Source organism: Calliphora vicina, chromosome 5 (assembly GCF_958450345.1).
Source record: "Calliphora vicina chromosome 5, idCalVici1.1, whole genome shotgun sequence".
Classification (NCBI taxonomy): domain Eukaryota; kingdom Metazoa; phylum Arthropoda; class Insecta; order Diptera; family Calliphoridae; genus Calliphora; species Calliphora vicina.
Window position 1 is genome coordinate 108,019,876 of NC_088784.1, and position 60,948 is coordinate 108,080,823.

General features: G+C 31.2%; 3 protein-coding genes across 3 annotated transcripts in view; 1 reads left to right on the forward strand and 2 right to left on the reverse strand.

Annotated features, from left to right (window-relative positions):
- Window positions 1–3,993, forward strand: part of Sdb (SAXO downstream of blistered) — a 16,742-nt gene extending 12,749 nt beyond the window's left edge. The window contains 2 exon segments of the mRNA XM_065514276.1: window positions 1–3,711; window positions 3,713–3,993. The exon segment at window positions 1–3,711 is cut by the window's left edge and continues 7,583 nt beyond it. Coding sequence (XP_065370348.1) covers window positions 1–3,711; window positions 3,713–3,742 — 3,741 coding nt within the window. The 3' untranslated portion in view covers window positions 3,743–3,993.
- A 2,077-nt stretch (window positions 3,994–6,070) lies between these two features.
- Window positions 6,071–11,515, reverse strand: VGAT (vesicular GABA transporter). Its single transcript, XM_065513914.1, has 3 exons — window positions 10,810–11,515; window positions 10,586–10,733; window positions 6,071–7,371 (listed from the first exon to the last, which is right to left on the reverse strand). The coding sequence occupies exons 1-3, from the start codon at window positions 11,033–11,035 to the stop codon at window positions 6,075–6,077; spliced, it is 1,671 nt and encodes a 556-aa protein (XP_065369986.1). The 5' UTR covers window positions 11,036–11,515; the 3' UTR covers window positions 6,071–6,074.
- A 2,201-nt stretch (window positions 11,516–13,716) lies between these two features.
- Window positions 13,717–59,239, reverse strand: Sox15 (Sox box protein 15). The gene is made up of 3 exons (XM_065513027.1): window positions 59,145–59,239; window positions 16,917–17,713; window positions 13,717–15,736 (listed from the first exon to the last, which is right to left on the reverse strand). Exons 1-3 carry the CDS (start codon window positions 59,237–59,239, stop codon window positions 14,049–14,051), a joined length of 2,580 nt encoding a protein of 859 aa, XP_065369099.1. The 3' UTR covers window positions 13,717–14,048.
- Between the last annotated feature and the right edge of the window lie 1,709 nt (window positions 59,240–60,948).

The window sequence follows — 60,948 nt, forward strand, 5'->3', positions numbered from 1 at the left end:
GAAGGTGATTTCTTCGCACCAGATAAACCTAAATTTGTTCCAGGTCAAAGACCTTCTCAGATTCGCCATGAAGATAATCTTAAACCTGAAGGAGACTTCTATAAACCTGAAAAAGAAGGGTTCCGCCCAGCAGAAAGACCTGTACAAAAGAAACCAGAGGATAATTTAAAACCTGAGGGTGACTTCTATGCTCCTGAAAAACCTGGTTTCCGCCCTGCTGAAAGACCCGTGCAAAAGAAGCCAGAAGATAACCTTAAACCAGAGGGTGATTTCTATACTCCAGAAAAGTCTAAATTTGTCCCAGGTGAGAGGCCAAAACAGGTGAAACACAAAGATAATCTTCATCCAGAAGGAGACTTCTATACACCTGAGAAACCTGGATTCCGCCCTGCCGAAAGACCAGTTCAAAAGAGACCTGAGGACAATCTGAAACCAGAAGGAGACTTCTATACTCCAGAAAAGACTGGTTACAAACCTGCAGAACGCCCAGTTCAGAAAAAGCCTGAAGATAACCTAAAACCAGAAGGAGACTTCTATACTCCTGAAAAGACTGGTTTTAGACCAGCCGAAAGAACAGAAAAAATTATTAGAAAGGACAATCTTCGTTCAGAAGGTGAAATGACTTTCGTTGAAAAAGAGGAGTATAAATATGTCAGGAGACCTGAGCCTGTTAGGCAAGGTGATAATCTTAAACCTGAGGGTGAATTCTACGCACCTGACAAACCAAAATTCGTTCCTGGTGAAAGACCAACTCAGGTCCGACATGAAGATAATCTAAAGCCCGAAGGTGACTTTTATTCTCCTGAAAAGACCGGTTACAAGCCTGCAGAAAAAGTGGTGCAAAAGAAACCCAAGGATAACCTTAAACCTGAAGGTGAATTTACAGTTCCTGACAAACCATCATTTAAACCTGCTGAAAAAACTGAACGGATTATTAGAAAAGATAACTTACGTGTTGAAGGGGAAATGACATTTAATGAAAAAGTCGAGTATCAATCGGTTAAAAGGCCAGAACCCATAAAAATGAAAGACAACCTTAAACCAGAAGGTGATTTCTATACACCAGAAAAACAAGGCTTTAAACCTGCCGAGAGACCAGTTCAAAAGAAACCCCAAGATAATCTGAAACCGGAAGGCGATTTCACCGTGCCGGACAAACCCACATATAAGCCAGGAGAAAAAACAACGCGTATTATAAGAAAGGACAATTTGCATACAGAAGGTGAGATGACATTTGTTGAAAAAGATGAGTATAAGTATGTTAAGAGACCAGAGCCCATCAAACAGTCCGATAATCTTAAGCCTGAAGGTGACTTTTACACACCAGAAAAAACAGGATTCAAACCGGCCGAACGACCATCTCAAAAGAAGCCTGTTGACAATCTTAAACCTGAAGGTGATTTTTATGCTCCAGGTAAACCAGGTTATAAACCAGCCGAACGCCCAGTTGCTAAGAAACCGGTAGATAATTTGAAACCTGAAGGAGATTTTGCAACTCCTGAAAAACCATCGTATAAGCCGGCCGACAAAGTTCAGCGAGTTATTCACAAAGATAATTTGCGAATGGAGGGTGAAATGACATTCGAACAACATGAAACATATCAACATGTCAAGAGACCTACTCCTATTAAACCCACTGACAATCTGAAGCCTGAGGGACAATTCGTTACACCTGAAAAGCCTTCATACAAACCCGGTGAAAGAGTAGAGCGCATAGTACACAAAGATAACCTGCGTACTGAGGGTGAAATGACATTCGAACGTAAGGATATTTACCAACATGGCAAGAGACCAACACCAATCAAACCTACTGATAATTTGAAACCCGAAGGTGAATTCGTTACACCAGAAAAATCTCCTTATAAACCCGGAGAAAGAGTAGAGCGTGTGGTGCACAAAGACAATTTGAGAACTGAAGGTCAAATGACATTCGAGCAAAAGGACTCGTATCAGTACGTTAAGCGACCAACTCCCATCAAACCCACTGATAATCTAAAACCAGAAGGAGATTTCTACCATAAAGACAAACCAATGGGTCCTAAAGATGTGGTCGATAGAGCTACTCCAAGGCGTCCAGTAGACAACTTAAAACTCGAAGGCAAAATGGATATCGTAAAGAAGAGTGATACTAAAACTACTCAGCAAACCACTGCCACAGTGCGTCAAACTAAAAACAAGTACGCACACAATAGTTCTTCTATAAGTTTAGGATCCGATAGCTCTATATTGAAGACAACAAGTCAGATGAGTTTTGCATCTGGTAAGACAGCCGTTCCTGTCACTGACTTAACAACTGAGAAACCTGCTGATGGTATGGTCATAGTCTCCACTAAAAAGGTCATCACTGTCGTTGGCGGTAAATCGAAAAAAGAACCAGAAACTCAGTACATCAGAAGGCAAGGCAAGGTGAATGTCATTGAGAATGTTGAAAAATCATCAACCACAAAGAATGTTAAAAATGTGGAAAACATTCACAAGGAAGACGTTTCCGTTACCCAAAACCGTGTAACGGCCAGAAATAGAACTATAGTTGATTCGACAGAACATAATACCAACCATATAACAAATGGCAGCACTTCTACGAGAAGCAGTATTCAAAATAATTCAACTGGAGCACAACACCAGCATACTTGCTTGGCCGGCAAACTAGCGTCTTCAAACCAACACATTCATACCGATGGTACAACCATCATCAGAAGAGCTACTTGTGTTAATCAAAGACATGGAAATACTTCCGACATGAAGAACATTATTAGTAGTGGCGGAAGCAGTGGCCATGAAACTCACATCCATAACACCGATGGCTCAACCATAATTAGAAGAGATACTTGTGTCAATCAAAGAAATGCAAATACCTCTGACATGAAGAACATTATTAGTAGTGCCGGAAGTAGTGGCCATGAAACTCACATCCATAACACCGATGGCTCAACCATAATTAGAAGAGGTACTTGTGTCAATCAAAGACAATCAAATACTTCTGACATGAATAACATTATTACTGGTAGTGGCCACGGAACTCATAGCCATGACACTGCTGCGTCAAAGATAACAAACACTATTAATGGTAGTAACGGCAACGTTACTCGCTCAAACTCAACAAACATCAGCTCAAACAGTTTAGAAAGCACAAATGCAACCTCAACATCCATGTCGACTAGCAAGCAGTTCCATCATCGTAAAACAGAATTTTCTTCAGAGTCCAATGTCGCCAATACAATACTGCAACGTAAAAACGCTACATCAGAATCCAATCAATTTGGTAGTCTTACGTCAAATGCCAAAATACAGCGTAAGAGTATAATGAACCTAAACGAACAACCTTCCAGCAATTGGTTCCCCAGCGAACGACAAAGTTACACCAGTATTCATCGTCAGAAAGAAGCAGAGTCTTCAGCCTCCAACAATATAAATGAACGGCGTAGCATAACGACAAAACACCGCGATATCAACAATCAACAGACGAACAACAGAGGATCAACGGCACACCAAACAATGTCCGTTCATACCTCCGCTCTAGATTTCCCCTCGTACAGCAGAAGCTCTGAGCGTGTCGCCTCACGTCAACGTGCCAATCAATCATCTATTTCCTTCGGAAACGAAACTTCCTCTTCGTCCAGTCTTTACAAAATGGAATACAAAACGCTTCCGGTCACAACATGTGCTGTGCATAAAACAAAACAAGGTGCATTCCAACAATCTAGGGATACTAAATGATCATAAATTTTTCAAACGCAACTAATTAAGCAATTTTGTATTTGTAATGTTGTATCTATTTTTTTTTAAAACATGCAGACATAATTGTTGTTAATGCATATTATTAATATTCCCCCCTATTTTCTTTTTACTATTATTATTTTCTTTTTTGTTAACACATTAGTACTAACATTTACACATATAATGCATAATAATATTTTTTATACATATCACAATAAACAATAAAATTGTCATTTATTATTAATAAAAGTCTCGAAATTATAAATAAAAAAAAAACTAGTGTGTCTTTTGGTATTTATTGGGAAGACTGCTATAGTTATAGCACAAACCAGGATAGAATAATCGAAAAACCACCTTAAGATAGGTTTTGAATATAGTCCCTTTATAAGAGTCTAGTTAAAGTTATTTTTGTATGGGAACTATGACCATTTGTAGCTAAGTTTTTTGTATGCATTAAACTTTTGAGACATCATTAATTGAAAAAGCGCTATTTGTATGGGGGCTAGGTCAAAGAATTTCAATAGGCCAACTTTCCATGGGTCAAAACAGAACTGAACAGAAAAGTATTAAAATAAACTAATAAAAACTACCTTAATAGAAAATAATAAAAAAAAGAAAATTGTTCTATTTTAATCAATCTGGCAACTTTATACTCCAGATTCTCCGGCTGACATCAGACGCTCACATGCTCACGCCTGTGTATTTCTTATGGGAATGTTTGGCTCATGTACCCCCCAAATCTAAATCGTTAAAACTTAATTCAAAGAAAATGGTTTGGCTGATGTCAGCCGCGGTGCTGCTTGTTTGCTTTAAATTAATTTATTCGGATTGTTGTATCAAGACTCAAACTAACTTTAGCTCCCTAAGTTATGCTTCGCTTTATGAGGAAAACGTTTGTTTTTGTGGCAACACTTATGGAATAAACCATTGTTGAATTTATAATTGCATACTTTAAGGCATACATTTTTATGTTCAATGTTTTTGAAGTTGGGAAATGCGATTTCATAAGAATGCATAGAATAAACACATGGAAAGGAAGTAGTGGCGAGAAATTTGAAAAAAATTTAACAAAATAATATAATCATATGGGCGTGACAATTGGATGATGGAACTAAGAAGAACTTTCTTTTTAAAAAAATAATCTCTGATGTTTATTTTTATGAAATGATTAATTTTGTGTACACATTTCATAATGTATTAATTAGAATTGATGGTCAAATCAAATTCCAAAAAAGTCAAAACTTTTTTAGAAAAAAAAATATGTTCTACTTTGAACATTTGTACATATTATCAATAATAGGTTTATTTACTTCCAAAAAAGTCCACTTCTCTGCCTTTCTCTGCCACTTGATGTAAAATATAACAAATTGTTCCCGATGATAATCGATAAAATATGGAAAAAATTACAAATGTTTTTTCAAGGTAGTTCTTTTTTTTTGTTAACATTTTGAGTTAACTAAAAGGCAAATTTCCAAAATATGTCCTAAAACACTAATAGCTTATTTACTTTACGTTAGGTCAAAACGATAATAAAATGGATTTTTTAAGTATACAAAATTTAAATTAATAACCTGAAAGGTTGAAAATGCTTTGCGCTGCAGGAGTCGCTTTTATAAATTTAGGTTTAACTAATATTTGTATGCTTAGGTTAAGTCTTTCTGAACATGTTTGTTAATTTATTTTTGTTTATATTTAAGATATTAAGATCTGCCAGAAATTTATCTAAAATCAGCTTTTATCACAAAGAAAACCAACATTTGTTTAAACATTTTGTATATTAGTATATTTCTTTTCAGTTTTAATCGTTTTATTTTTGTTAAAAATTAGCAATAAATAATCGTTTGTGGAATATTTCTAACTATGAAATACATAAATAGTATGATTTTAGTTTTTTTTTTTTTTTAAATATTTGTGTTTAAAAATTTCAAATTAAATTAATACGATTCTTTTTAAATACGTGTATATATATAGATTTAATACTTTTTGTATATAAATATAAATTAAATACAATTACAATGTTTGTTTGGAAGACTTTGTTTTTGTGTTATATGTATGTATATTAATTATATTTATGTATATGTTCATTACTTTGATTAATTTATAATTAGTTTTATTTTTAGTTTAACAATTAGATATTCAACTATGTATAGTTTTTTTATATATATTTAATATTTAAATTGTTAAATGGAAGACAATTTTCATATTTGTTACTTTGTTGGAAGACATATGACATATTTATTTACTTATATACTAAATTTTATGTATGACTATTATTATTATTATTTGATGATATTATTTATAACTAGAGTTTTGTCTAATTGATTTTTATTTCTATTTTCATTTTTTCTATCGCTCGTTTAAAATGGAAGACCTATTTCGAAGGCATTTATCAATGCATTGCCCGAATCGTAGATGCCTATTACACCGAAAAGCACGCCCAAACCAATGATGATGTAGTCTTTTGCAATTTCCTTTTGATCCAACAGATGTCCTTTGATCTTTAGGTGAAAGTAACAAGGCCAAATGAAACTTAACATTGTACCCGTAAAGCTGCCAATGAAACCCATAAGTATTGAGAAATGTGGTATGAAGATGGCCATCATAATTGTGGAGAGTATAACGCCCACACGGAAACCCAAACCCCAGACCTTAAGCTCACCATCCAAATGCCAGATGCTTGGAAACTTTGTCTTTGGTGGACCGCGAAAGAAGTTGCGCTCTAATAGCTCACAGGCAGCATAAAACGGCAAGGGATAACTGAGTATGGCTTTGATAACTAAAAATACATTGACCAAGCCCTTGAATCCCTGAGAATGCAGGTTATTCGTTATGACCTGCTGGGTGTCATTTTGAAAGGTCAGAAAGCAGATATAACCAAAACCGGCCTTAAATGCAGCTGCTGCTATATGCGACCAATCCAACATCCAATTAAACTTGGAGCGGTCTGTCATATTTCCCTCTAAAGTGGGTAAAAATATCTGCGATGTATAAGAAAATACTATCACACCCAAGGAAATGGGAAAGTTTTCGAAATCAATGCTCCAACGCACTTTCGCCCAACCCCAATCGCCAATCTGTAGAATACAATAGCCCAAAATCACCACATTGATGACAATATGCGACATGGTGCACCAAAAGGACAGAGTCGAAACCATTTTCAGTGATTTCAAGAAGCCCATTGGCAGTAAAAATATACCAATCAACATCATCCAGGAACGCGAATCGAATGCACCTTGTGGATATGTGCCGGCCATTAAATCACCGCATACGACCACATACAAAATGCAAGTCATTAGTAATTCGATTAACTGGGCAATACTTACAGCTCGTGCTCCCAACCTGGGACCGAAACATACTTTCGCTATAGACACATAACTGTCGCGTACACGCACCAGCTGTCCCGTAGCCGGATCTGGTTCATACAGGCACTGCACCAACACTTTTCCCGTGTAACAGCAAATGTAGGCAATACCCACCATGGCAATTATGGCCCAGTAACCTCCATGTAGCACCGCAAATGGCAGGGACACAATAAACATACCCTGTATGGCGTTAGTTACATTCCAGGCAGCTTGCATTTCATCGATTTTATGACCACCGCCACCTTCACCTTCGCACACAAACGAGCTGCCTTCGGAGGCGATACTGCCCTGTCTGGAAAAGAATAAATGGAGGGGTGAGTGCAAGATTCATTTTATTTTAGTAGTTAAAATTTATAATTGAAACCAGTGGTCGGCACTCATAGCCACCAGCGGTCCAATATGATCAATTATTTATCTATCAACGAAGTTCATAAAAATAATCAAAATTTTCTTATTATTTGATAATAATATAGATTAGGTGAAAGAAAGTGCATTCAATTCTATTATAATTCATATTTCATGTCCTCTCTATGCCGACTACTGATATAAACACACTTATTTCCCCACTGGAAAGAAATTGTTTTAGATTTAAAATGTATTATGTACACAAATTCGAATAAAACATCGGAGAAATCACTAGTATTACAGTTGATTTGTCATTGAGCCAATTAACCGAAAAAAAAAGTTTTTTCCAAACAAAATTTAAAGAAAATTTTTAATTTTTAAATTTTTTTTTTAATTTATTAGTGAAAAAATTTTAAATTTCTTTATTAATTAAAAAAAATTTTAATTTATTAGTGGAACAAATTTTATGAAAAAAATCGGGTTTCAAAATATTTTTACCAATTTTATTTAACACATTGTAATTCCGACTATCAAAGGTCTTTGAAATATCTATCATTAGATATCCATATTGTCTATATTAATGACTTTATAAACCAGATATATGTAGATAAAAATCGAGGTTGTCCTGGTTTTTCCCTTATATCTCAGCCGATTTTCTCCATTTTAAATAGCAACCGAATCGGGTCTATATATCTGCTATAGACCCGATTGATGTATGAATAATGTATATAAGTTGTTTAGCGGCTACAGTATAAGGAAGACTTGAACATTGAAAGAACCTGGATCAGGTCTAACAGATATTGATAAGGACAAAGAAGTCGAACAATTTCGAAGAGCACCGAACACTGCTTCAGTAATGCTCTGATTCTTTTGTGCGCTAATGCTGGGTTGAAGTCGTATAAAGTTCAGAAAGTTCCAGAGTTAAAATTTTATAAAAAAAATACATCTGTTGTGTGATGTATGATGAAACTTATGTACTGGCTTATTTTCACAACCTCCGGTTTAAGATTTTTATGTGGCTGATGGATGAGGTAATATTCAAGAACAATACCGGACAAAAAACAAACAAAATTCCTCAAAATTTTTCTTGTGTGGCAAGCCATTTGCAGTTGTGGCAAAGGAAGTCAATTGTGACATCAGACACGATAAACACAGAAATAAAACAGCACAGAGTGCCTTCATACTTCTGGCTCGATTTGACATCATGTCACTATGGAAAAAAGCTCTTGAGTTGTATTCAAACAATAATATCAATTCTGTACCACGGGAGGCAAATCCACCCAACTGACCAGAACATGTCCGATTCGTCCTAAAAGGTAACGGAATCAACTATAAAATCTTTAATGGGAGGATTTCCGAAAAAAGTAATACCGAGTAATATGCCAATATTTCAATGTTTAATTAATTTATACAATATTTAAATAAATTTACGTATTTTTGAGAATTTTTATATTGAACGGTTTAAGTTTTATTTAACCTTATACAAGTATAAGTTTTTTCTGGCTCACTTTTTATAGTGAATCATTATGGTTCATTTTGCATTCGATAGATTTTCATCACATACAGTGCAAGTCCCAAAAATTTATTTAATATTCAACAATCCCTCAAAAACGTTAATAACTCCAGAAAATTCTATATATGTAAGTAAACAATTCTGTGAGAACTGATCCTTAATGAACATTCCTTGACTAACGATTTAGAGCTTAGTCCGAAATCCTTGATTTCTAAAAATAGAATTTTAACAGTTCATGTTATTAACATTTGAACTGCTCCAAAAAATGTAATTTGAGAATAATAACTTCTAGGGAAGTTTTAATATAGTTTTAATAGAAAAACATTTATCTAAAAATAAAAAACTACACCATTTCCAATTGAATTTTATAAAAATGTCAAATTATATTTCAGAAATGTCGAATTGTATTTTAATTTTCATTTCTATTAGCAAAATTTTTAAATAAATAATTGAAAGTTTCTTGAACACAATTAGAAATTTCTAAAATCCGACCGAATATTCGCTTTCAGATTAGTCCAATCTTCGTTCTAATATCAATATTCGGTAAAAATTTTACCGAACACCGAAACTTTTATAAGGGAAAAAATAGATTATAGAACTTATATGTATTTTATTGTAAAAGGTCTAAACTACCTGTAAAAACTATTCGGGGCTCCTAAAAATTAACTGAAACATGTTCTAAAATTATTTTTATACCCTTCACCATGAGTGGCAAGGGTATATATAAGTTTGTCATTCCGTTTGTAATTTCGACAGTTTTCATTTGCGACCCCACAACGTATATATATATCCTGAATCGTTATAGAAAGCGAAGTCGATATAGCCATGTCCGTCTGTATGTTGAAATCAACTTTACGTAGCCCCCTTAATAACTTACATACATGATTCATACATCAATATATCGGGAATTCTCCCGGCTCGGTTACTATTCAAAATAGTAATAGTAGTGAGATATAAGGGAAAAACCAGAACAACCTTAATATTTGATCTATTCTGAATTACTAAGTCATTAATATGAATATCCAATAATAGATATTTTAAAGACTTTTCAACGGCGTATATAAGTCCAAAGTAATTCGGACATACAATGGGTCAAAATCGGGAAAAATATTTTTTACGCCGAATTTTTTTACATCAAAAAAAATTTTGTTTTATAAAATTTTTTTCACAAATAAATTTTAAAAAAAATTTCCCATACAAAAAAAAATTTAAATTTTGTTTACCTAAAAATATTAAAAAATTTAATTTGGTGAAGATTCGGCACAGCCGAAAGTTTCGGTTTGTTTCGGAAAATGATTTCTTGAAATGTAATTAGAAATTTTTTAGAAACTGTTGAAATGTATGGAACCATTGATAAATACACATCGATCGGAAACTCACCTGTCAAAGACCTAACTCAGTTGACAAAAACCTAAGTGGTGAGAATGTATAGTTAATAAAACCATGTGAAAACAAAAACAACACACGTATGTGTGATTATTTTGAGTAATTTTGTTCTAGTTTCCGCTCTATATATATTTCTCTATTTATAGAACATTTTTCAAATAATTATTGTTATTTATATCTGGCATTTCCGACTCCTTAGATAGAAATTTGTTGAAACTGGTTTGTATATAAAAAATACTGGAGATATAAATATGTAACTTACCTAAAACCATCTTGTTGATATCTGCCATCATATTCGTTGGCCACAAATGAGGTGGTCTGATAACCTTCTCCCTTATAATCACTGGCCTCGCCGTCATCCGCCCAACCATTTGGATTTCTAAAGGGATTCAATTCGGTAGGTCTGTCAGCTAAAATCATTTCACATTAATAAAACACGTTAGCTATAAAACCTAAATCTTAACATAGATCGTGCAGGAGTCTTACCAGTGCCGTAATTAGTTTCATCGCCCTGATACATGGCCTGTGTGTTATTTGGCTGATTATCGTGATGCTGTTGCTGCTGATTCGGTTGTGCCATACTACTAACTCCACCTGGCTGTTCATAGTCCTTCTTTTCGGGCATATGTTGACGGGCCGTTTGTACCGCTACATTAAAGATATTTTTAATTGGTGGCAATTGGGACGCTTTTATTTTATTTAAGAATGACATGATGGCTTTAAAATCTTTTCCAATTCGTGATGAGTCTACTACAAAATGTTTTCTTTTTCTTTTTTTTCAAAGCGATGAAGGTGGCGATGGTGTTCAAATTTCTTTACTATACGACAGCTGAATTTTATGTTGCTTCTTTAGTTTTTCTTTTTTTTTTTTGAGGTTAGACAAGGCAAAAGGGGGATGACTGCAGATTTAATAATTATTGAGAAAATTTCTCAATGAAGAAAAGTGTGCTTCTTATCGATTTTATAATGTAATAGGAAAATTTTGTGATGACTTCAATTCAATTCATGTAAAATTTAAAATTTATCCTGAATTGCAGTATTTATTCTTTATTTCCCGCACCAGTTACGAATTTTTGTCATGTTATACATTTTTTTCTTTCACTGGCCCATTAAATACATTTTCGTCTAGCAAAAAAAAGTGATGAACAGAAATCGATACATACTACAATTCTATATAAGTATGACCACTAAAACTGAAATGGAAACGTGAGATTAGTTAAATAAATGAACAAACTTTAAATAAATAGAACTTTGCAAATACACTACGAACAACAAGAATCGTTAATAGGAAAATGAAAAAATTTAATTATGTTTATTTTAAAATTACTTTTTTTATGTAACGTTATAACAAGTAACTAACGCCAAAAAATTTTAGTGTAAAATGTGGATTTCTTTAAGTTTTTTTCTTCCTTTACGTTTCAATTTTGACGCATGCTCTATGATGTCCTTGATTATTTAAAGAAAACAATATGAAATTTTATGATTTAAGGGTGGCACACTGTCTAAATCAAATCATTCACAATGGTATGATTTTATGAAGAAATTTCAAAACTTTTTTTGTTTATGGAATTAAAGTGGTAAGAATTTAAACTGAGATTTTTTACTTGCGCAAATTCCGAAACAAATGTATACAGAATTGACAGTGATGTTTTTCAACAATTGAATGAAATAGAACACCAAATAAAACTCAGAATTTATTCTTAAAAGATTTTGAAAGTAATTAACTGCCCGGTTCGGTTGCTATTTAAATTCGAGAAAATCGGCCCACAAATGGCTCAGATATAAGTACAACCTCGATTTTTTACCTATTTTTATCAATATCGGAATTACTAAGTCATAAATATAGACAATATGGATATCTAATGATAGATATTTCAATGTCCTTTGTAACGACGTATATAACGCCATAGTAAGTCGGACCTACAATGGGTCAAAATCGGGACAAATATTTTTTAACCCGAATTTTTTTTTAACCAAAAAAATTTTTTATCATGCAATATTTTTCACTAATAAATTATTAAAAAAATAAAATTTACAAAAAAAAATTCTTCACAAAAAATGTGTAAAAAAAACACGAGAACACGAAACTCTAAAGTAAAGTATAAAACAATTAAATATGGTTATATATTGTTATGTTTTTACCTTTTAAAAATGGTGGTTAATTTTCTTTAAAAAAAGTTTTCCTTTAAATAAAGTTTAAATACGATTTATTTACACAGCTCCATCTTTTATTGTAGAAGTCTTGTGAATACTCTAACGGAAATACTAGAATGTTCTATTTCCTCAATGATCATCAAGAGTTTATAAAGCTGCTGTTAATGCTGTCATATTTATAAACAATGTTAATAACAGCGTATTATCAACATTGTAGATAAGTAGAAGTTTCTACTGATAGAAATGTTTGTAAACATGATGAATGATGCAAGCAGCCGTTACAAGCGGCTGCTTTGGAGCATTTCAATTGGAGTTTTATGAAAAATGTGGTTAAACGAACATATTTATATCCCCTTCACCATCATAGTGTGGAGGTTTTATGAGTTTATGTTGATTTTTGTACCGTCCCAAAATATTGCTCTAAAATATTCCTTAAAGTATGTATATCAATCTGTTCATGATCACTTTATGAGGGATTAAGGTATCCGGACCTAATAACTCATAAATAAATTTGTTTCTACAACATTTGGTACTTCTAAAAGTGAATCTACATGATGGACAATTTATTTTACATTTTTTTATTATTTCAGCAATTCTTTATATAAATATTATTCACTATTTTTAATATCCTGGTGAAATTTCGTAAAAAATCGTTCAAAATATGGAATTGTGAAACAATTTTAACAAAACAATCTAGATAGTCTAAAAATTGATTCAATCTCATAGACATTTTTTATATTAAGAGAATTTTTAACAAATTCTTCGTAAAGCAAAATCTAATGCAAATTTAAGACATTCTTGAATATCGTTTGAAACTGTTTAGATAATGAAACATAAGTTATATGTTCTTATAGAATGGAAATGAGACAACTTTTACGCCCACTAAAACACCTACTGTGTAAAATTTAGCATGTTTGACTCTCGAAATGTAACTGATTTTGAAAAAATTTTTGTGTGAATTGTCTTTCTTTTTTTTATCCAGAGTAGAATATACTCTATGGAATTTAGCTGCCTGTTCTTTAAACTTTTTATATACACTAACTATTATATACACAGCACCATCTTCTTGAGGTCTCATGAATAATCTAACAGAGATACTAGAATGTTCTATTTCCACAATAATCACCTAGATACCAGAGTAGCTTCTGAGAGAATTTGCGATATAAATGAACAACTCACCTTTTTATATTGACATCTTTTTTCTGTAACAGACAAAATGAACTGAACTTTTTATACAAATAGCTTTAAAAAATGTTTATTCATCTACAATTATGTATATTTTTGATCTTTTTTTGTTGAGAATTTTCACATGTATAATATATACTACATTTATATTTACATGATTATTTAGAGTTATGGAAGTAAATTGAAACAGGAAATAAAATTAGAATTTAACAATTTTTTTTTTAAAGAACTGCTACACATTGTCCTTATGATGAGTCAGGCGTGGATCCGTGATCGACCAGTTGTTAAAATTTATTTTTCCTTTTTTAGTATTTTATATTAAAAATTGTTCGGTTTTAGGGGGTGGGATCCTCGCCTGTAATGGGTAGTTGTACATTAGATTGAATCTAATTGCTGTAGCATGTTTTTCTTACTCCCGCTAAAATGTTGCTGATTTCATCATCACGTCTGGGATCGAGTAGAATTTCACCCACCCCTAAAACACCCGTGGGATTTGGAACACCACTAAATATTTGCGGATGATGGGTGTGATGATGATGGGGATGTGAATGAGCTGGATAGGGTGCGGACTGAGCCAAAGTGGCGGCCAAAGGAGTGGATGTAGCCTGCGTCATTAGGCTCATTTGGGAGGCTGAGTTACCGGCTTCATTTAAATGTGACATTTGTGATGCAATCTGAGGACTGTAGTGGTTGTAATGAAGATAACTTTGATTTTGATTGTGAGCCACCTGGCCATAGACTCCGGCTGGAATGGAGGATTGTTGTAAAGGCAGAGTTAGTTGCAATGGAAATGACTGGCTCGCTAAGGAATACGGAAGTTGACTGTAGTAGCTGCCACTGGCGGCTGTCGTTGACACTACCATGGGATTGAATGCGTCATAGCTATCGTAATTGTGATTAGAATCAGGATATTTGGTTTGTTTTGGATTCTTTAGCGTGGTGTCATCTTCATTGTTCATGTCACTGGCGTTATTTTCACCCGATAATGTACCATAGTCGCCGTCTGCAAACGGAGAAGAGTGCGCGGCCGCCGTTGTTGTGTAACGTAAATAATCCTCATAAGCAACATTGTGATTGTAGGCATTAGGCGACACTAAATAATCTCCAGCACAAGAGCCCTGTGACATGCGGGCATTCTCCAAGGAGAAATTCAAATCACTGTGGTGATGATGCGATGCCGTTTGATGCGTTGAGTAGGTGGTTGAAGCCAACGACGAAGGATGGCCGCTGCCAGAACTCATGACATTGGTGTGTGTATTCGAGTGGATTTTATCTTCATCTAAACACGATATCGGAGGGTAGAAAGTACCTTTCACCGAATGACCATGATCCAGCAGACCACGAGTCGTACAGGTAACATACATACCGCGGCCAGCTACCACAGACAAAGACGTCGCTGCTAAGGGATATGCGGACCTAAGCGAGTCGTTCTCTTTACATTTGTCGATTTCCTTTTGTGACAGTTTATGACCTCCACCAGCAGCACTTAATAGTGAACGAGTTCTTGCTAAGCCTTTTCCCACTTGAGTTGTCGCTGAAGGCTTTGTACAGTTCTTCTTGTATGAGGTACCGTTAGTCGTCTCTTCTGCCGCCACACCAAAGTTGTGCTGTAGATCACTTCTCGTTGTTGCATCATTGCTGTGAGGTGTCGGGCAATTTAGATAGTCATTGTTATCAGCCATATCTGGATTACTGTAGCAGTCCAAAGAACTGGGTGAATAATTTGGCCTCAATGTTTGTTCATACAGGGCAGAGTTCGAGGGTGTGTGCATGTGCGGCGTTGGATTTCTTTGATGATTTGAATTCGTATCGAACGTGCCCGATGACAGTGAGTTAGAGGGTGGGGTGGATGATGATTTTGCATTTGATTGTTTGTTCGGCGTTTGAGTACCAGCAACGCCATTTTGGTCCTTTGTCACACCATTCGTTTGTAGAGTGCGTAGTTTTGATTGTTTCCTTCGTCGAGGTCGGTACTTATAATTGGGATGTTCGGTCATGTGTATAACGCGTAGCCGTTCGGCTTCCTCCACATAGGGTCTACGATCTTGTGGTGTTAATGAACGCCATTTTTTGCCTAATAAAGAAATATTAAGAATTTATTTGTTTATGTTAATTATCTCAAATAGATTATGGAGAAACATTTTTAAGAAATAAGTAATCTATATACATATCTGTGGAGTTTGGACAAAACATCTTAAGTCGAGATAAGAAAATATCTATTTTTTTGTAATAAAACTAACTTTTCAAAACGATCCGTTTACACTAATCTGCTTATTCTTACGAATATTAGTTTCTAAGCTATCATAAAAAACAAATCAACTTATTTGGAGTTGTTGTTGATTTGTTTTTGACACAACAACTTAATTCGCAAAAACTGTTGAATTTATCGATAATTATTTTATTATTTATCCTTTGTTTAATTCTTTGAGACAAATAATAAAGTTCTTCAAGGTCAAATAATAAAATATTGATCGATAAATTCAACAGTTTTTGGGCTCTCCTGAAAAATTTGAAAATTCCACTTAAGTTGTTTTGTCAAAAGTTCACAGATATATAAAAGACTAAAAATGTTAATTAGGTTTTCCATTTATTGTGAGCCCCGATAGACTATATTAAAGTCTACTGGACTATTAGTTCGAGGGTTGCGGGTTCGATTCCCACCAAAGGATAAATGTACGTCTTTATATATTAAAAGCGGGAGATTCGCGAATAAATATTGTATTACGAAACATTCAAAACATTGCCATTGTAAATTATCAAAAAATTTCCAAAATACAGGATACAATTCAATGAATTTTACTTATTCACAAATCCTTTTGTCTTGATAAATTGGTTGATAAAATATTTATTCAATTCCTGGGAATGAAAAAAAGTCCGGGAAGTTAGAAACCCTAATTTTATAAGAAATTACTTCAGCACAGATTAGTACAGATATGCAACAAATGACAGTTGTCAAAAAGTTACAGCCAACCATATGATTGGTTGTTTTAACGTAAAATTTTCGATAGTTGTGGTTTGTATAGCGAGAGCAATTTGACATTTTCAGTTGCTTGTTTTCTATTGGCAATTTTTGACACCAGCTGATTCATATCTGCATTATCTGTGTACTTCAGTATAGATTATTCGGCACATGTTAACAATATGCAAATATCGACAACTCTTGTAGAATGTATTTTAATCGTAACAGGAAGAGTTGGGGCCATAGTTAACTTTAATTATCCTCCTAACGTTGGAATAAAACTTTTAGTACTTACCTAACATTTTACTAAGATCAGCATTATGTAAATCGGGATTTTCATCGGCCAACTTTTTGCGTTCAATTTTAGCCCAAACCATAAATGCATTCATGGGTCTACGTATTCTAGCTTCTTTGGCACATTTGGACTGATTGCTGCCGACAGCACGAAACTTGACTTCATTGACTAATTTATGACGATCTAGGAAATTCCTATTCGCCGCACAGATTTCTCCCTTATAGTCGTATGCCCACATCGAGCCATCCATTATACTCGGTCCACCTCCCACTCCCACAACACCACCAATATTTCCACCTCCTGCTCCAGCTCCACCACCATACTCTTCCGTATCTGAAGACATGGCCACGGTCATCATGTTGGGATGCGACAAATACTTGTTGAGCATGGTCGAAGAGGTACTATTTGTGAGCAATGGTGACATGTTTGAACCAATTAAATGCTGTGATGAGGATGACTGTGGCGGCGGTGTAGAGCCCATATAAGAGTTAGATATTATCACCGAATTGTGGCATTGCGAGTTAATGGATAATGAGACGGCTGTCGTAACATCTGTCATGTGATCATTATCATAGCTATTGTTATGGGTGGGCGTAGACGTTGAGGTCGAGTGATGAATGGCAGGAGAGTGTAAGCTTGAAGAAGAATGTTCGCTACCATGGCGATACTGATAAGAAATTTCACTATTTGTATCGTGTATCAAACGGCCGTCGGCCAGCAGTGACGCATGATCGTGTAAATCTGCTGAACTATTATACTCGGGAGTACGATTGATGGGTGAGTTATATTTTTTGGAGCTAAAAATAAAAAAGATTAAATTAAATAAGTAACATTATTTCATTGCAGCTTCTTAAAAATGTGATGCTACATAGTTGTTTAAAATTTAAATAATCAATACAGTTTTTTGTTTTTTCTCTTAAATGTCCCTGAACAGCAGCCGCAAAAAAATTTAAAAAAAAAGAAAAACCCATGAGGAAGAGGTAAGAAAAAAAATTTAAAAACCGTGGCAACTGACGACAGTTAACGATTTATAGGTTCACTAAATATATGTATTTAAAGTAGACATATTGACAGTTTATCCTTAAATATTGAAATTGAACGAGAAAAATTCTGAAACAAAAACAAACAAAATAAGTAAAATAATAAAACAAGAAACTAAAACCAAATTCAAGTGTCTTAGTTTAACTGTGCAATGCTTCTATCACCGCCACCACCAACTAAACAACCAACCAACCAGTCAGCCAGCCTAACGTACTTCTTCGGGTTTTGCTACTACTATTTAGTTCCTTAAATCGTCTCACTGTTCGATCGTTCGTTTGTTCGTCCAAATGGGCTCGTTTCAATGTGCTAAAGATCGCCTGCTTTATGAGTCTTGGCTACAGGAGTCCTACGTTACGGTACGATGCTGTTCTATATGAGTTTAACATTAATTCCTATGTATGTCTGTATGTATGTACTCCAGCCATATTCATCCATCCATCCATCCAGCCTGCTTGCTTGCGAACGACCACTATTTGAAAGAGACAATTTTGTGTTTGTGTTTGGCGGCAGCAGACGATATATTGGTTGGCTAAAGCAAAAATTCGCTTAACATTGGTTTTCGGTAGACACTGAACTCGTAAATGTAAATTGGGCGCGTGCAGCTATTGTCATCATCAAAGAATTTACCGCACCAGTATTTGCCGACACACACAGCCAAAGATACAACTAGTAAACGATCGATCGTTCGATCGATCTACCGAATCAACAACGTAAGTAAGAAAACCAAAACAGAGAGTGAGTATTACGATTATTAGAGTTGAATTGAGTTGAGTGCTGCCACATAATTTTCAAATTGTTTATTTTCGGGTTTACAAGGACAACAATTTCCTTGTTAAAGTTATTGCAGAAATGTAAGAAAATATTTGTTTATCATTTAGTTAGAATTAGTTGGACCTACAGCAAGAGCTTGTCATAAGTAATTGTTTGGTATTACTTTGCCTTTCAAGGCCAATTCCATAAAATGTTTCATTCAAATATCTAATCCAAAGTCAAAGGTGTAATTTGCATACCCTTTGCCTTAGCGCCATGGATATTTTGCTTTGTTGTCGATTCGGCTGGTTGGCCGGGTTTTACGTACTATCTCTTACGCTTCGGGTGCAAAAATTCCTTTTTTATAGCGTTCAAGCATTATTTCGGACATTCAAATTCGTTTTTCAGGATTTCCAATTCACCCAATTTCCCTGCTTTTGGATGTATCCTGCAGCTCGCAAACGTTTTGAAATTGCTGCTTGATTTGCTCCCAATGATTTTGCAAGCTCTTGTTGGGTTTGACAACAATCTTCATTGAATGATCCCTCCAATTCTTGGTCTTCAAACTTTTTTTGGTTGGCCTTTGCCCAGGCGCGGATATAGGTCAACCATTTGGGGGGTTGAATTAAAATTTGTTCTACATTTTGTTTTTTTTTAAATTAAAACTTTTCGGTTTTAAGGGAGGGGAATTCCCATTTCACACCCTCTGGATCCGCGTCTGACTTTATCTATTTTTTTTAATTTTCTCCTGAAAAAATATTAAAAATCTTATTGGGCTTCTTGTTGGCGCTTCGACGATATGGATATTTAAGTTTTGAACATAGAATAAATGCATAGAGAGGAGAGAGAAATGTCAATGAAGAAAATTAAACAAAATAACTCTCTTTTGACACATACAGGTGATACAATAACAAAATACATGGCAATATATTCCCATGAATTAGATTTTTGACAATAGACTATCTTCTATCTTGACATCTATGACTTTGAATTAATTCTTCAAATTGACATAGAGAAAATACTAATCCAAAATCGCCTCTTTTCATTCAAATAAAAACTAAAAATTTCTGGCAACACTTGTTAAGCAAAAAAGCGGTAAGTTTAAGCTTTTTGGATGATCAGTGATCACCTACATACAATTGAAGGTAAAACTCTTATTTAAAGCGAGTGATACACAAATGTATTATTTTCCAGCATTTCGGTTGTGCGCAAAGGACACCACCACATCTCCTCGACACTTTTCGAAGTAAAACGCTTTCTTGGAATTTCCCAAAATAACTAAAATAATATGCGAAATGTTGATGACGATGTTGATGGGTCAGTCAATGGATAAGCGGACGGTATTTGAGCTGTGTGAGCATAAATACATGATGAATAAATAGTCGTCTTTTGGTATTTAATTTGGTATGCATACTCGACACATTTTGTATGAAAATGCTTTTTCACTCTCCTCTCATTCATTCCGATCACACTCAGTGGATCAAACAGTTAATTATCTAGACATTTTCACTTACATTCGTAATAGTTGAATAACAGAAACTAGAATCCATTCAAAAGAGAGTGAAATTTGTTGGAAGTTTTTTCTTTTAAAGGTTTTGGTAATAAACTACTAGATACAGTCAGTATCTTTATATATGCGTGTGTGTGTGTGTATTTTTAAACGTATCTATGGGTGAACACATCAATATTTGCTGTATGTATGTACAAATGTACGTTCCAGTTAACTGGTAACTGTAGGTAATTTATTTAGAAAAATAAAATAAAAACAGAAGGATGTGAGCCAGAATTTGATAATTTATTGGGAGCTTTGTGACATTTTATTGCAAACATTTGTACGTGTGTTTATAAGCTATTTGGCTTAAGTACAGTGACCAGAAAAAGGTATCCTGTTTTTATATTAAAATTATCTACATTTTTGAAAGGAAGTAGTTTTGTTGCCATTAGCATTCATTATACCCTTCACCTTCGTGAGAAGGGTATATATAAGTTTGTCATTCCGTTTGTAATTTCCACAGTATAATTTCAGATATAAAGTATATATATTCTGGATCCTTATAGATAGCGGAGTCGATTAAGCTATGTCCGTCTGTTAAGTCTGTCCGTCTGTCTGTTGAAATCAACTTTACGAAGCCCCCAAATAACTTACATACACGATTCATATATCAATATCGTGTTATTATCAATATCAATATGTTATTTAAAATCGAGAAAATCGGTCCACAAATGGCTGAGATATAAGGAAAAAACCAGGAAAACCTCGATTTTTGACCCATATCTGGATTACTAAGTCATTAATATATTTCAAATACCTTTGCAACGACGTATATAAGACCATAGTAAGTTGGACCTACAATGGGTCAAAATCGGGAAACATATTTTTTAACTCGAATTTTTTTTTTCACCAAAAGTTTTATTTCGCTAAGTATTAAAAAAAATTTAAAAACCAAAAAAAAAATTGATAAAAAAACAATTCGAAATTTTTTTTTTCAAAAAATGAAAAAAACAACTTTGGAAAAAAATTAATTTTTTTTACTTAAAAATATTTAAAATTTTTATTTTGAAGTATAATTTGGTGAAGATAATATAAGATTCGGCACAGCAGAATATAGCTCTCTTACTTGTTTTTTTAAGTTCTTTGTTAATTAGGCAATTTTCACCAGCGACAATCCAGAAAGTATCTACTGGAAGACTTAGCACTTATTTCCAATTTCGCAGACAAATCAACATGAAAACAAGATCTTCAAGCTCTGAATACATGTACATGTTTACTGTAACCATTTCAACATTTTTACAAGTTTTTTTTAAAAATATTAGAGTCACAGTAACTAATATGATTGTGGTAACTATAATATGGTTAATTAACTGGTCACATGATTGTATATGGTTGTGACAACAATTTTAATGATGAATAATTTTATTATAATATGTTGTTATCATATCTATTTTTGCGGAATGTTAATAACTCTATTTCTATTGTATTAAACAGTAAAAGGAATTAAAGCTATTGCTGTGGTGTTAATTGTTCTACGAATGGTTATGGATGTGATTATCGAGCACACATATTGGATTACTAGTTTATTGGATCGCAGCAGAAAGGAAATATCGTTATCTTAATATAGAAACGCCCTTACTCGTTTCTTCCCAAAATTTATTTTTTTGCATACTTATAAAATAAAATGTCACAACATTAAATTGGTCTAAGACCTGCATAAAAAATTGCAACTACAGAACTTTAAGTTTTATTAAGTTGTTTCCTTCTCCTCTAAAGAAAGGAAAATGTTAGTTAGGCCCTTTCTATATTAAGGTAGCGATATGCTGTCGATCAATTGTACAGAATTTATAGATCTGATTGAATGAGTATAACGGTTATACCATGCATTCACTAGTTCTTCAAAGGTACCTAATCCATTAGTAATTTACTTAATGGCTATAACCATTTGTAGTACAGCCTCTGGATACCGGAGATCTAGAAGACATGAATTCGCAGAGATCTTATATATGCTGCACTCGCTCTTAAATTAAAACCATGACGCCCCTTACGGACTTCGATAGGATTCTCATTATTTCATTTTCCATACACAGAGAAAACAGATTCGTAGTTGCGACCGGTTCTAGAAAACAGAAAATCAGTTAATAAGGATGAAAATCGGTTGAAGCAACCAAAATTTTGTTACCCGTTATAAAATTTTTTAACTACAACTGTTAAATTCGGTCATCAAGGCAGAAACATTCGATTGGCAACAAATTCGGTTGCACTACGAATCAGTTTTCTATGTGTAGGAAAATGGGCAGGTATTAACTTGATACATGGATATGACATACGATTATATCGTTTCCTTAATAAAACAAAAGAGTATAATTTTTTAGCCATTTCGAAATAATTGAGTTTAAAATTTTTGCGTTAGTACACGCAGAGAAAAAATATAGTTGGGCATGGTTACTGTAACCATTTCAATATTGTTACAAATTTTTTAACTATATTATAGGCACAGTAACCATTTACATGATTGTGGTAACCATAATATGGTTAATTTACGATTCACATGATTGTATCAACCATATATATGGTTACAGTAAACAAATATATGTTTGTGACAACCATTCATATGATGAATCATATTATGTTGCTCTCGGCTTAGGGCTTATCATAATCTGAGAACAACATATTATTATACATATACAACAATTATTCATCATAAATATGGTTGCCACAAACATATATTTGTTTACCATAACCATATATATGGTTGATATAATCATGTGAATCATAAATTAACCATATTATGGTTACCACAATCATGTAAATGGTTACTGTGACTATAATAATGTTAAAAATCTTGTAACACTATTTAAATGGTTACAGTAACCATGCCCAATTATATTTTTTCTCTGCGTGTAGACATCTAGAACAAAAGTAATATTTCAATTGATCTTTTGACACACTTTGTGGAAGTAGAATTTCACCAAAGTTTGTTTATGCTTATACACTATTGTTTTATTGAGGGGACGATACATCTTCCAAATAAAGTGTCTAGAGTCTATCAGCGCGATAAGATTTCTTATGAGATCACCAATAATTATATTTGGATATTCAAATTTTATCAGGATATTACTGATCCTAAGTTTAGATACCATGACTTCTACGATTTGTTTTCTATTGTTCATACATTTTTGTACAACTCTATAAAGTATCTCAGTTCCAAACGATTTTATTAATATACAAAGATTGGCTACAGATTTGAAACGGATAAAAGGCAACGGTAACGTTAATTTGATTTATTTCGTTAATGATATTTTAATGAAAACATAAACTTCTGTCTGTTTTAAATTGTAAATAAAATTTACAAAAATTATAAACAAGTTCACAAAAATGATATATTTTAACTTCAGTAGATTTGATTGAACTCAATTGTGAAAAAAAAAATTTAAAACTACGTACAATGTACATATTTATAGAAAAACTTAAATTTATAAATAAATTTGAGAGGTTTTTTTTAAGCGGAAACGGGAACTCGTTAACGCTATTTTAGAGGTAACGATAGTCGAGCTGAAAATATATTTTCAGCTCAATATTAGTTAATATTCAAAAACTTTATTCGTACAATTTTTCAGCACACTGTTTACGATTATATATGATTAAGAATGTATTTATTTATGTGGTAAACCCTTTTGCCTGCCAGTTTCTTGGCATAATAATAAAAAAGACAAGAAAAAAACGAAAACAAAAAAACGACAGTACCAGCAGTAACCGTAACCACAGCACTCAACAGTTTCTACTTACTTGAACGTGGAGTGAAAGAAAAACGTACCCACAGTTAGGACATCCGCAGACTGCCACTCTGTGTGTGTATGTTTGTGTGTTGGCTGATTTAAAATAGGGCACCGCGCTACCGCATAATGTGCCATACAGCAAAATCGCACATAAATATTTACTACATACTACATAAACATATAGACGACATACAGACTTTTGGATTAATGCACCATAAAGCCCATGCAAGTTTGTAGGATTTGAAAAAGCAATGAGAGGCCGTTGAAAGCAAACCCAAAAACAAACAAAAAATAAGGAAAGAAACAGTAGTAGTGGACGATTTAAGCAGCTCCCAAAATATTTGACTAGTAAAAGCCAGTTAGGCTTAAGGTTTAAACGTTAAGCAACAAAGTCGGTATATTTTTTAAGCTGTAAAATGTCAACATTTTTAAGAAATGTTGCATATTCTAAATCTGGTCCACCAAACAGACTGACTACCAACACAACGTCATGGTCGTAAGTTGGTTGGCTTTTTTTTGTATTTGTTTGTTTACTGCGCTTGTAGGCAGAACTGTTAAGAAATGTATTAATATTTTAAAATGAGTTTGACTACGAAAATATTTTTTGAGTTAATATAAATTTATATAAATTCCTCATGATTTTGCGACCTTTCATTTAAATGACATTTTATAGAGCGGTATTTTCAGTCTGCTTTACTGATGGATCTTAAAAGGAAGTACAGGATACTTGATGTCCAGTCTATCTTACTAAATAACATCGAGATCAATACTAATTAACGACAAACGGAAGAAGAATATCACTTTTTAGTCATGTAAGAGAGTCATTAAAATGAGTAAGCTCTCTATACCGTTTACAGAGTCTGTATTCTAATATAAAGAGGGGCCACGAACAAAAATGGAGCGTACCCCAGCAGTTCTAGGAGACAGTCCCGAACTAGTGATTTAACCCATCATTTAGGATGGAACTAGTTACTTCAATAGCTATGTGACTATTGACCGTTTCTGATTACAATGACACTGTCTAATAGCTGGTCCAAAGTAGTCAACGCATTGGATTCACATACTGGTTACATAGCGTCAGTTACATTACTAGCTACCAAACTCTTTACATGATTAGCTACATAACTAGTTATTTTAACATGTACGGGTGCTAATTGACCTCAAATACCCAGCAAAAAATAATGGAAGTGCATCTTTACATATGACATTTTAATCACATCTAAAGTTGCAAATGAATCTTTTCTACCTCTGAAGATGTGATTTTAAATATGGGTATTTGACACTGAATTATAAATACTTCGTTGATGTAATTGTTTCCTACATTTTTTGAATTTTTTAAAATTTATTAAAACCTGTAAAAATTGGTATACAAACAATTTTTACATTTTTTAATCATTAAAATTAATCAACCATTGTTTCATAAATTTTATAACTACATTAAAATCAATTCATAAATGCTCAATTACATCACTTTTTTCTATTATTTATATTTCCATCCAAGATGCCAAAAAATATAGGTATCCACTACCTACATTAAAATAACACCTTAAAATCGAAATTTAATCGCATCGAATATATTAAGTAACAAGTTGTCAAAAATGAACAACATCCCTCCAATGACAAGCTAATGTAAAATTCATAGCTTTTTCACCAAAATTGGAAGTACATCAAGCATGCTATTTGTTGTGAAAATTCTGCATCTTCTTCCTCACTTTTTTTGCTGGGTAGTTAGCTAAAAAGACATATCATAGACAGTCTAATAAAGGATTGCTTGTAAACAAACCTTCCTGCGACAACTCTCCAATGGATTGCCTTTTAAAGTGCAGTACAAAATAAACGTTTATAGTGACTTCCCTATAGGTTTTTAAGAGACACTAAAGTGACTATTGACTTCATGCTATGTTACATGAGATATCAGTATACTTAAGCAAAAATAAACTGTATGAGAATTATATCAACACAATTTGTATAAAACCAGTTTGTACGAATTACTCACAACAAATGAGAAATGACTACACTCCAGATTACTTAGAGACACTTATGTGACAATTGTCTTCACGCTAGATTACTTGGGATGTATAAAGTAAACAAAAGAGCACATATGTGTCAAATGACCCATACTATATAAATTGGAGTCAGCCAAGTGATCAGACATTTGTGACAATTACTGTATTTAAGGGACACATTGAATACTTGCTTAACTGCTGGGACGTTTAGGTTTATAACTTTGTTTACATACAGGAGTTTAAGTTTTTTTTGAGTTGGAAAATGTAAAGGGATTTAGTGAGCATTTGTACAAATTCTTATTGTATATTTTGAGACTGTAAGAAGGCTGAAGTTTTGGGTGGCATGTCACAGTGTCCATTGACATAATGTCCATGGACATTATGACACCCCATAAAGTGACATTATGTCCATGGACATTATGTCATTTCGGTAGTGTCATAATGTCCATGGACACTATGTCACTTTGCTTATGGATATTATGACACTTTTGAATGTGTCATAATGTCCAAATTTTGTTTAGAAAAACTAATTTTTATAAATTTTTTGATCCTAGTAACAGTTTATATTTTCATATATTAGAAAACTTCATGTCGCGAAGCCTCCTGCCGCGTTCCATGGAGGAGAAAGCCTCTAAAAGCGCCAATAAGAAATACTTTTTTCTGCGATACCGAATAGTTGCTCGCCATGCTACTGAGTGCATAAAACTTGTCTTTGTAAATAAAGTTTTTCTGCGTGGCGGCCTACGGCCGCTCTTAAGGACTTTCTCCTCCATAGAACGCGGCAGGCGGCTTCGCTATATAAAGCCTTTCTTGTAAATAAATTATTAAAAAGTATTTTTTTGAAGTGAAAGTTCTTAAATTTTTTATTGAACTTTCTTTTTTTTTGTCAAATTTATTCCTAAATTCATAATTATATTTTACATTACCCATTTTAATACTTTTACTTTTTTAAACTTTAAATTTGTGACGTCTGAACTCCACTAAATTCAGATAACAGATAACTAAAAATCGCAGCTATCGTCTTATTACTACTTTAAATTTACAACGGTAAATTCGATAGAAGTTAAATTAAAACATAAATACTTAAATTATTTTTTAAATATCATGGACATTATGTCACTCCAAAAGTGTCATTATGTCCATGGACTTTACGACATTTTACACATGGACATTATGACACTACCAAAATGACATAATGTCCATGGACATAATGTCATCTTTTGGATTGACATAATGTCCATGGACATTATGTCAATGGACACTGTGACATGCCACCAAGTTTTGGTGATATTTTTAAACAAAAATCCATAGATCTTTTTGATCAGCAGCTTTCCAAATAATATTCGTCAAAATTGTCTATGACTGGTACCTTCTGTATATCATGCAGCACTTTTAATGCAGAAATTCTGGCAACATGTTGACAGAAATACCGATTCGTAGGAAAAAACATTTTTATTCGAAATAAATTTAGAATGCTTCTTATCTTATGAGTTTTTACTCGCACTTTGAAATAAGTATTGACTATCGATTGTGCATCATAGAGACATCTGTTAAACATTTTAAGATCATAATGATTTTTGACCCAGAGCGTAGGGATATACAGCAGAATTTTGGGGAGAAAGAACTGTCTAGACTTAATGCTATCGTTCACTTCTTATGGGAAATTTTGATACATTGAGGCCTCATCTAGATATTAAATGTAAATACTACAGCTAATCTTTTAATAGCTTAGATATCTTTATGTAGCTGTCTTTGATAATTAAAAACCCCGAGGAAATTGGACGATACTTCTGCTGTAAAAATTAATTTCTTTAAAATAGTTTTGCAAAGTACTTAAAAGATTCTAATGAATACAATATTTAAAATTTCTGATTGTTTAAATATACAGCAACGGCCTAAACATTTGCCTTAACTAGCCATGTTGTCGGCCTGTTTCAGTTGGATTCTGTATTTTTATTTTTTATTTTTTGTTAGTTTTGTATACTTTATTTTCATTTTGAAAAACTGACGACCATATTTCCATGCGGCATGCATTCATTGTATTCCACATCCATGTGTTTTGTTGGCCCACCTTTTATACAATCTGAGAGAAACACCAACCGAAACCCACAAGAAAACTTACTTGGACTTGTGCATATATAACGAAGTATTAACTATTTACTTATGGATGGATGTATGTATAAGAGTTGCACACATTTTTAGCTACATATAAATATATTTATATGTATGTATATAAACGAGGAAGGGATGAAAAGTCCTTACAAAACAGTTGATAAAAAAATAATTTTTATAAATATTTAAACCACATTTTGCAAAAAAGCTTGGCTTATCCCGAATTTAATTTTCCGGAGCTCGTAAATCCGGTATTTCAAAATAGTCCAGCGGCTTTAAATCACTAAATGATCGAGATATTTCTCACACAACAAATGAATCATTTCGTGGCTTCGTTTTGATGAAACCAAAGTTATCTGATGATAACATTAACTAATTGTGGCTACATAAATCTGGTAACCGATTTGTTTGATTTAATTCCACGAAGTTTCGAATTTTGTACCAACAAATCTTCATATGTATGCGGGAAGTTTTGCTTTACTTCTTTAATTTGAAAAAATTACCGCTGAAGCATACCGATTGCTCACCCAAGCTTATGGAGAGATGGTTTGTTCGGTTCAGAAGTGGTGATTTTGAGACGGAAGACAAAGTCCATGTTGTAAAACTCAACAACAACAACATGATAAATCATTGTGAGCTACTCAAGCAGCAATCTCAAAATGTTTGCGAGTAGCAAGATTCATCCAAAAGTAAGACATACGAATTGAAGCAGAGAGACCTTGAAAGACGATTTTGCTTGTCCAAAATGATGTTTGAGCGCTATAAAAGAAAATAATTTTGAAAATAATCATGACTTGCGATGCAAAAATGTATCCATTACAATAACCCGAAGCGTAAGAGATCATATATGAGATACCAAAACCAAATATCCATGGCGCTATCTATTATCAGCTTCGAAAATCTGACCAGACCATCACCTATACAGAACGAAACTGATTCTGTTGAATCGAGCGAAAAACGGCCATACATGAAACCGTAACATTAGATCATGACAATGATCGGCCACATGTTGCAATACCTGTTAACTCTTTCAGCCACGCTTTTTTGTGTATAAGTTTAAAATCAAAACAATTGCATTTTTACTTTAATCAAAGTTAGTTTATTATAAAAAGTAAGAAAAAATTAATCAAAACATGAAAAAACCACCCCCATTCCAAGGTTTTTTATGGAGTGAAGTGGTTAGTTTACTAACCACCGTGGTGTTTGGCATTAAAAATTACTGTGATAAAAAGTATTTAAAAGGAAGTGGTTGGGAAGTTTTACCTCACCTGCTTTACCGGCCAGACCATGCCCCGTCCAAAACTATTTGTTTCGATCGATGCAGAACTCTCTCTCTCTCTGGGATACTCTTCACTTTGGAACAGAGTAACCGATATTGTCTTGATTCGTTCTTGGTCTCAAAAGATGAGCAGTTGTTTTGGCTCGGAATCCATATCAGTCATATCTAACAATGGCCTATACTTTGAATAAATTTATATTGTACAAATGTTTAAAAATTTAAGCTACAAATTTAAAAAACTTCCGCATTTTAAGTGATGCACCCAATATATCTTCCATTTATGGACCGATTTGCTTATTTTTATCCACACAATTTTGTAAGTATTTCTGACAGATCTATTTTATCCGTTATCTGAGAGCTTCTAATAGTTAATTTGTGTGTATACGTTTTGAGTAACAAATTGAGTTAATGGTGGATTTTTGCTTATATGTATCATGACTATATTTAACATATTGATACTACATGTGGGTCTGTAGGTTATCTGGGGGATTCACAAGACCTATTTCAGCCCACACATTGTCTCAACTGAATACTGTAAAAAATATAATCGAAACCCAAAAATTTAAATTTAAAAATTAAAATATCTGTATGAATTTAAATCAGATTCTTTAAAAAATTTAAAATTTTTTTGAAAAATTCGAATAAATCGGATATGATGTAACTTTTAATAATAATTTGGAAAATCGGAAAACCCCTACATTTTTATTATTGAGTTTTCTTCCATTACGAAATTACTTCTCAGATTTTCCTCGTATTTAATGTGATGTTTTTTTTCAAAACTTTGCTCTACTACTTCAGTTTGTTGTTGTTGTTGTTGGTTGCACAAACAATTACACACAAACATGTGGTACATATTCTCGTATATTCGAAAGAAAAAAGCTAAACATTTAACATTATTGGTAGGAGACATCAAGATGCCACACTTTATGGCAGAAATAAAGAAAAAAATAATAAAAAGAAAAACAACAGCAGCAGCTTCATCAACATCTTGAAACCACTATGCATCGAAGAAGACCTCTACGATGGCAAAATAAAGGCAAAATGGTTTGGTTTGTTTTGTTTTGCTTATGGAGGAGCTGAGCTTTTTTCCATTTTTTCTTACTAGTTTCTGTATTTGGTAGAGAACCGGTAGAAAAGTGTCAAGGCTTTAGCATATTTCATGAGAAGTGGCTTTAACACGTCCCTTTTTACTTTCCGATTCGTTAGTAAGTACGTTAAGTACCCAACTACAAACGTACGTACATACGTATGAATGTATGTTTGATCATATGCATGCAAGTACTCGTTTTATAAGTAACCAGTAAGTTTGAGATTTCAAAGTACTCGTACGGAAGTGTATGAATGTATGTGCCCTAGGATTAATTCTTGCATTGCATTGCACCATATTCAAACACATCATGGCACATACACAACATACAATCGTACGTACCTACATACGTACATGCAACTGCAACATACAGTGGCAAAAGATTTATATCATCTCCAATAATGGCATTTGTTTCGAGTTTTCAGTTCAGATTCAGTTGAGTTTGTTGGTTTTATTCTTTTATTTATTTCATTTTTGCAACGAAACTTTTTGTCATTATTTTTAAGCAAGAATAAATAAATTTCAATAATTGGAACGATTCGTTTAAAATATGATAAAAATGTCGGTTGGGTATTTATAAATATTGATACATTTTCTTAACATTAATATGTATACGACGAGTGTTATTTATATCTGTTGTTAGTTGCTATTTATTTCTCATTATTATTTCTTTTTTTATCTTGTATTAATTTAGATACCATTCTTCGACATTAAACTGTGTAGTAATTTTATTAATATGAAAAGTATTTGCAAAGATTTAGAAAAAAAAATGTTTTTAACAATATTTCGATTATTCATACAAAAAAGGTTTTTTTGCAAAGGTTTTCATTATATAATTGTTTCACTTTTAGGTTTTACTTTAAACCCCAGTATTTTAACTTGAAAGTGTTAAAAACGCTTTATAGTTTTAAAATTTGATATTTTATTAATTAAGATGTTTGCAGGACAATTCAAGGAATTATAAAATTCCAATTTTTAAGTCTAATGCAAGTTTTTATCACAAACTAGAAAATTTTTCTATAAATATTTTGTATTAAATTTGTAAAATATGTAAAGCCAAATTAATGTATTTCTTTATATGTATGTTTTGTAAGTTAGAAGAAATTTACTGTATTCATCGTATTATTACAAATTTATTTTATATAAATGAAAAAAAGTTCAAATGATTACCAAAAATCTATCTTTTAAATCTGTTAATATATAACACTAGTTTACAAGGTTTTTTCTCATGAATTGAAACATATGGGGATTTGTGTGTTAAGGTCTACTAACTTTGGAAAAAATATTAAAAAAATTCCTGGACGTCAAACTTTTGAAATATTTTTTTTGAAAACGAAACATATAGAAATGTACATTAAATTAGGACAAAAAATTAAAAGTGAAGTGTTTTAGTCCTCTTTTTATAAATATTTTCATTTGACTCCCTCACGACACTCCAACAGTAGTCTCCTAGCATATTCTGATCGCAAGAACCTTGATAATTCCTCTCGAAAAACTTCAAATCTTGATGGAAACGCTCTCTATGTTCGTCACTCATGTGTCCTAGGTTTTCCGGGAAAAAATCCACATGAGAATGTAAAAAATTAATTTTGAGGGACATATTTACACCCATCAGTTCAAAATTATGTAATAAATTCTCAACAATATATCTGTAATTTTGACTTTTCATATTCCCCAAAAATTCTTGAACAACAAGTTTAAAAGAATTCCATGCTGCTTTTTCAACATCGGTTAATAGACACTCAAATTTGGTACCACCCAAAATTTTTCATATTTTAGGACCCACAAATATCCCTTCTTTTAATTTAGCATCAGATAGATAGATTTGTCTTATCTAAAGCTTTTTCATTAAACCTAATTTAATGTGGAGTGGCGGCAAAACAATTTTTTGTGGGTCAACCAAACTGACATTTTTAATTTTCATTTTACCTGAAATATATTCACTACAATTTGTGCAAATCAAATGATTTGACCACGGGGAATCCCAAATAATGTAAATAAGCATTTTGCAGTGTTTGTGTTATAGGATAACCTCGATTTAACTGAATAATTTTTCGGCAAATAAAACAAAAATGGTCTGGGTTTATTTTACACTTTCTAGAAGACATTTTAAAATAGTTTTTACTTTAGAGTTTCAATAGCGATTTATTAACGTTTATCTACAAAAAATATGTACTTTTAAACAGTATTTATTTTCTTCCTGTTATTTTTTTTTTTGGAATTTGTCAAAAAAATACAACTCTGAAAACCCATATATCTCAAAATTTTGTTCAGAAGAAGTGCGTTGGCAATTTATAATTTATTTTTTTGTGACATAGTTCATTTTCTATTTATTATTGGGTGTATGACTTAAAAATGTTGGGTTTTTTCAAATTTTTAGCTTTTGTTTTAAAACATTTGTTACAAAATTTATTCAAAGTAATGGCCATTGTTACGTATGACATTTTCCCATCTTTCTGGCAATATATGGATTCCGAGCCAAAAGAACTGCTCATTTTTTGAATCCAAGAACGAATCAAGCCAATACCGGATACACTGTCCCAAAGTGAAGCGTATCCCAGAGAGAACGTTCTGCATCGATCAAAACAAATAGTAGTCGAAGGCAAAACTTCCCAAACACTTAATTCTAAATACTTTTTTAACAGGTATTGCAACATGTGGCCGAGCATTGTCATGATCGAAAATTACGGTTTCATTTCTGGCGTTTTCGGCCAATGCTCGCTTCAAAAGAATCAATTGCATTCGGTACAGGTTCCCTGTGATGGTCTGGTTAGATTTCAGCAGCTCATAATAGATAAGACCCTTTTGCTTCCACCAAATATAGAAAATTACCTTAGAGCCATGAGTATTTGGTGCCATTTCGGCTAATTTTCCGGGCTTCACATATTATCTTTTACACTTGGGGTTATCATAGTGGATCCATTTTTAATTGCAAGTAATGATTCGGGGAAAAAATTATTTTCTTTTATAGCGTTCAAGCATCATTTCGGACATGCAAATACGTCTTTCAAGGACTCTCGTTTTCAATTCGTATGGTGTCCAATTTCCCTTCTTTTGGATTAATGCTGCTGTTCGCAAACGTTTTGAAATTGTTGCTTGATTAGCTTCCAATGATTTTACAATCTTCATGAAGTAATTCTTGGTCTTTAAACTTTTTGTCTGGTCTGGGCGATACATATTTGTCTTCAGTGTCAAAACCACCACTTCTGAACCGAACCGAATCTCTCGCACTTTTTTTCAAATTAAAGAAGTAAAGAAAAACTTACCGCATATGACGCTTTGTTGGTACAAAATTCGACATTTTCGAAGCAATCAAAAAACCTTGTTGTGATGTTCAATAACTAAGTGATATAATTAAAATAATACGAAAATGTTGATGATATGAACAAAAATTATCTCTATGTGGAGAATTTTTTTTGGTTATACCTGCGAATAGGTTAACTGTATCCTATGAAGATAAAAACTCATATACGAGTAAATATGGATATGTTTTAAGTAAAAATAAACTTTTGTTTTAATATTTATTAAAATTTTGTTCCTACATTTCTTGTACTAGTGGCCTGAGACACGTTAATGGCCTGGCGATTTTTTAATAACTTTAACATTTTGTAACCAATTTTTGGCTTTTATATCTTATTAGAACGACAATTACGTACATATTTCGATTCTTTTAAATTAAATTGAAAAAAGTTATTATTTAATGGCATAAATAAAAAAAACTGATAAAAATGCTTTTTTTCCCCTTGTAAATGCATCTAAAAACTAAATCGAAAGTCGGCACGAGTTGCCCTTCTTAGAACAAGCTTAAATTTTTTGGTGGTATTTTAGGTCATTACGAAAGTTTTCAGCGGGTACCGTATCAAAATTTCAAAAAATTTAATTCTAAGAGACACTCTACTATATAGTCATGTTCGTCTGTCCGTCTGCTTGTTGAAATCAACTCTCCGTAGCCCCTAATAGTGCATTTACACTTGTAATTTTCAAACTAGTTTATGATCATAAGCTACTTTCATAAACTATACCGTTTACATCAGCATTTTAGGCAGTTAAGTTGTTTATTTTTGACAAGTCATAAAACAGCTGACTTCAATATAAAAAAATTTAATAAAAATATGGACGTTGTTAAGAACAAACGTTGCTGCACGTACATATATATGTACATATAAACATACCTTTCATTTTCGTTGTCCATATTATATAAAAAGCACTTTTTAATAAATTTTTAAACTTTTTCTTACAGTTTGGCTATTTTTTAAAAGAAAACTGTTTTTTTATTTTTGAGCAAATGTCAAATGTTACCAGCGTTGCCAGAAAAATGTTGAAAAACAGAGTTGCATTAGCAAAATCTCGTTATTTGTAACTAGTTTATCTCAAAAGCTAGTTACAAACCTGTTTTTGTTTTGTATGGATAAACTAGTTTATCACCATAAACAACTTATAACATGTTTGTGGCGTAGGTGTAAATGCACTATAAATAACATACATACATGATTCATACATTAATATATCCGTTATAGTCCCTCTACGGTTGCTATTTAAAATCTAAAAATCCGCCCATAAATGGCTGAGATATCACCAAAAAACCACGTCTTCTCATATTTTTTAAATATATCTGGATTACTAAGTCATTAATATATACAATATGGGTATCTAATGATAGATATTTCAAAGACCTTTCCAACGACGTATATAACTCCATAGAAATTTGGACCTACAATAGATCAAAACCGGGAAAAATATTTTTAAATTTTTTTTTATTTTTTTTAAATTTTTTAAATATATTTTTTTCACAATAAAAAAAAAAAATGTTTTCAATCGTTATCTTAAAGTATACTTTGGTGAATGGTATAAAACATTCAGCATAGCCGAATATAGCACGTTTACTTGTTATGTATGGACTTGTACAAAGAAATGTGGTACTTTGTAGAAATATAGTAAAATAAATTAGGACACTCCAAGGCACTCTATTTATTTTTACATATTTATCTATCTCACTGACCCACTCAACTGACTCATCCACTCCCAGCACAAACCGCTTAAGCTAGGGACTTTGAATGAGTTGATCCACTAAAATGGGATTTTTTAAATTCGATCGCTAAAAGGGTAAACAGGGGTACAAATTATTAAAATCTGTAACCTAATATCCACGAAATTGAGACAGATGGAATCAAAATTTAAAAAATAAATGCATGACGTCAAAAAATACTTTTTTGATAATTATACTAAAGGGTAAAACGTGTAAAAATCTAATTTTAGTACTATTTTTACATGATTTATGTTTTAAAGTATTAACGATAAAGATAATAAAATTGAAATAGAATTATTTTCTTCTTAAAAACACCTTGAATGTGTTTTGGTACTTTTTTAAAATTCATACTAATAAGGGAACAGAATTTAACTATTTATAAAAAATCAGATCTCCTTAAAACTTATGGAATATGAAGTAGGCATTTTAATCAACAAACTGATAGATAGTTAAGTATTTCTTGTTTTTCTGAGAGAACCAAGCCGCGGGCAACAGTTAGTTTTTACATACATATTTGTCATTTTATTACAAATATTCAAGTTTTTTTTACAGAAATGAAATTAATAATAAAAATTCTAAACATTTGTTTAATTGTAAACGAATTTCGTAAAAGGAAAACGAGTTTTTTGTGAAAGAGAGGAGAGTTTCCGCTCTATGTCTATTCTCTATGATTTCGATTTTTTTTGTTTAGAATTAATTTTTTATTTTTAACTGATTTTTTGTATTTTCAATATTAAAATTCTTTGTGGCTATACCCAATTTAATGAAGAATTTTCTTAAGTTATTTGGGGTAAATATTAAATGAAGAAGATTTGGCTAAAACCCCTATTTAATTGGCCTTTTAATAAATTTAACCTATTAATACAAATGTTTAATGCAGCTAAATTCTTTATAACTCTATTAAAATTCATTTTAGCACCAAATTGTTTTATGTCAAAATTTCTCAAATTAACGTCACATTAACAAACCATTTTTTTTTCTATAAAAGTTAGAAAACAATAGCAAAGTGAAAAATTCCTAAATCGTGTAGAAGATAAAAGAAGTCTTTTCATACATATGTGTGTTGACAAGCAACTGCGAGACACAATATTAACACCAATTTGTCTTATAATTTGTTACTCATCTTTACACAATGTAACAAAAAACAGCAGCATCCATTCATTCCTACACACAGACACACTCTTAGATTCTTACATCTCTTCCAGATACCAGTTACAGCAATTTCCTCACATAGATACTACTTACAGACATACATACTTACATATCTATGTATCTATTCATCCGTACGTACTTGTACTCGTACAGAGTTATAACGGAAACCATTTTGATATTATTGTTTGTGTTGGGGGTGTGTCCATAATCAAAGCATAGTATGGTTCTAGTTGCACTTCATTGGCTGTTTGGGGCCAACTGGTTGGTAGATGAGTGAGTGTGATTTTTAAATTGATTTTTTTTCTTCGGTTTGCCATGAGCTCAGATTGTTTACATACGGTAACGAAAAAAGAAAAACCAGTCAATCTGGTATTTGAGATACAAAAAAGTAAAAAAAAGAAACCCATAAAGAGGCATAAGATGCATCAGCCAGCAATAATAGCCATTAGCACTACATATACACACGTACATAAAGACACACATATTCATGACTTACAAATCGGAATGATGCTCTGGTGATGATGATCATGATGAGGCTGATGTTGGTGGTGGTGGTGGCACACTACCTTTTTAAACTCAATAATGATCGTTGAAAGACTGAGTATTGAGTGTGTGTGTATGTACTTAAATTATATGTAGATGACCATAATGTTGCACGTGCAGGCTTTTTTTAATGTTGGACAGACTCTACTTCAGATGAAATGAGAGACACCTTTGGCGCCAGACTTTTAACAACCAATAAGCAGCATCCATTATTTAATGTGTATCTTAGCATAAAATGTATCTACACATAGGTATATGTACTAGATTCAAAGATACATAGTATGGAAATTGTTACTTCACTGTAATAAAGACTTTAGTTAATGTGTGCGTAATGGGCTTCATAACATTTCGCAATATACCCAGCGGGAAAAAGATGCAGTAAAGAGGCCTTCCTAAAGGCCTTCTTTTGCAGATACAAGGACTTCTAGCCGCATTGCAAAATCATTTCAATTTTACACGGCGTGTCATTGCGAGCCAAGGCCTTGCACACTCGCTGCTGTTAGAGGGCTGAGAGAAGGCCTACTTAGGAAGGGGTACTAGAAGGCCTACTTTGCAAGGGCTTCTAGAAGGCCTAATTAGAAAGAGCTATTAGAAGGTCTACTTTGGAAGGGCTATTAGAAGGTCTACTTTGGAAGGGCTATTCGCAGGGCTGCTATATGGTCTCATGCCTGTACAAAAACCTGTTATTGCTGATCTAATGAAAGGCCTGTAGAGGAATGTCATATGTAATGCCTAGAAAGGTAGGACTACTGCAAATCCTGCAAAGTCTTATTGAAGGGCTACATGAGAAGGCCTAATAAAGTGCCTAAAAGAGAAAAAAGCATTAGAATAAGACATCAAAGGACGGCCTATGAAAAGTCGTGCATTTTCAAGTTTTATAGAACGTCTACCATGGAAGACCTGTTTAAAGTCTTATTAGAAGATCTAAAATAAAAATAAGAATTATAATGAAGTTGTTTGTTTAATTTTCTGAAACATGATAATTTCTGATTACATACTTAAAAAACAACAAAAATAAATAAGAAGCCACATCAAGCAATTTATTGTTGTAAATTTTGTAAAGAGAGTTAATCAAAGAGATGCAGAGTATGTTATTTTTTGATGTAGACTATTTTTATTTAACCACTTGTTATTTGAAGGGGATTCATAGGCCTTCTTGAACACCTTCTAAGAGCAGGCAGTGTGGAATGAGTATCGGATCTTTTAGAATGTGTAAGTATGCCTTTTAGAAGGCCTACAAACTGAAGTCCTATCATTTTTTCCCGCTGGGTATGTATGTATGTATGTATAGTATTCAAGAAATTTGGCCATTGCACTATAGTTCAAAGTATCACTTTTTCCGTGCGAAATTAATAACTATTAAAGTATTCTACTGTTTGATACCAAAATTGGACCATAGGTAGAAATACTTATATTTTCAACAAATTTAAGAAAAAATTAACCCTTTGTCGACCATTAACCCATCAGGAGAAAAATAAAGTAAATTCATTGCTTTTGATTAGAAAAAAATTATTTCATATTAGTTTTCAGTCAAATTAGTTGAATCAGTAATTCATTTTGTAAACACATTTGATTCAAAATATTAATTGAAGTATCAGATAAAACTTCGCACAGTGGTATAGAAAAAAAAGAGGGAAATAAATCTGTAATTTCTAAATCCTTAGTCCTTAGTTAGATTTGAATAAAATTTTACATGCGCAAAGAAGAAGTGTTGACAAGTTTAAATTTTGAATACATGGGCTCAGCAGGGGTGGATGTCATTGGTAACCAAAGATACAAATCTGAAAGCATATATCACCATTAAGCCATATAGTATTTTCATTTCGAAAATAATATTCCTTTCTTCTGCATTTTTGTCATTTTACTTTTAAGTAATTGTAGACAAAATGGCGGACTTTTTCATCCAATAATTTCTTACAGCCCTTAGGAATAACAGGAGCACTAATTTTCTTCACAATATATTTAATAATAGCATCATACTTTGTGTGGTTTGGGCGTTCTTTTAGCCAAATTTCAAAAAGTTCATTTTTTTATAGCACAGTAACCTAGAAAAAATTAAATTACTCAAAAAGCGCAAAAATGCGGAGTTTGAGATAAAGTGAAATAAATTCACAGCATTTCAATATATTTATTTCCTTTTATTTCAAGTTTAACAAACGTTAACATTTTTTTAAAAGCTTCTATAAAGTTAAAGTTTTGTAATCAAAAGAAATTACTTTAAGGTTATGTTTAAAAATTGTAATTTTTAATATAAGGGGAAATAGTTTCCAAATAATTAGGAGAGATAAATTAAGTACTTAGACGTCTCGTTGTTTTCCATTTTAAACGTTATTTAAATTATTCACACACTTTCCACAATTAACGGTTAAAAGTTACAATATATTATTGATACTATTCACAAATTTTTAAAAATGTATGGAAACTTTGACTTTGAAGGCGTGCTGTCAGGCAGTATTTTGTATTTTACAAAAACCAATTGCGAATTTGATTGCATTGGAGTTTTAGTAACAGGTTGACAGCAAAAAATAATGAATAATAACAGCTTCGAAATTTGAATTTCGCACGGAAAAAGTGATACTTTGAACTATAGTGCATTGCAAAAAAAACTTAATCAGGGTAAAAATCCTAATAAAATATACATATTCACGTTAATTAGAGTGAATTTCTTTATTTTTCATCGAATTTGGAGAAGTGTAAGCCAAAGTTAATCCAAGTCACATCGGCAATTAATTTTGGAAATGCGTTTACAAAGTTTTTTTTAATTTTTTCCACAAACATTTTTCGTTTTTTCCATAAATTTTACAGGAGAGACAATAAATCAGGACCATCAAAGCCGGAAAATCCATTTTAAATCCATAAAGTCGACTATTATTTTAAATTTCGTACCACAAGATATAGTTTTATTATTTAAAAATAAACTTTTCCCAATAAGCACACAAAAGATTAAAATTCAATTGGTTGAATTTTGACTGTAATTCAATTTTAATTTCAGCTGTTTTTTCAAGTATTTTTCTGAAAATATTGACAATGAAAGCTTTCAAAGATGTGAGGAACTGAAAAATAAATTAGCTAAATGTGCAATTTCTTTCAATATACCCAATCAATACTGCAGTCAATAATCTTCTAAATATTTTAAAAGATCACATTGACTCAAGCGCCTTGAAATATACTAAATGTTCAGTGGCTGAAAAAATTGGATCTGTGGAGTTAATGTATTATGGAGTAAGGGATACATTAACAAAATGTGTAATAAAAAAACAAGATTGTTCCTCAAAATCTTTATTTAACCCTCTAAACCCCTAAACGATTATTTTGTTTAGGGTAATTATGACTCATAACAGCCATCAGAAACTTATTTGCAAATTAAGTTTAGGAACCAGGTGCAAAAAGGTAAAGAGTGCCTCAGGACATTGTTGCCGGTTTAGGTGTAAAAACAATAATTATGATATGATTTTATTGAAAAACTAATGAAAAAGAACTAATAAAAAATATTTCGAATAGATCGGGAGACTAAAAGTTAGTAAAACTTTCATTAAAAAAAAAATTACACAAAAATTCACGTGCTAACATTATGACATCACTAACAAAAAAACTGACAGAACAAAAACTAAAAGTTAGAATGCATTTCAACCTTCGAGGAAATGTTAACAAATCTGTAACTAAAGTCACAGTTAAATTTAAAAACAAAAATTAAAATTACTTTTTGAGATAATTGGTTTTTTTGTTGTGCATGCCTTGAGGCACTCTTGCGGGTTAGGGGGTTAATATTGATGGATTACCTCTGTAAAAAGTTCTAATAGTCAAATTTCGCCCATTTTGTTGAATATTGATGGCTATAAGGATGTGGTAATCGGAAACACTCCACATCTGATATGATTTTGAAAAAAAATTTTCAAGCTAATTAAATAAAAATTATAAAAAAATAAATTTTAAGAGCTTGAATATAATTTTTTTTTTTTTGGACTTGAATTTCATCATAATTCAAAGTTTGAATTTTAAGTATCTTTCCCACCTGAATTATACACTTGAAAACAAAGCATATATGTAAACTGTAAAAACGTTATAATGATTGATTTGAATTCAATTTTCCTTTTTTGGAATGAATGTTTGGCTGGATTTCAATTTGCTTAACACTTGAATTCCTACAAAAATGATTATTGTTTGAAATTCTATAGCGGTATTCACAATGTAGAGTACTTGGCCTGGTAATGTAATAGAAGAGCACAAAGCAAACAACTAAAAACAAAATGCATTAGAATTGAGAAATGTTTGTCAATAAATAGCTCTTCGGGTTTTTTAATAGGCCAAGTAGTCTACATTGTGAATACCGCTTATGTACTTTTCGTTTTCTGAATTTTTTGAAATTTCTTTTTATTATTTTCATTTATTAAACAAATTTTTTGGAAGCTTTTTTTAAAATATTTCATTTGGTTAGGCTGTTTGGTTTTAAATATTTTTGGAAATCTGTCAATGCAGTTTTATTACTTATTTGGTATGATTTATAATGATAAATAATCACAGTTTAAAACAAAGGCGTTGCCGACTTATAGGTCCTATTTTGATAGTCGAGATGATGATAATAAATTTCAAAATGTGAGGCAATTAAAATACCTGGGAATTGTTATTATTTTTCTGGTAGGTGTTATAGAGTACAACAATAATCTTTTTATTGAATTTGGCCAAACACCCTAAAAATCTTGAGTTACTGATAAAAAAAAGCGTTTTTTTGTAACTTTATGCAATTATAAGCCAGTAACTTAGTTAAATATTAACTGATTATAAGTTGGATTTATAAAGAAGAAACTGAGGCATATCGGAAAAAAAAGAAAAATGTAAAATTTATTTACCCCCTCCCCCAAATTGACATGGATCCGTTCCTGTATTTAAGTAACCTTGAGAAATCTTCAGCAAAGAATTTGTTTGTAAAATACTGTTTAAGAACATCTCCAGATTTGGTTAATGGTGAACAAACTAAAAATAATATGATTCCATATTCATGTTATGTTTGGTTGTGCTAAATGTTGAACTTTAAGATATATAAATCCCAAATATTGCTAAACTTGACCTTTGACCTACATGATTTAAGGGTTAACATTGTCATTGTTGTTAGTAAAACTTTCGGGATATATATTTTAAATTATCTGTACCATAATATTCTTGAAAGGTTTAATTTAAAATTCATAACAGTAAAGAAATTGGGCTTATTCGCCAAAATATTGAAAAACAATGAGATTTTCCCGAAATTCCCATAATTCAAAACACTATTGCGGCTAAACTATGGGATGTATTGACATCAATTGTTTATAATATTATTCCCTCAGATATCCTCTATAAATCCTAAAAAGATGTTCTAAAAAATGTTAAATTTGTTTAAACAATTTTCGAAAAAATTTAAATTGTAATTTTGAAACTTAAACTTAACTTTTTTGGACATAACTGAGAATAGGTTAACGCTATTCTACGAAGACAAAAACTAATATACGAGTATACGGGTGTATCGAGCCCTAACGGTGGAAATGTCTTAAGTGCATAACAAGAAACTTTACAGGAAAAGCTTTTTTTGTGATTCTTTGCGTGTTTTATTTCAATGTAGACAAAGTTGTAACGGTAGTTGGAACATCTATGAAATTTCAACAGATTATGTAAAATATCCTAAATTAAAGATATTTTCGCTGTTAGGGCTCTATATATTTAAAGTATAAATAGGCATTAATTAGAATTTGCGGAAAATGTTTGGTTAAACATTATTAACCAATTTTTATTTTTTACTAGTTGACTACCCCGACTTTGCCAGGTAGCTATTTGTTTACTAATGTTAGTTCTTCAAGTTTCTCCAACCCAGATACACCTGTCTGTTCTAATTTATTTGTAAATAAAATATCTAAATTTGTACTGCATACTTTAGGGGGCTTTTTTATTACTGGACTCAAATTTTCCGAGTATTGATTTTTTTTCTTTTCAAACCATTTCCTGAAAAGTTCGAATCGAATAAAAAAATCAGCCAAATCGCTCCAGCCGTTCTCACGTGATGCCATTATATACATGGACCATTTAATTTTTATATACATATGTATATAGATAGATATCTCGTTAGAACGATAATTGAGTTGACATTTTTGATGATTTTACAATACAAGGCAAAATTAATTATTTAATGCCTTTTTTCCCCTTGTAAATGTATATCCAAACTTCAGAGCCATCAGTTAACGTCTTTCTACTAATATTCCTAATATTTTTCAGAACGTATTTTTCTAGTCCATAAAAAAAATCTAGCAGTGGGAGACGCTGAAAATTCGCAATTAAATTTTTGATTCAAAATTAAGATTTCTGACAATATTTATTTCAAGTTTCTTCAAAAAATGGAGTTACAAAGCTTCCAAGGTTAATATGTACGAAAATCTTTAAGTAATTGTAGAGTGTTGCAATATAGCAAACATTTTGTATAAATTTTGAACAAAAATTATGTTCACTGCAACATTTTCTTTTGTACGTGTGAGAACTTACAACCCTGCGTAAGAAAACAAAATTTATGCAACAGAATTGGAACTAAACTTTGTGTCTTTGTGTCACTTTAAGAAATCTTTCTATAAATAACTAAAACTAAACATTTTTAAAATGCCCAAACAACATCAGCTTTGGCGTACTTGTACATTGTTCCCCTGTGTAATGTTGTATATAAAATATACTCGTACTTTTTTTAAAAAATAAGAAAAACATAGACGACGATATTGTTTTGACTGGGGTTACGAATAAATTTTCTCTTCGTTCGTTATTTTTTTTTTTTTTGTTTTGTCTTCTTTTTCTAATGGCAACGCAGTAGACCCAATTCTCACAGCACCACATACTTAGTTAAGATGTAAATAATAATATAAAACTAACAACAAAAAATAACATAATAATAATGAAAATATAAAGAAACAGACAAGATCGTACCCAAGAAAACAACCCAACAACGACTACAACAACAACAAACAGCTAGAAACAGTCACAGGCAAGTAGTAGTTCAGATCATGAAATAAAAATAGTAAATTAATGTATTTATCATTTACTACACGAACCATGACATACATACGCTTTATAAATATGTATGTATGTATATATATGTAGTTAGTAGATAGATGTATCTTTAAGTAACTATCCGAAGGTATCTATCTATCTATATACATACATATGTATGGATGTATGTAAGAAGGTGTATTTTATGTACCCCGCAGAGCACTATGTATTATATACTTAAATAGAGGTATAACTATTACACTCAAACAAATAATTTGTCTAAAAACTTGATATTTTTAAAAATAATGAAACTTTTATCATGAAAGCAGATCTCGAAATTCTCGATTGAATTGATAAGAACATTTTAAACCAGTGCACGGTGGTAAATTCCGGCCAAAATTTTTTTTGTTTTTTAAATTTTTATAAAATGTTGATGGTAAATTTTTCTTAACACTTCAGAATATACAGTTTCTTTATTATTTTGGAGATAAAGTAACTATATGGTTATTTATAGTGCTGAAAAATCAAAGGTTTTTTCTTGTCATTTTAATAGTAGAAAAATGCGATTTTTTTATTTTTGAATCGAAGTAGCCTGTTCTTTTTTCTTTAAAGTTTTTTTGCAAATTGGAGCATGTTTTTATAAAACAGTTAACTGTTAACCATTCCACGTAGTTATTACGGAGTTTTTGTGTGTTCTTTTTATATAAAAGTGAAGTGATTAGGAACTAGTTTAAAATCTATAGAAACTAAATTAAAAAAAAGTTTGAAAGGCCAGAACAAATTAAAAGGGGCTATTAGAGGTTAAGTGTAAATTACATCTAATTCTGTAAATTATCAAGGGTAAAGCTACGTACACACGGTTGTCAGATTGTCAGGAACATGCTCAGGAAATGGTTAACACAACTATGAAAACTTACGTTGAAACATATGTGTGTTAACCATTTATTGAACATTTTCTGGCAATATTGTAAGAATATGACAACCGTGTATACGTAGCTTAAGTACTATAAATTTCAGCTGCAATTATATGCCATTCCAATAACCAGAACGATTTCAGTGTCTTCATATTTTACACATTTTTTTATATTTTTTTGTTCAATTTCAAAAATTATTGTAAGTTTGATAGTTATTTACGTCTATGCTGATTTGGCCTACATGGGTTTGTATGTCGAAATTTTTTCATTGGATCATTTATGTTATTTTTAATTATAAACCTAATTGAGGCCATTTACAAAAATTACATACTTTTTTCGATACTTTTATAAAGTCAATGTTTATTTGGCCAACCCCTGTATGCAATTTCTAATATTTTTTGCGATGGAAAAAGTGTGTTGTTCTTAAATGTACACCAAATTTCAGGCAATTACATGAATAACATAATTTTTCCGATAACTTCAAAACGTCCATGATTGTTTGGCCAAACTCTGTATATGTATTCCGAAATTTGTACGACCATTTCTTCAATCACTTATGCAATTCTTCATTTTTGGACAAAATTTCAGGCATTTACATGAATAACCTAATTTGTTCGATACTTTTCAAACGTCCATGATTGTTTGGACAAACCCTGTATATGTAATCCGAAATTTGAATGACCAATTTTTTTTTTCGATCACATATTTTATTCTTTATTTTTGTACTAAATTTCAGCCTACTTTGTTCCCAGATATAAAAGGGTTAACCAATGTTCTAGAAATTTAAAACCGTAAATTAGCAATCCAAAGAAATAATGTAAAATTAACCATTAGAAAATAGGCTACGAAATACATATATTTTTAAGAAATAATTTTAGCAAATTTGTGACCAAAAACAAAATTTTCTCAAAATTCACGAATTTCATTTCGGTTCCCACACTAATCCATAATAGATACAACTGTTCAAATTTGTATTTTTAATCCGCATTTAGCATTTATTATAATTAAAAATCATTTTTTTTAATTTTTTGAAAATCCGTAATTTGGGTTTTGAAATATCATTTGTACAATATAAATTTATTAAAAGTATGTATTGGCCATTGTTAGCTATGCCCTTTTCCCATCTTTCTGGCAACATATGGATTCCGATCCAAAAGAACAACTTATATTTTGAGGCCAGGAACAAATAAAACCAATTTCGAATAATCTGTTCCAAAGTGAGGAGTATCACAGAGAGAACGTTCTGCATTGATCGAAAAAATATTAGTCAGACGGGGCAAGGTCTGGACATAAGGCGGGTAAGGCAAAACTTTGAACCACTTCATTCTAAGTACTTTTTAACAGATATTGCAACATGTGGCCGAGCGTTGTCATGATGGAATGTTACAGTTTTATGTCTGGATATGGTCAGATTTCAGCAGCTCATAATATATAGGACCCTTTTGCTCCCATCAAATACTGAGCATTACATTAGCGCCATGAATGTTTGGATTTGGTGTCGATTTGGCTTGTCGTAATGTATCCATTTTCATTGCAAGTAATGATTCGGTGTAAAAATGATTTTCTTTTATAGCGTTCAAACACATGTTCTCTCTGCTTCAATTCGTATGTTACCCAATTTCCCTGCTTTTGGATTGTTGCTTGTGTAGCTCCCAATGATTTAGCAAGCTCATGTAGACTTTTACAACAATCTTCATGGGGTAATGCTTCCAATTCTTGATCTTCAAACTTTTTTGGTTGGACTGGGCGATATTTGTCTTCTATGTCAAATCACCACTTCTGAGCCGCACAATCTCTCGCACGTTGAAATCGATGGAACACATTCACCATAAGCTTTGGTGATCAATCGATGTGCTTCAACGGCACTTTTTTTAAATTAAAGATGTAAAGCAAAACATCCCGCATATGACGCATTATTGGCACAAAATTCATCATTTTCGAACCAAAAAAACACTTTGTTGTTTATACTATAATGTTCAATTACTAAGTGAGAATAAATGACAGATATGTAACCTATAAAATGACATATAATTTATTAAAAACAAAAACCTCGTTCTATTGTAAATCCCGCATTTTTAAGTCATACACCCAATAACTGATATGCAAAAATAATGTAAAAAAATCACTTTATACATACATAGGCTCATTTTGGCCTAATTAAGTTTAAATTTTTTCACTTTTTAAAATTTTGAAATTTCCTGGTTTTGAAATTCAATTTTATAATATTTAAATTAGTTGACTTTTAAATTTTCATAACTGTTTTTTGTTTTTGAATTGGGAGCACTTTTATAGACGTTAACCCTTTGTCGACCGACGGTACTTATAAGTACCATAACAATAGTAAGCTTACAAAATGAAAACAAAACATATTTTGACTCTTTTTGTCCAAAAGTACTTTGAAGTACACTATTATCTTTGGAATAATATATTTTTTTGGGTATTGGAAACTCGCTTACCCAGAATAACGGCGAATTATTTTATGATCTCATTATGGTGTTTATTTATGTTGTAATGACAGAAAATACTTTTTCGTAAAATACCATAAAATATACTTGTAATAGAAAATTTTATAAAAGTTACAAAACTAATCAATATATTAATGAAATGTAAACACAAATCTATGAGTTTTTTTATCTTTTGGCTGATGCTGACCCAACGGTCAGCCAGGTCCCTTTCGGATCCTTGCAAGTCTATTTCGGTACCCTGCAGGTCCTCCACAAAATTAAAATTTTGTAAATAACTTCCTTACGTCCTTATTTTCAATATTTCATAAAAAAAATAAATAAAATAATTTTCAACGATTTAAGGCCTTGGTCCACAAGGGGTTAAATTTAACTTGACTATGAACGAAATTGTCTATGAACGTTTGCAACAAAACTCGGCTATTATTTTAAATTTTAAATAAATTGTTTGAAAAGTTAAAAGTTACTATTCGGGGAAGGATTATACTAATTGTTTCCATTACTTTCAGTTTTCAATGAATTAGAATTGCAAAAAAATTTTGCGATTTTATAAATTTTGTTTCAGTGTATCTAAACTCACACAATATTAAAGCATTGAGGCAACAACTATGTTTGGCTTTATCACCCACTAACTAATACAAATAAAAGTCATGATGGTCCAAATATGTAAGAAGTATCCGAAGAGTACGAATGAAGAATGATAGATGCCAGAGGTTCAACTAAACACGTAAATATATAAATCATACTAATTTGTTTGTGGTTGTAAATATCTAGTAAATATAAGTTTTAATACTTTCACCAGAAAAAAAATAGCATATTAAGCTAAAGTGCCCTTAAAAGAAAAGGAAAATTAACAAGTATGAAAGTATTGCCGGTTAAGTCCGATCATATAATACCCTACACTGAAAAATGTTTGATTAATCAAATAATTGATTAATTAAAAATTTTATTAATCAAGATGTTAGATTAATCGCACATCCCCCTATAAATCTAATTTGTGAAAGAAATATGTGGGAATGCCTATATAAATCAGATTTTTATGACAAAAAAGTTTCGGGAAAACATTTTCGGACCTAGAGCCCATAGGTCCGATTTCAACCAATTTCTATGTGCCAATAGACCAATATTTTTGGGCTTTACAAACATCAGTACATACTCATAATAACTTCCCCATTATGTTGGTATAGGGTATACAAATAATATTTAAAAGCTTTCTGCTTTTGTTGTAAACACAACTTTAAAATACTAATTTTTAAAGAAAAAATTTCAAGTCTTGTAATTTTGAAATTCAAAACTGATGAAAATTAACAACTAATTTAAACCATATTGAAGATTTTTACTTGACTTATTCCCGGTACAAATTTCCCGGAAATTTTGCCAATTTTTAACTACCCGATTCCCGGGATTTTTAGTCGGGAATCCCGGGAATTAAAAACTGGCGAAAATACAAAGAAAACCAGTTTGAAATCTATTTTTTTCACCAAAAAACCGTGAAATTTCTTTTACATATTTTTGCTTATATGTTTGTCAGTAATAATAGACCGCTTATTATTATTTATATGGGCGTTTTCGTATGAAAATTTAAAAACAGAATTAATTTTTTATAGAATTAATTCTTATTGAGTCATTTTAATTTCTTAAAATTTCTTCTTCAAATCCATAACAAAATAGCTTCAAAAATGTATGAAATGATTAAATTTTCCTTCAATTCAAATCTATTACAAAAAGGTTTATGACAATTTTTTCAATTAATTTTGTAAATGAAAAAACCACACTGAATCAAGAAAAAAAAAGTTAACTCAATTTGAATTAACAAAAATTTATGTGCTGTTTTTCTATGGCGAACGAGTGCTTTGAGTGGACGTTTTATATGTATTTTGTTTTTGTTACAATAACAAAACACATGTTAAATTTCCACTCAAAGTACTCGTTCTCTATAGAAAAACAGCATATTATTCAAAGTTTGAATAAATTCTGTTATTAATTAACTACAAAATTAATTTAGTTTAAACAAAGGCTTTTGAATTAATCCTAAAAATTAAATATTGGTAATGGATTTAAGGAATGAAAGGCTGAAATTTTTCTAATTACGGATTAAGATTTTAGTGAATTAAGCTCAAATTGTATTAATTAATTGGAAGCTCTGATATATAATAGTTATAACACTAAGTTTTTATACGAAATTTGGCTATAATATTAATAATTTAAATTATTATTATATATTTCGGGAATAGTCGGGTACCCGGGAATGTAGAACAAAAATTTCCCGATTCCCGGGAATCAAAAACGGTCGGGAAATTAAAAACCCTAGTCAGAATCTAAAATTAGCCATCAAAGAAAATATGAATGGAAGAATACTTTTTTGTAAACATTCCTTGATGTAAATTTCGGTATTTATAGTGCCCATTGTAACAAATCTTTGGCTTCTTTTGTCGCAACTGCATATTGCTTGCCATACCAAGAACTTTTTGGGAAAATTTTCTCCTTTTGGGTCCTAAAATTTTCTACATCAGCAATTTACCTCGAGCATCAGCAATACACAAAAATCAGGTATATTTTTTTTTTATAAAACTTGACTTTAATTTCCATGCTCTGTTTTTGGCCTCTAAATTTTAGAAGCGTTCCTGTCAGGAACTTTTTGAGCCCTGTATGTTTTTAATTCTGCATTGGCTTTAAATTTTCGTGGCAAATAGTCTGAGTACTGAGCTAATCGGACTGCTTTCCTACCGGATGTGTTAGGAGCTCTTTTGAAAATGCTTTCTAGTTATTGGCTTTAGAAACATCATGTGGACCATTAATTCTACCTGAACTAGGTTTTCTATCAACGGACAAGTTCTCTCGGTGCTGTTTAATAACATTGGAAACAGTTTGACGGCAGACTTTTGATTGTTTAGCCAACTTTTTGTAGGACCAAATTGAGTTTTGTTGAAAATATTTAATAATTTTAGTACGCACTTTTTTCTCGTCACTCATATTAATCAGTTTAATAACAAATGAACATAATAGACATTTAACATAATAACTGACTTGTTTTACAAAGGTAACTTGATCAAAAAAAATCAAATAATACATGGGTTAAAAGTTAAAAGTCAGTCTATATCAGGGATGTTAAAGTTGGTACAATTGTACTTTTTTTGGTACATTTTGACCTTCTAAAGTACCGTGGTACTACCGCGTCTCATTTGGTACAATTTAAAATATTTTATATAAACAACTTTTACAAAAACCACAAGCAATTTGTAAACATAATATCAATATTGATATTGTTAAAGATATTAAAGAAAATTAATTAAATTGTTAGAAATTAAAGATTATTAAAGTCAACCTTAATAACGAAGTGCAATTGGTTCCATAAATTTACTCCTGGAAATGTTATTTCAAGTAGTATTGTACGTCTACTAGTAAAAATGTTCCCGAATGGGAATTGCAAATTTTGATTCAATCAATAACACAGGTAAACAGCAAAAAAGGCGTGAATAACCACTATATAGATTTGATGCACCATTGCTACCTAAAGCTAGGTACTCTGTTCAAAATTTCGTGCGAAATGCTGTCAAACTACATATAAAATATTTGGAATGAAATATATGCGAAATAATTTCGCAAAAGCAGTACTCTGTTTTTATTGTGGAAAACACGTGAAATACATCTGGCAACCTTATTGTTCCACACGAAATAACATACGCAGCACTTCTTTCGCACGAACAGCTAGCTGTCAAACAGCATGTAAAATTGTTCGCATGAAAAACCATAGTTTTTCGCAAATATGAACAGAGTACTAAGCTTAAGTACAAAAATGGTAAAATTTTTCAATTCTATGGAGTCTTTTTTTTTTTAAATTTTTAAGTAAAATTACAAAATTTTGTTAGACGTTTCCTCACATAATTAATGACAACTCAAAAACGGTTAGTCCGATTTTATTAAAATAAATTAGAAAATTTGAGATTTTATAACGGAGTTATAATGACAAATTGAAGCAAAAAATATATTTTTACGTGAAAATAGCAAATTTTTTTGTTTTAAAAAACTCATGAAAAATCGAAACTTTGAGTGGAAATTTTACATTTGTTTTATTATTTTCACGTAATAAATATATTGTTACGAAATTGTACTTGAATTCAAATATAACGATTTTAAGGGCTGATTTAAAAGTAGCATAATGCTTTCAAATAACAGTGCTGTAGTAGCAAACTGTAACATATCTGTGGGCATTATTAGATAAAAGCTTTCAGTTGATTTGATCGTAAGTTGGTAACGCTGTATTCGAATTCGAATATTCAGTTAAAGAACATTGTAGAAAGTAAACCACAGATGGCGTATGTATTAGTAAGATCTAGAATATTCGAATTTTGACCGTTAAAGAACAATCTAGAGTGCAGATGGCAGTGTTATAAATAGTGGCAGAGGTTGCAGTCGTGAGTGAGTTTATCAGAGACGCTTTTCGAATAAACATCAACTGAGTGCCTTAAAGTGTGTTGTGTTTTTAAATTGAATTCGTGTACATTATAAAGTGTGTCTTTATTTCTGCGAATTTATAAACGTGTATAAAAAAACACTGAGTGACTATTTAATTCTGTTGTTGTACATTTTAAATAAATAAAGAGTTGTTACAATTTTCAAACTACTAAACGGCTTTTATTTGCAATCAAAAGTATCCGGTTTATTTAAAGAAAATAAACCAAACGTTTTGAAAAGGTTAAAACGTAACAATATTTTTGTTTGAATTTGGTATTATAACTCCGAAAGTACTGAGCCGATTGAAACGCAATATATATCGTCACCTAATATGCAAAACAACGTATCATCAAAAAATTCGAAATTGATTTTATTATTGATTACGATTCACTACATCATATTACATACATGTGTACAAAATTTTAAACTTTTACTATCAAAAATAACCAAGTTATAACCAAAATTGAAACTAAAGTATCATCAAATACATATATGATTTTCTTAAACAAAATAACGTATACGCTTTGAGTAATTAATTAATAAATCGTTTTTACCTTATTTTAGGTAGTATCCTAATTTGTTTTTAATAAATTTGTTGCAATTGAATATTTTTTGCAGTCTTAATGAAAATTTCATGAAGAACCTTTTTTAGTTTAAAAAAGTAGTTGTTAGTAATTAAAATAAAATAAACATAATAAAATTAAAAATGTATATACTGCTTTTATTTAAAATAAAAAAAATATATTTTTATTTAAGTTTTTATTTTTTCATAAAAATTTATATTGATGATACGTTTTTTTGTTTCAGAAAATAACAATTCAAAAAAACGTAAGCCACGTATCTTAAAGTGTGCTTTGAAAAAATTATTTTTTTTTCATAAAATATATTTCTAGAGTAATGTAATTCAAATTTGAAAATTTTGTTTCAATATCTCAAGTAGTTTTCATATTATATCGTTTTTTGCTTCTCCTATAAACTTATGAAAAGTGATGTTACGTCATTTTGCATTTTAGGTGACGATATGTATGTTAAAATTTGTACATAGCATGGGGAAAATTATTTCAAAATTCAATCAATCGAATGAAGAACATTAACTGCTCAATTTTATGTATATCAAACAAAAAACTAAAATTTTGCGAATATGGGCGAATTCACTTAATTGTGTATAAATTCGAAAATAATGGTTTTTATGATATATTTCTCATGTTGTTTCTATTATACGTGGCTTTGTGATAAAGCATTAAACCTGAACAATTTCTGCCGTTTCGATTTTTCATGAGTTTTTGAATACAAAACTATTAGCTATTTTCACGTAAAAAATATATTTTTCCTAATTTGTTATTATAAATCCGAAACTACTGAGCCGATTAAACGGAATATAGGTTATGTATATTTAAATTTTTTTAAGTTTATTTTAATAATATCGGAGTAACCGTTTTTGAGTTATCATTACTTATGTGGAGAAACTTATAAAAAAGCACAATTTTACTTAAACATTTTTTTTAAAAAATCCTCTACATAGAATTTACAATTTGGACCATATTTGTAGTACTGGACCACAATACATCAAAATTTTGTAGTGGTTTAAAAATCCTCTAAATTTTTTTCCGATTTTGTTGCCTTGTGTAATCAATTTAGAGCTTCAGCTGAAGTCAGTAAAAAATTAAAGCATTTGTAGTTTTTGGTCGGTAGTAGCTAATTTAATCTATGTTAATGTTAAGTTTAGTTTTTTGTGTACAATTGAATTTTTATGTAGATACTTTTTAATAAACTAAAAAAATGGTACCGCGAAGGTCCAAAAAGTACAATTTTTTTTGGAGGGTGGTACAAAATTGAAAACTTCATTTAACATCCCTGGTCTATATATACTTACATTCTTAGAAATATTTTTAGAAAGGAGAGAAACCCACCCTTTTTCTTATACGTACATATATGTAGTAATTTATATGTTGTTAAAATGTAATCCAATTCCAAATATGTTTCAAAATGTTAAATTCAAAGCAGTGATAAAATTTTATTTCTAAATAATGATATTAACATCTATTAATATTCCTATTAAAAAATACACATACTAATATTGATTGCCTAAGAAAATTCAAAATTATCTATTCTGCATTCTAAATGTGTGTAAAAATGTATTAAATCCATTCTAAATAAACCTGTAATTGCATAGAGATACTTTTATGCATATAAACATATTTTAGAATTGTAGAATATTTATGTTGTTATATAAAATGTAAACACACATACATACATATGTACATTAATACTACAATATCTATTTATTATGTTTATTATCTTAAAGATATGTATCTACGCTTTACTTGGATATAATTAAAAAAGGTACAAAAACAACAACAACAACTACATTATGGCTATAAAAACTTCACTTAAAAAATAAAAATACAAAAATAATATAAATAAAACAACAAGCCGCACTTTAAGGTAAAACAAAACAAAAACGGCACAGTACGATAGATTCAAAAATATGCCAAATACACTCGTGTTAATTTAATTACAAGCAGTCGTATTTTTTATTGTCAATAAGTAAAGTAAAAAACTAGCATTTGTCTAAAGCTAATCAGCTGACAACCCAAATCTTTAATGATTTTTGCAAAGTTGTTAAAATAGAATTTAATTCTTATGGACTTTTAAAGTTTGGCTATTTCTAGCAAAAATTCAGGTAATTAACACTTGTGTCACAGAGTTTCATAAAATCTAACATTTTCAGAACTATAGTTTTATACATATATAGTGCCAGAATGTTCTGATTCGTATAATTTAAAACGAAAATAAAAATATCCCCTAAAATTCTTCATAATACTTTGAAATGATTAAATATTTCTCTTGATTTTTTATTTCTAAGCACATCTTAGCTTTGTATGAACAAGAAGTAGTACTTCTGCGTGTAAAATCAGTTGGTGTGAATTACGTTGGCGAGGGTGCCCAAAAGTTAATATTTTAGGATAATTTAAGTGATTAATTACAACTCTGCTACTATAAAGAATTGCCCTCTGCATTAGTTTTATGAATTAAAATCAAGATGAACGGTTAAGCTAAAATGTATTGGTTCACTAAATGATTTAAGTTTTAAATTATATTACACCGAGATGCTGTTTTACAATGATTTTAATTTTTGTCAAATAAAATATTAGGATAAAGTTTGCTAAAAACTTACTATTGCATTCAGTTTTGAAAACTTTAATTTTCAAAGAACTTAGCTAAATGTCCAAAAAGTTTTATATTTTATGACGATCATTCCAAAATAAAATTGTTTAATGGACATAATTTATAAAAAAATGTACTTTTGGGCAAAATATAAAAAAACTAAAGTTAAAAGCTTTAAAAGTTTAAAAAGATGTATGGGAAATTATTCCGAAAAGCACTTTAACGAGCATAAATCTCTTAAAAATGTTGGAATCCAAACATATTTCAACATTAATAAATTTCATATAGACATAAATCACATGACCTAATTTCATTTTGATCGATCCATGATTGGTCATAGTTCCGAAAATCATTCACGAAAATAAATTATTGAAATTAAAAAAAAAAGTTTTTGATCATTTACTCAGTGTAGGGTATTATATGGCCCATGCTTTCTTAAAAAAAAATTTGTGAAAAAATTTTGTGAAATTTTCAAGTGGTCCTTAAAAAATTTTAAAACTTATTTTATAGACAAAAAACTCAATTAAATTCATGTCTATTGCATATAGTATTATTTGAAAAACTGATTTTTTTTAATTCATTCTAATTTTTTCAGTTTTCAAAGCTGTTGCAGTTTTCATCAGTTGCATATGTATTAAACGAAGCATAATTATTTCAGTTGTTAACAGTTGGTTTTGGGTCTAATTTTATTTATAAAGGACTGTTTAAAAAACTAAAAAAAATTAAATCACCAAAATGTGATCTTCAAAATTTAGCACCTCATAACTTTTTACTGGATGACTACTGGGCAGTATTGGTCGTCCATATCTGATGAGAAAAATTATACAATTTTAACTTTTTTATTATTTTTTCAGAATAATGAAATAAATAATAGCGTTAAATAAACTGTTTGACTTAAATTCCATTTGCAATTTCTTTCCTATCATAAAAACCATTAATCTGGTTTCTAATTTAGAAAATCTGTTTACGTTAACACTTTAAATAAATAATGAAATTTAATCCTTATTGTTTTGCCATTCTATCTCAATTTTGTGGACGCTACTATAATATACATAGTATGTTAAGAATTGTACATTAAATCCTCGCAAATTTGAAATTTTTTAATAATTAAGGAGTCTAACTTTAGCAATTATTTTATATCTTTTACGAAATATTGTCATATGCTACAATTTTCTATGAAATTAGTCAATATTTTAAAAAAATGTTATCAAAGTTTATCAAAAATATGTTCAAATAAGCTTTTGAAAATATATTCCGTTAAAAATCCAAGAAGTTAAAGAAAGCCGAAAGCGGTCGAGTTTGCTGCAATGAAAAGACCGATTGACTGGTTTTCTGTTTCGTTTTTTAATACTCTATTACAGACCTTTGATTCTGGAATTTTGCAATTTTCTTGCTAGTAACGTCATTGACACAAAATTATTTGTTAATTTTTCAAAATCATAAGGATATTTTTGTCCATTTTGTTCATACCTATATAAAAAAGGACATTTAATTAAACCATTAACGCCGGATGAATAGAAAAATACCCAAAAATAGAGCTGTTATAGAAAAATTCTAAATAGGGCCAGATCAGAGGAGAATATGATTGCTTAAGGAAAAATTGGTTGTGTTGGTGGTGAATCAGCTGGTCAAAAGTCGTCAATTTTACAAATTCAAAAAATCTGAACATAAATCCAGAAAATCCCCTTGGTATAGCTTGGTATCTCCTCTATTTTAAGAAATTATACTCCTCTGGGTAGGTCCACTTACAGGTATGATTTCTAGTGGGTATGAAATACACACTTCGACATTAACGAGTTCTAAATATATGAATATGAATTTTATTTCATATTTATTGAGGTGTACGTAGCAGATAATTGATAATCTAGGGCAATGATTTTGAGGAATTTTTACCCTTGCTTGAACAACATTCACATGAAAATTCAACTGTAAGTATTTTTATATATATTTGCTTATTTCCAGAGTTTTTTATACTTTCCAATGTCTTTGGAAATTTTAATTTTGCATACTACAATATCAATTTCACTTCAGATACTAATGGACTAAGTCCTTTTTATTTCGATGAACTAGTTTAGAGACTCTTTGGTATGAATAGGATTATAAACTAGTTTAAGGGCCTGTTTTAGTAAATGCGAACGAACATTTTCTTTCTTAATTTTTTATATTGTTTTCAATATAAAATAAGAAAGGAAATGTTCGTTCGCATTTTGTGAAACATGCCTTAAACTAGTTTATAATCCTGTTCGTTTATTTCTAATTTTCAGGTTGTTATGTTAAAAAAGAAATACATATGTATGTAATTTAGAATCCATTAACGACGAAGTGGGTAGAAAAGGTGTATCAGATATAAATAAAATATTCATATCAATATACGAGAGTGTGTCAAAAAGTCCATGCCTTTTTCAATGAAACACAGAATTTTAAATAAAAACCTAGTTTTCTTTGAGCTCTATGCACTTTGTCCAACGTTTATTCAATTTTTGTATCCCTTCCAAAAAATAAGATTTTATCGTTGGAGTCAAATGTCTTTCCGCCGCGACATTTCTTCAGGTTTGGAAACAAGAAATAGTCACTCGGGGCTAAATCCGCAGCATAGGGCGGAAGAGGGAAGCATCTCGTAGCCTAATTCATGGATTTTAACCATGGAAACTTCACATGTGTGTACCCTTTTGTGCATTCGATTGTAAGCAAACGCGGCCGGGCGCGGCAGCCTTCTCGCGGAAAGCTTTCTCATACCCAAGTGATAATTTAAAATTTAAACCACTGAGCCATGTGAAATGCCAATGGCTCCCACAATCGCTCACACTTTCAATCTCCGAACGGCCAACACCATATCGTGATCCTACTGGGCGTCCAGAAAGTTCGGCAGTTTTCAAGCTTTTTTACCACTGAAATTGATAGTGCAAAGTTTTCGTGGTATTTATCAGGCTTATTTGAGTTTTTTTTCGCAAAAAATATAGCTTAATGAGCAGACGAAATTCACTTTTCTCCAATTTCTCCTCAAGTACACGCAGAGAAAAAATATAATTGGGCATGGTATATATTATATTATAGTCACAGTAACTATTTACATGATTGTGGTAACCATAATATGGTTAATTTATGATGCACATGATTGTATCAACCATTTATATGGTTACAGTAAACAAATATATGTTTGTGGCAACCATATTTATGATGAATAATTTTATGATAATATGTTGTTCTCAGATTATGATAAGCCTTAAGCCGAGAGCAACATAATATGATAAGTCCTTCATCATATGAATGGTTGTCTCAAACATATATTTGTTTACTGTAACCATATATATGGTTGATACAATCATGTGAATCGTAAATTAACCATATTATGGTTACCACAATCATGTAAATGGTTACTGTGACGATAATATAGTTAAAAAACTTGTAACAATATTGAAATGGTTACAGTAACCAGCCCAACTATATTTTTTCTCCTCAAGTAGGGAGGTAGTTTGCTATCAATGACTGTCAAACACAAACTATATGACGTTCAAATTTTAACAGGACAGATGCCTGTTGACAGGAGCAGTGTTTCCCATTCAGCTAAGAGCAGGGAAATTCAAAAAGGATCGGACTTATTGACACAACCTAGTAAATACCTTTAATACTGTTTGTATGAAATTTCGCCAAAATCGGACAGCGAGTTAATTTAGGTAACCTTGAGCTACAGTGTCATCACATTTCTAAGTCTATTAAAAAAGGGAACGATAAAAAAGTCGTGTTAAAATATTCCCAAAGTGGTCAACTTTTTAGAACCGTCTACTATGACAAAGTTAACCACAAACGTTTTAACCAAAAACATAAAGTTTGTTGCGTTTAATTAAATTTGGCTGAATGTATAAATGTTTGACTATACATAAGTAATAATAAAATTAAATTAAGAAGAAAAAAATATAAATAAATAAAAAATACACTATCATGGGAAAAATGTAAATATTGTATTACTTGTAATTTGTTAGTAGATGTTGTTGTTGCTGCTGTTGTTGTTGTTGCTGCTGCTGATGATGATGTGGATGTTCGTGATCATATGAGGGTTCCATTTTACGTCGTCGTTATTAACGTTGACTTTGCAACGGTATATGTAGTAGTGACTGACTGAATGACTGCCTGACTGTCACTGGTGATACGGTTGGTGATGGGGGTAGTGGTGGTGACAGCAATAGCAGCGTTAATAAAAATAATGAAAACTTTAAGACGGACCAAAAAAAAGGTTGAAAACTTTGTTTAAAATAACAATTTTCTTCTTTAGAGTCTTTGTAACCCTCTTCTTCTTGATATTTTAGTTTGTTTTCTTTGATTCGATGTTGTAGTTGTTGCTGTTGTTTATAAGGTGGTTGTAAATATAATAATGATATTGTTGTTGTTGTTATTGTTGTTGCAATAGTTAAAGAAGTTGATAATTGTGATGACGATGATGATGATGGTGTTGGTGGTAGTTGTAGTGATGTTGGTAATAATAGTAGTTGTTTTTGTATTTGTAGTTGTTGTGGTAGGAGTATTAGGGCCAAAAGCATTTTGTTCAATGTTGCATTTTTTCCGTTAGATTTCCCTTCCAACAACTAAAACCCAACAAGTGTTTTCCACAGACACAGATACACACACACACTAGTAAACACTTGCTGCACTTACAAACATTTACACTAATGTAAAAAAAAAATGTATCACAATCACAAATGTGGGGAGTTTCTAGAGCTCTTTTATTTATTTTGTTATTTTTTCCCACAATTCATTTTTGTTATTTTTTTTCTGAAATTTCAAAACACTTGTAGAAAAGAAAATCTTGAGCTTAGTTTTCCTTTTTTTAGCTTTTCTTTAAGCCAACATAAATGATAGAGTTTTTTTATACATATTTTGTGATTTCCCTTGTTGTGTAAATACTTGAGATTTTGTTTTCACAATTTCATATCTTTAATTAAATTTTGTTATTTGAACACTATTTTTGTACACTTTTGAATTTGATCAATTATATGTTCTTTTGAATATTTATTTTTATTAATTTATTACCATTGTTATTGAGTTAATCTAAAATTAGTTTTTTTATTAAAATTCTTATTAATATATTTCTTTTATATATACACTTTTTGCAAAAAACCCAAGATGTTTAGATATCGTTAACCCATGTCGTATCCTCTTTGAAGTTTCTTTCCATGGTCGGCTACCGTTAACCCTAAAATATCCTTTCACCTCGACTACGTTTAACGTTAAAATACTGTTACCTAAATAATCGAAAATACTGTTACCTCTAAATACCAAACCCAGAGAAAATATTCAAATGGCGTCAAATCATATGGACGAGATGGCTGGATTCATTTCTTGAAATTATTCACATGTGGCACCATCCCGCTAAAACCACTTGTCTGCAATATTAATGAATTCCAATTGAGGCAAAAGTTAGTAAGCAGGCCTCAATTGTATCAATTGTATAAAATGCAACTGAACATTTTACGCACCGGTAACAATTAAATGGGCGATGTATTTTAATAAATATATGGGGGATTTCATGTCAAGTGAACCAACTTTTGAAATCGAAGTCTTCCGATCGGAATGAAATTTATTTTGATAGATATTTAACTCGCATTCCACTAAGTGACCAAAAAAGGTATTGAAGGAAAACATCAAAGCTTTCTTTTGAGAAAAAAAACCCATTTTGAAAAACAAGTTTTTGATTTCGGAAAAAAAAATGTCAAAATTTTTTTATTTATTTTTTCGAAAGCTTGAAGAAATAGCCATCTAAACTCTTTTGTACACA

Excerpts from the sequence above, each read along its gene's own strand:
- VGAT (XM_065513914.1), bottom strand. The coding sequence starts at position 11,035 with ATGTCATTCTTAAATAAAATAAAAGCGTCCCAATTGCCACCAATTAAA. Across the intron at positions 10,734-10,809 it reads TGAAACTAATTACGGCACTG|CTGACAGACCTACCGAATTG; the intron begins GTAAGACTCCTG and ends AAATGATTTTAG. Across the intron at positions 7,372-10,585 it reads TATCAACAAGATGGTTTTAG|ACAGGGCAGTATCGCCTCCG; the intron begins GTAAGTTACATA and ends ATTCTTTTCCAG.
- Sox15 (XM_065513027.1), bottom strand. The coding sequence starts at position 59,239 with ATGGAACCCTCATATGATCACGAACATCCACATCATCATCAGCAGCAG. Across the intron at positions 17,714-59,144 it reads CATCTACTAACAAATTACAA|CTCCAAAAAATATAACTCAC; the intron begins GTAATACAATAT and ends TTTTATTTTTAG. Across the intron at positions 15,737-16,916 it reads TGATCTTAGTAAAATGTTAG|GCAAAAAATGGCGTTCATTA; the intron begins GTAAGTACTAAA and ends TTTCTTTATTAG.